A 72,089-nucleotide genomic window follows, 5' to 3' on the forward strand; every position below is an offset into this window, starting at 1 on the left:
TCCGGCGCCTTATCCATTTTTTTTTCGCCTTAACCACTTTTTTTTTGCCTTATCCATTTTTTTTGTTTTTTGTTTTTTTTAGTTTTTTTTTGTTCGTTGTAATTTGTATATTCGTTTGTTTTCTATCCATCTTCTTTGCTCGTTTCTACTGTCTGTTGTGCGCTTTTGTTTCATGCAAAATACACCTAATTTAATATGTCGTAGAAATAACTGCTCCTGGGAAGGACATATTCTTGATCTCATACGTTGCTTTATTCAGAATCACAATGAGACAAATTTAAGTCTTTGCAGTGAGTATAACCTTGACTATAGTACAGGAAAAACGAATTGTTATAACAGATATTCATGTTATCCACGTCCTACTTCATCTCAAGGACGATGTGAAGAAAATTTTGAAATGTTGACTGATACCGGTGCCCATATTGGTTGGTTGTGCGCCAGTGTTGGTGTGAGAGATATACTTGAAAATCTAAGACATTAGGCGCACTGCCGGACAGAATATAGTGGATAAAATGTCCCATAAGCCATAGGTAGCTGTTATGTTTGGCTGCAGGGAAGAGTCGGTAGTCCGGGCGCAGAATGTCGTGGATCTGAATCGCATGAGGCGCAGTCCGGTTGAGCACAGCGAGTTTTTTGCGCGTCCAATTCCAGATGTGCACTTGATCCTTGCAGACAAACAGATGTGCAATAGTCTCAACCATGTGGCACAAGTCGCAGTAGGGACTGGGTGCAAGATTAATCCTGTGCCGCTTTTCTTTCGTCGGAATAGTGTCAGCGACCACGTCATACCATTTGGAGCGGACATCTGTCGGAAGCGTTGGATTATGGATGTTAGCCCAAACGAGGGACCAATTGCAAGCCGGATACTTCTTTTCCAAGGGCCCAGGCAGTGACGGCCGAAGTAAGTGGCGGTACAGTTTTACCGTCGGCTTCTTGAAAAGCTCGTCGTCGAGATAGCTACTTTCAAGGTAATACAGTGCTATATGCTGAAAGTGCGGGCCGACGTGGCCAATGTCCACAGGCGGAGATATATTGCGGGGGCGGGACAGTTGATAGAGCCGCTTCGTGACGGTGTCCTCGCTGGCGGTGAGTATCTGCCATGAGCGTTTCAGATACAGGGCTAGGGCATGAATGCCGGGGTTTTTCAAGCCAAGGCCTCCCATATCGCATGGCAGTGCTGTCGTGGTGAAGGAAACCTTAAAAATATTGAGCTTCCAGACGTACCAGGCGGCCGCCGCTAGGAGTGATCTTGCTACTGTGGGTGGCATAGGTAGGACGGCGGCAACAAATTGTAATTTGGAGAGGGCATAAGAGTTGACGAAAAAGGCTCGCTGCAGACGATCGAGGTGTCGCATGTTCTGGTCGCGCAGGAGTGCTTTTATCGCCTGAATTTTGGGTATCCAATTTTTGTGAGACATGTCCAGAGGCCGGGCCGTAACGTAGAGACCAAGGTGTTTTCTAGTCTGTACACAGGGCAGCCAAGCTTCGCCTGTGATAGGTCGTTCTTGACCAAGCGTTAAGGCGGCGGATTTATTGACGTTTAACATGGCACCACTATCTCTTTGGAATTCCTCAAGAATGCGTTTCGCTGCGGTGACATCGCGAACGTCGTTAAGAAGCACGCTGACATCGTCTGCGTAAGCTTGGACCACAGACTTGATACCATAAAACTGGAATCCAGGGAGGCTATGATGTAGATGGCGCAACAAGGGTTCCATGAGGATCGCATAGAGCGTCGTTGAAAGTGGACAGCCTTGCTTGATACCCCGTGAGAGCTGGACGTACTCCGTCAATGTATTATTGATCAGGAAGCGTGTACGGGTACCACTGATACAGTTGTTGATGAGGTGGATAAAATTAAGACTGAAGCCCATTGATTCCATCACGCCGCTGAGATAGTGATAGTCAGCTCGATCGTAAGCCTTATCGAAGTCAAGAAATGCTATGGCCATAGGAGTACGGGTGGCCCAGGTGAGGGAGACGAGATCCCGATATAGCGCCAAAATGGTGGACAGCGACCGACCACGGATCGCACTCATTTGGTATGGTCCCAGAAGATAGGGTAACAGCTGCCGTAATCGGGCATTGAGGGCGCGCGTCAGAAGCTTAAAGTCGGCATTGAGCAGAGTAATGGGCCGCAGATCTTTGGTGGTGGTCGGCGTCGGCGTCTTAGGTATTAAAACAGTTAACCCTTCTGTGAAGGCTGGGGGTAGAGCAATCCCACGTAGTACTTCATTGTACATCTCTGTGAGTTCGTCCCCTAATATAGGCCAATATTTGACGTAAAACTCGACAGAGAGCCCGTCCGTGCCCGGAGATTTATTTCGTGGCGCAGCAAGCAGGGCATCCTTCAGTTCTTCTTTGGTAAAGGGAGCAAGCAGGTCCCGATTGAGGTCGTCGGTAATGCAGTACGGCGGGGGTCCAGAATGATACCATTCTCGCACTTTCTCATGTGGTACACCAGCACAGGTGTAAAGTGCAGCAAAGTGGTTGGTAACATGGTTTTTGATGTCTCGCTGTAGGGTATAACAAGCACCGTCTGCATCCTGCAACTTATGAATAAGTTTCCTACGCGCTGCACGTAACTGTTGGACGATATGATGGACTGACGTCTGCTGTTGCGGCAAGTTTGTGGAGTCACGTGCTCGAATCTGGTGGCCGACGGCGGTGCAGCCCGTCAAGGATGTAATCTTGGCTTGGAGTCTGCGTACGTGCGTGATGTTATTAGGCACCTGATGATAATCCCGGTACAATTCTCGCAGGGCACAGAAATAGAATTCAGTGATTTCCTTCTCACCGCGAGCGCGAATCCGGGCGTGGTGCTTGATGCAAGTAATGAGTTTCCCCTTTGCATGAAGCGTCCACCAATCAATCCACGTGGAATACGTGGGCCTGCTTGATGTTACGGAGTGCCAAACTGACCGGATCTCACGCTCTAAAGTGGCGTCTTGTAAGAGGTGACAGTTGAGTTGCCATCGTCCGAAGCCTCTATAAACTTTCTGCGGTGAGTGATTAAAGACGATGTGGTAAGCGATATGGTCACTGAAATTAACGGGCCAATATTCGCAAGTTCCCACGTCGGCTAAAAGACCGCGTTGCACATATATGCGATCTAACCTGCTGGAAGATGTCTGCGTAAAGTGAGTAAAGGCAACTTCATCTGGGTGTAAGGTCGCCCACGTGTCGACTGACTGCAATTCTGTAACCAGTGTTAGCAGTTCCTGGCTGAAGTTAAAGTTCGGCGTTTGATCGGTGCGGCGCAATACGCAGTTAAAGTCACCACCCATAATAATACGCAGACGCAAGTCGGTGATTAGATTCGCTATCTCTCCCGTGTAAAACTCCCTCCTCGCCGCTCGCGCGTTGGAACCGGAAGGGGCGTACACATTAAGAAGGAGTACATCATGGAACTGTGCGGCAATGCCTCGTCCGGTAGGTAACATGGACAAACAAGAACATTCAATGCCTTCCCGATACAGAATGATCGTACCTGCCTCCGTCCCTATATTGACAATGGCGTCATAACCGGGTACGTCGGCTAGGAGTGGAGTCAGTGCTTCCTGTACGAACAGAATGTCTATATCAGCGGCCCGTAAATAATGTCGAAGGCTGTGGATTTTTGCTTGAGAGACAATGCGGTTAACATTTATGGTAGAAATCTTATAGGATTGTCGTGAACGGAGCAATGTGGGATGAGTGGTCATCTGCAGATGAAAACAGGTACGATTTTTATCCCTTCATCAGTCGTCCGCTTCGGAGGTCGTATAAGTCTAGACGTCGCCGTCCGTGGACGCTGCATTGCGCCGAGACGTAAGCAGCGTATCACCAGTTGCCATCGGTTCTTCACGCTCGGGATTGCCAGTCATATCTTCAATATCATCCGCCCAATTATCGACAGACACAGCCGTCGTCGCGCCTGCTGCAGCAGTTCCGGAACCGCATTGCGGGCCGTCACCCTGCACATCTGCAACTTGGGCCGTCCGCGGTGGTGCACTAATATGTGCCCTCCCCGTGTCAAGGTTGGATACATCATCGTCAATATTCATGGGTGAGGCCAACGACGGAAGATAATCTTCGGTCCCCGAAGTGTCATCGCAGATCATGCGGCCCGCGTGTTTGGCCTTTTCACGCAAGGGAGGTGCCGATTGAGCTGCCGCCGGACGAGCGATCCGACGTTTCTTGTGCTTTTTCGGGGAGGACCCACTGACAGAGGCTTCCGCATTCTTTAAAGGAAGAGGAAGAGCCTCTGTCTCTTGCTGGCTGTCAGTGGCGGTAGTGGCCGCCTCCACAACGTCAACCCTGGCTTCCTCACGTGAGTCGTCACAGGGCACCGCGGCTAGTAAGCCAGCGACCGGCAAGGCTTCCTGAGCGGTAGAGATTTCCATAGGTACATCTCCGCCATTCGTAACATCTGCCACACTAAGTCCGACTTCCGCAGCCGACGCAGTGGGTGTATTTGCACGGACCGCCGCTACATAAGTAGTCGGTAATATTGTCGGTTGCGGGGGAGGGCCCAGTTCACCCGCAGGCAGCTGCGTTACACGTCGTTGGATGCACTGTGCCCGGACGTGTCCCGTGGAATTACAGCCTGAACATGTACGAGGCTGTCCCTCATATATGATTATCGCCCTATATCCACAAATCGTTAGGTAGGACGGAATATGCCGTTGCAATTCGATCTTAATTTGCCGCACACCGTTCAAAACAGGGTACTTATGGAACGAGGCCCACTTTTCGGCAATGTTACTGATAATTTTGCCGTAGGACTTAATAGAAGCATTAATTTGTTCGGCCGAGATTTCAAAAGGCAACTCGAAAATCCTGACGGTACGAATACCAAGACCAGCGTGGACAACAGTCACCTCACCAACATTCCCGTCACTGTGTCGAAATTTATAGGTACCGCCACATGAATCGATGATTTTGTCGCACAATTCTGGGTCACGCAATTTGATATAAACTGTGCTACTGACAATAGACAAATGGATACCAATGATATCGGTGGGAGGCAATTTTACGTCTTCATCGAGAAATCGTTCGACTTCGTAATATTTCGGTCGAGAAAAACTTCCATCAAACATAAACTTCAAAGTATCTTTCCGCTCTGGGTGATCCATGTTAGGTTCTATTCGTTACAAACAAGATGTTTGCGCGCCGCAACGGCCCTCGACTCACCACGTGCCGCACCGCAGGCCGCAGCTGAGCATGTAAACAACGCTCCAGGCACGTCCGACCTGCACGACGGCCGCGCCTCGACTACCGACTGAGCTAGCCGGCTGCCTCGGTGAAAACCTGCGGGTCAGCACGTCACACAGTACTCGTTTGGGTTGGGTGGTCCCATACAGAATCTCTCCATGCTGCCTAATGTTTTCCCAACGTCACACTCGTCACGTACTTCACTTTTATTTAATAATCATTTCTGAGAGGTAAAGGAATTGCATGACAACCTGCAGAGCTAGTGGCGTCAAAATTAACTCAAAAGCCGAACGAGTTACTTTCCGACGTTGTTTTAGATGTGCAAGTGCCACTCATAACTCGCGGTGACGGCACTCTGCCGACCATTTCGCTAGTTAACACCGGTCTTGTTGTGTGTGTTTCAAGCTCAAGAGCATCTCCAAGCAGAAAATGGTCAACAGAAACATTCAGACGGTTTCGCACTGCTCAATTGCTACATTAAAGCGGTATGTTTCTTTTTCAGAACTGGAAAAAAACCGAGCGTGACAGCATTCGAACCTGTCATTTTCAGATCCGAAGTCTGACGCCTTATCCATTCGGCTACACGGTCACTAGTGACCAAGTATAACTTGTATACGACTCATCTCGTAACGCTCACACCCCTGAGGAATAGTGTTTTCGTTCCACACAGCCGCTGCCCCTTGCTCTTTCCCACCCAAACGTTACATTCAACCTCTTACGAGACCGACCAAATATAGACTGGGTAACAAGACCACACACTTTGTGCATTCGAAATCGAAGGCAGGGCGTCCCTCGCTGCATTTGCTACCATGGCCATTTGCTACTTCTGCAGAAGCGGTGGCTGCGACGACGACGACGACGACGACGACGACGACGACGACCGCGAGAGGCTCTGAGATATGTGAGAAATTCATCTATAAAATGTAATTCAGACTGCCTCGTCCCACCTTATGCTGTACCGCTTTGGCAAATGCTTTATCTGCGACATTCGCCTTAATCACATCTGAGCGTAATTCTTAATAAAACGCTTGACGCTAATTGTTTACTAGACCAGTGCTCTACCACTGAGCTAAAGAGGCGCGGCCTAGAGGTACTCTTGCGTACTTCGTCCTTACGGTCGTCTGGGTCATCAGACTTGAGCTGACAACACTTCATATTACCGACTACTATTTGCAGCTATGGCGATCCATTACTGCTTGGCTACATATCTGACACGTAACCGATGTGCTCTCCAAACAACACTTGCATTTCAGAACATGTCTTTCACACATGTCTACAAAATCACCTTTACCTTCAAATACAGTTTTCTTGCGACTGACAGAACGTAGGCAAAGTTAAAAGTTGCTATTTCCATTACATCACGTTAATCAGAAAAACGGTAATTTACATCTGCAGCGGAACAAAATTCAGTTCCGCCCAGCGTGGGGCTCGAACCCTCGACCCTGGGATTAAGAATATCATGCTCTACCGACTGAGCTAGCCGGCTGCCTCGGTGAAAACCTGCGGGTTAGCACATCACACAGTACTCGTTTGGGTTGGGTGGTCCCATACAGAATCTCTACATGCTGCCTAATGTTTTCCCAACGTCACACTCGTCACGTACTTCACTTTTATTTAATAATCATTTCTGAGAGGTAAAGGAATTGCATGACAACCTGCAGAGCTAGTGGCGTCAAAATTAACACACATACTTGATGTGACTCAAAAGCCGAACGAGTTACTTTCCGACGTTGTTTTAGATGTGCAAGTGCCAGTCAAAACTCGCGGTGACGGCACTCTGCCGACCATTTCGCTAGTTAACACCGGTCTTGTTGTGTGTGTATCAAGCTCAAGAGCATCTCCAAGCAGAAAATGGTCAACAGAAACATTTAGACGGTTTCGTACTGCTCAATTGCTACATTAAAACTTTATGTTTCTTTTTCAGAACTGGAAAAAAACCGAGCTCGACAGCATTCGAACCTGTCACTTTCAGATCCGAAGTCTGACGCCTTATCCATTCGGCCACACGGTCACTAGCGACCAAGTATAACTTGTATACGACTCATCTCGTAACGCTCACACCCCTGAGAAATAGTGTTTTCGTTCCATACAGCCGCTGCCCCTTGCTCGTTCCCACCCAAACGTTACATTCAACCTCTTACGAGACCGACCAAATATAGACTGGGTAACAAGACCACACACTTTGTGCATTCGAAATCGAAGGCAGGGCGTCCCTCGCCGCATTTGCTACCATGGCCATTTGCTACTTCTGCAGAAGCGGCGGCGGCGACGACGACGACGACGACGACGACGACGACCACGACGACGACGACGACGACCGCGAAAGGCTCTGAGATATGTGAGAAATTCATCTATAAAATGTAATTCAGACTGCCTCGTCCCACCTTATGCTGTACCGCTTTGGCAAATGCTTTATCTGCGCCATTCGCCTTAATCACATCTGAGCGTAATTCTTAATAAAACGCTTGACGCTAATTGTTCGTCATCACAGATACTGTTTGCTATACGGCCACGACGCGCAACTGATTTCCAAAATTCGTCTTCCTCCTCTGAGGATGGGAACTCACGACCCCTGGTTTACTAGACCAGTGTTCTACCACTGAGCTAAAGAGGCGCGGCCTAGTGGTACTCTTGCGTACTTCGTCCTTACGGTCGTCTGGATCATCAGACTTGAGCTGACAACACTTCATATTACCGACTACTATTTGCAGCTATGGCGATCCATTACTGCTTGGCTACACATCTGACACGTAACCGATGTGCTCTCCAAACAACACTTTCATTTGAGAACATGTCTTTCACACATGTCTACAAAATCACCTTTACCTTCAAATACAGTTTTCTTGCGACTGACAGAGACGTAGGCAAAGTTAAAAGTTGCTATTTCCATTACATCACGTTAATCAGAAAAACGGTAATTTACATCTGCAGCGGAACAAAATTCAGTTCCGCCCAGCGTGGGGCTCGAACCCTCTACCCTGGGATTAAGAATATCATGCTCTACCGACTGAGCTAGCCGGCTGCCTCGGTGAAAACCTGCGGGTCAGCACGTCACACAGTACTCGTTTGGGTTGGGTGATCCCATACAGAATCTCTCCATGCTGCCTAATGTTTTCCCAACGTCACACTCGTCACGTACTTCACTTTTATTTAATAATCATTTCTGAGAGGTAAAGGAATTGCATGACAACCTGCAGAGCTAGTGGCGTCAAAATTAACACACATACTTGATGTGACTCAAAAGCCGAACGAGTTACTTTCCCACGTTGTTTTAGATGTGCAAGTGCCAGTCAAAACTCGCGGTGACGGCACTCTGCCGACCATTTCGCTAGTTAACACCGGTCTTGTTGTGTGTGTTTCAAGCTCAAGAGCATCTCCAAGCAGAAAATGGTCAACAGAAACATTCAGACGGTTTCGTACTGCTCAATTGCTACATTAAAACGGTATGTTTCTTTTTCAGAACTGGAAAGAAACCGAGCGTGACAGCATTCGAACCTGTCATCTTCAGATCCGAAGTCTGACTCCTTATCCATTCGGCCACACGGTCACTAGCGACCAAGAATAACTTGTATACGACTCATCTCGTAACGCTCACACCCCTGAGGAATAGTGTTTTCGTTCCACACAGCCGCTGCCCCTTGCTCTTCCCCACCCAAACGTTACATTCAACCTCTTACGAGACCGACCAAATATAGACTGGGAAACAAGACCACACACTTTGTGCATTCGGAATCGAAGGCAGGGCGTCCCTCGTCGCATTTGCTACCATGGCCATTTGCTACTTCTGCAGAAGCGGCGGCGGCGACGACGACGACGACGACGACGACGACGACGACCGCGAGAGGCTCTGATTTATGTGAGAAATTCATGTATAAAATGTAATTCAGACTGCCTCGTCCTACCTTCTGCTGTACCGCTTTGGCAAATGCTTTATCTGCGCCATTCGCCTTAATCACATCTGAGCGTAATTCTTAATAAAACGCTTGTCGCTAATTGTTCGTCATCACAGATACTGTTTGCTATACGGCCACGACGCGCAACTGATTTCCAAAATTCGTCTTCCTCCTCTGACGATGTTAACTCACGACCCCTGGTTTACTAGACCAGTGCTCTACCACTGAGCTAAAGAGGCGCGGCATAGCGGTACTCTTGTGTACTTCGTCCTTACGGTCGCTGGATCATCAGACTTGAGCTGACAACACTTCATATTACCGACTACTATTTGCAGCTATGGCGATCCATTACTGCTTGGCTACACATCTGACACGTAACCGATGTGCTCTCCAAACAACAACACTTGCATTTCAGAACATGTCTTTCACACATGTCTACAAAATCACCTTTACCTTCAAATACAGATTTCTTGCGACTGACAGAACGTAGGCAAAGTTAAAAGTTGCTATTTCCATTACATAACGTTAATCAGAAAAACGGTAATTTACATCTGCAGCGGAACAAAATTCCCTTCCCCCCCGGTGTGGGGCTCGAACCCACGACCATGGGATTAAGAATATCACACTCTACCGACTGAGCTAGCCGGCTGCCTTGGTGAATACCTGCGGGTTAGCACGTCACACAGTACTCGTTTGGGTTGGGTGGTCCCATACAGAATCTCTCCATGCTGCCTAATGTTTTCCTAACGTCACACTCGTCACGTACTTCACTTTTATTTCATAATCATTTCGGTGAGGTAAAGGAATTGCATGACAACCTGCAGAGCTAGTGGCGTCAAAATTAACACACATACTTGATGTGACTCAAAAGCCGAACGAGTTACTTTCCGACGTTGTTTTAGATGTGCAAGTGCCAGTCAAAACTCGCGGTGACGGCACTCTGCCGACCATTTCGCTAGTTAACACCGGTCTTGTTGTGTGTGTTTCAAGCTCAAGAGCATCTCCAAGCAGAAAATGGTCAACAGAAACATTCAGACGGTTTCGTACTGCTCAATTGCTACATTAAAACGGTATGTTTCTTTTTCAGAACTGAAAAAAAACTGAGCGTGACAGCATTCGAACCTGTAATCTTCAGATCCGAAGTCTGACGCCTTATCCATTAGGCCACACGGTCACTAGCGACGAAGTATAACTTGTATACGACTCATCTCGTAACGCTCACACCCCTGAGGAATAGTGTTTTCGTTCCACACAGCCGCTGCCCCTTGCTCTTTCCAACCCAAACGTTACATTCAACCTCTTACGAGACCGACCAAGTATAGACTGGGAAACCAGACCACACACTTCGTGCATTCGGAATCGAAGGCAGGGCGACCGTCGCCGCATTTGCTACCATGGCCATTTGCTACTTCTGCAGATGCGGCGGCGGCGACTACGACGACGACGACGACGACGACGACCGCGAGAGGCTCTGAGATATGTGAGAAATTCATCTATAAAATGTAATTCAGACTGCCTCGTCCCACCTTATGCTGTACCGCTTTGGCAAATGCTTTATCTGCGCCATTCGCCTTAATCACATCTGAGCGTAATTCTTAATAAAACGCTTGTCGCTAATTGTTCGTCATCACAGATACTTTTTGCTATACGGCCACGACGCGCAACTGATTTCGAAAATTCGTCTTCCTCCTCTGAGGACGGGAACTCACGACCCCTGGTTTACTAGACCAGTGCTCTACCACTGAGCTAAAGAGGCGCGGCCTAGCGGTACTCTTGCGTACTTCGTCCTTACGGTCGCTGGATCATCAGACTTGAGCTGACAACACTTCATATTACCGACTACTATTTGCAGCTATGGCGATCCATTACTGCTTGGCTACACATCTGACACGTAACCGATGTGCTCTCCAAACAACAACACTTGCATTTCAGAACATGTCTTTCACACATGTCTACAAAATCACCTTTACCTTCAAATACAGTTTTCTTGCGACTGACAGAGACGTAGGCAAAGTTAAAAGTTGCTATTTCCATTACATCACGTTAATCAGAAAAACGGTAATTTACATCTGCAGCGGAACAAAATTCCCTTCCGCCCCGGTGTGGGGCTCGAACCCACGACCCTGGGATTAAGAATATCACGCTCTACCGACTGAGCTAGCCGGCTGCCTTGGTGAATACCTGCGGGTTAGCACGTCACACAGTACTCGTTTGGGTTGGGTGGTCCCATACAGAATCTCTCCATGCTGCCTAATGTTTTCCTAACGTCACACTCGTCACGTACTTCACTTTTATTTCATAATCATTTCGGAGAGGTAAAGGAATTGCATGACAACCTGCAGAGCTGGTGGCGTCAAAATTAACACACATACTTGATGTGACTCAAAAGCCGAACGAGTTACTTTCCGACGTTGTTTTAGATGTGCAAGTGCCAGTCAAAACTCGCAGTGACGGCACTCTGCCGACCATTTCGCTAGTTAACACCGGTCTTGTTGTGTGTGTTTCAAGCTCAAGAGCATCTCCAAGCAGAAAATGGTCAACAGAAACATTCAGACGGTTTCGTACTGCTCAATTGCTACATTAAAACGGTATGTTTCTTTTTCAGAACTGGAAAAAAACTGAGCGTGACAGCATTCGAACCTGTAATCTTCAGAACCGAAGTCCGACGCATTATCCATCCGGCCACACGGTCACTAGCGACCAAGTATAACTTGTATACGACTCATCTCGTAACGCTCACACCCCTGAGGAATAGTGATTTCGTTCCAAACAGCCGCTGCCCCTTGCTCTTTCCCAACCAAACGTTACATTCAACCTCTTACGAGACCGAACAAATATAGACTGGGAAACAAGACCACACACTTTGTGCATTCGGAATCGAAGGCAGGGCGTCCCTCGCCGCATTTGCTACCATGGCCATTTGCTACTTCTGCAGAAGCGGCGGCGGCGACGACGACGACGACGACCGCGAGAGGCTCTGTGATATGTGAGAAATTCATCTATAAAATGTAATTCAGACTGCCTCGTCCCACCTTCTGCTGTACCGCTTTGGCAAATGCTTTATCTGCGCCATTCGCCTTAATCACATCTGAGCGTAATTCTTAATAAAACGCTTGTCGCTAATTGTTCGTCATCACAGACACTGTTTGCAATACGGCCACGACGCGCAACTGATTTCCAAAATTCGCCTGCCTCCTCTGAGGATGTGAACTCACGACCCCTGGTTTACTAGACCAGTGCTCTACCACTGAGCTAAAGAGGCGCGGCCGAGCGGTACTCTTGCGTACTTCGTCCTTACCGTCGTCTGGATCATCAGACTTGAGCTGACAACACTTCATATTACCGACTACTATTTGCAGCTATGGCGATCCATTACTGCTTGGCTACACATCTGACACGTAACCGATGTGCTCTCCAAACAACAACACTTGCATTTCAGAACATGTCTTTCACACATGTCTACAAAATCACCTTTACCTTCAAATACAGTTTTCTTGCGACTGACAGAGACGTAGGCAAAGTTAAAAGTTGCTATTTCCATTACATCACGTTAATCAGAAAAACGGTAATTTACATCTGCAGCGGAACAAAATTCCGTTCCGCCCAGGGTGGGGCTTGAACCCTCGACCCTACGATTAAGAATATCATGCTCTACCGACTGAGCTAGCCGGCTCCCTCGGTGAATACATGCCGGTCTAGCACGTCACACAGTACTCCTTTGGGTTGGGTGGTTCCATACAGAATCTCTCCATGCTGCCTAATGTTTTCCTAACGTCACACTCGTCACGTACTTCACTTTTATTTCATAATCATTTCGGAGAGGTAAAGGAATTGCATGACAACCTGCAGAGCTGGTGGCGACAAAATTAACACACATACTTGATGTGACTCAAAAGCCGAACGAGTTACTTTCCGACGCTGTTTTAGATGTGCAAGTGCCAGTCAAAACTCGCGGTGACGGCACTCTGCCGACCATTTCGCTAGTTAACACCGGTCTTGTTGTGTGTGTTTCAAGCTCAAGAGCATCTCCAAGCAGAAAATGGTCAACAGAAACATTCAGACGGTTTCGTACTGCTCAATTGCTACATTAAAACGGTATGTTTCTTTTTCAGAACTGGAAAAAAACTGAGCGTGAAAGCATTCGAACCTGTAATCTTCAGATCCGAAGTCCGACGCCTTATCCATTCGGCCACACGGTCACTAGCGACGAAGTATAACTTGTATACGACTCATCTCGTAACGCTCACACCCCTGAGGAATAGTGGTTTCGTTCCACACAGCCGCTGCCCCTTGCTCTTTCCCACCCAAACGTTACATTCAACCTCTTACGAGACCGAACAAATATAGACTGGGAAACAAGACCACACACTTTGTGCATTCGGAATCGAAGGCAGGGCGTCCCTCACCGCATTTGCTACCATGGCCATTTGCTACTTCTGCAGAAGCGGCGGCGGCGACGACGACGACGACGACGACGACGACGACCGCGAGAGGCTCTGAGATATGTGAGAAATTCATCTATAAAATGTAATTCAGACTGCCTCGTCCCACCTTATGCTGTACCGCTTTGGCAAATGCTTTATCTGCGCCATTCGCCTTAATCACATCTGAGCGTAATTCTTAATAAAACGCTTGTCGCTAATTGTTCGTCATCACAGATACTTTTTGCTATACGGCCACGACGCGCAACTGATTTCGAAAATTCGTCTTCCTCCTCTGAGGACGGGAACTCACGACCCCTGGTTTACTAGACCAGTGCTCTACCACTGAGCTAAAGAGGCGCGGCCTAGCGGTACTCTTGCGTACTTCGTCCTTACGGTCGCTGGATCATCAGACTTGAGCTGACAACACTTCATATTACCGACTACTATTTGCAGCTATGGCGATCCATTACTGCTTGGCTACACATCTGACACGTAACCGATGTGCTCTCCAAACAACAACACTTGCATTTCAGAACATGTCTTTCACACATGTCTACAAAATCACCTTTACCTTCAAATACAGTTTTCTTGCGACTGACAGAGACGTAGGCAAAGTTAAAAGTTGCTATTTCCATTACATCACGTTAATCAGAAAAACGGTAATTTACATCTGCAGCGGAACAAAATTCCCTTCCGCCCCGGTGTGGGGCTCGAACCCACGACCCTGGGATTAAGAATATCACGCTCTACCGACTGAGCTAGCCGGCTGCCTTGGTGAATACCTGCGGGTTAGCACGTCACACAGTACTCGTTTGGGTTGGGTGGTCCCATACAGAATCTCTCCATGCTGCCTAATGTTTTCCTAACGTCACACTCGTCACGTACTTCACTTTTATTTCATAATCATTTCGGAGAGGTAAAGGAATTGCATGACAACCTGCAGAGCTGGTGGCGTCAAAATTAACACACATACTTGATGTGACTCAAAAGCCGAACGAGTTACTTTCCGACGTTGTTTTAGATGTGCAAGTGCCAGTCAAAACTCGCAGTGACGGCACTCTGCCGACCATTTCGCTAGTTAACACCGGTCTTGTTGTGTGTGTTTCAAGCTCAAGAGCATCTCCAAGCAGAAAATGGTCAACAGAAACATTCAGACGGTTTCGTACTGCTCAATTGCTACATTAAAACGGTATGTTTCTTTTTCAGAACTGGAAAAAAACTGAGCGTGACAGCATTCGAACCTGTAATCTTCAGAACCGAAGTCCGACGCATTATCCATCCGGCCACACGGTCACTAGCGACCAAGTATAACTTGTATACGACTCATCTCGTAACGCTCACACCCCTGAGGAATAGTGATTTCGTTCCAAACAGCCGCTGCCCCTTGCTCTTTCCCAACCAAACGTTACATTCAACCTCTTACGAGACCGAACAAATATAGACTGGGAAACAAGACCACACACTTTGTGCATTCGGAATCGAAGGCAGGGCGTCCCTCGCCGCATTTGCTACCATGGCCATTTGCTACTTCTGCAGAAGCGGCGGCGGCGACGACGACGACGACGACGACGACGACCGCGAGAGGCTCTGTGATATGTGAGAAATTCATCTATAAAATGTAATTCAGACTGCCTCGTCCCACCTTCTGCTGTACCGCTTTGGCAAATGCTTTATCTGCGCCATTCGCCTTAATCACATCTGAGCGTAATTCTTAATAAAACGCTTGTCGCTAATTGTTCGTCATCACAGCCACTGTTTGCAATACGGCCACGACGCGCAACTGATTTCCAAAATTCGCCTGCCTCCTCTGAGGATGTGAACTCACGACCCCTGGTTTACTAGACCAGTGCTCTACCACTGAGCTAAAGAGGCGCGGCTGAGCGGTACTCTTGCGTACTTCGTCCTTACCGTCGTCTGGATCATCAGACTTGAGCTGACAACACTTCATATTACCGACTACTATTTGCAGCTATGGCGATCCATTACTGCTTGGCTACACATCTGACACGTAACCGATGTGCTCTCCAAACAACAACACTTGCATTTCAGAACATGTCTTTCACACATGTCTACAAAATCACCTTTACCTTCAAATACAGTTTTCTTGCGACTGACAGAGACGTAGGCAAAGTTAAAAGTTGCTATTTCCATTACATCACGTTAATCAGAAAAACGGTAATTTACATCTGCAGCGGAACAAAATTCCGTTCCGCCCAGGGTGGGGCTTGAACCCTCGACCCTGCGATTAAGAATATCATGCTCTACCGACTGAGCTAGCCGGCTCCCTCGGTGAATACATGCCGGTCTAGCACGTCACACAGTACTCGTTTGGGTTGGGTGGTCCCATACAGAATCTCTCCATGCTGCCTAATGTTTTCCTAACGTCACACTCGTCACGTACTTCACTTTTATTTCATAATCATTTCTGAGAGGTAAAGGAATTGCATGACAACCTGCAGAGCTGGTGGCGTCAAAATTAACACACATACTTGATGTGACTTAAAAGCCGAACGAGTTACTTTCCGACGTTGTTTTAGATGTGCAAGTGCCAGTCAAAACTCGCGGTGACGGCACTCTGCCGACCATTTCGCTAGTTAACACCAGTCTTGTTGTGTGTGTTTCAAGCTCAAGAGCATCTCCAAGCAGAAAATGGTCAACAGAAACATTCAGACGGTTTCGTACTGCTCAATTGCTACATTAAAACGGTATGTTTCTTTGTCAGAACTGGAAAAAAACTGAGCGTGACAGCATTCGAACCTGTAATCTTCAGATCCGAAGTCCGACGCCTTATCCATTCGGCCACACGGTCACTAGCGACGAAGTATAACTTCTATACGACTCATCTCATAACGCTCACACCCCTGAGGAATAGTGGTTTCGTTCCACACAGCCGCTGCCCCTTGCTCTTTCCCACCCAAACGTTACATTCAACCTCTTACGAGACCGACCAAATATAGACTGGGAAACAAGACCACACACTTTGTGCATTCGGAATCGAAGGCAGGGCGTCCCTCGTCGCATTTGCTACCATGGCCATTTGCTACTTCTGCAGAAGCGGCGGCGGCGACGACGACGACGACGACGACGACGACGACGACCGCGAGAGGCTCTGATTTATAAGAGAAATTCATGTATAAAATGTAATTCAGACTGCCTCGTCCTACCTTCTGCTGTACCGCTTTGGCAAATGCTTTATCTGCGCCATTCGCCTTAATCACATCTGAGCGTAATTCTTAATAAAACGCTTGTCGCTAATTGTTCGTCATCACAGATACTGTTTGCTATACGGCCACGACGCGCAACTGATTTCCAAAATTCGTCTTCCTCCTCTGACGATGGGAACTCACGACCCCTGGTTTACTAGACCAGTGCTCTACCACTGAGCTAAAGAGGCGCGGCATAGCGGTACTCTTGTGTACTTCGTCCTTACGGTCGCTGGATCATCAGACTTGAGCTGACAACACTTCATATTACCGACTACTATTTGCAGCTATGGCGATCCATTACTGCTTGGCTACACATCTGACACGTAACCGATGTGCTCTCCAAACAACAACACTTGCATTTCAGAACATGTCTTTCACACATGTCTACAAAATCACCTTTACCTTCAAATACAGATTTCTTGCGACTGACAGAACGTAGGCAAAGTTAAAAGTTGCTATTTCCATTACATAACGTTAATCAGAAAAACGGTAATTTACATCTGCAGCGGAACAAAATTCCCTTCCCCCCCGGTGTGGGGCTCGAACCCACGACCATGGGATTAAGAATATCACACTCTACCGACTGAGCTAGCCGGCTGCCTTGGTGAATACCTGCGGGTTAGCACGTCACACAGTACTCGTTTGGGTTGGGTGGTCCCATACAGAATCTCTCCATGCTGCCTAATGTTTTCCTAACGTCACACTCGTCACGTACTTCACTTTTATTTCATAATCATTTCGGTGAGGTAAAGGAATTGCATGACAACCTGCAGAGCTAGTGGCGTCAAAATTAACACACATACTTGATGTGACTCAAAAGCCGAACGAGTTACTTTCCGACGTTGTTTTAGATGTGCAAGTGCCAGTCAAAACTCGCGGTGACGGCACTCTGCCGACCATTTCGCTAGTTAACACCGGTCTTGTTGTGTGTGTTTCAAGCTCAAGAGCATCTCCAAGCAGAAAATGGTCAACAGAAACATTCAGACGGTTTCGTACTGCTCAATTGCTACATTAAAACGGTATGTTTCTTTTTCAGAACTGAAAAAAAACTGAGCGTGACAGCATTCGAACCTGTAATCTTCAGATCCGAAGTCTGACGCCTTATCCATTAGGCCACACGGTCACTAGCGACGAAGTATAACTTGTATACGACTCATCTCGTAACGCTCACACCCCTGAGGAATAGTGTTTTCGTTCCACACAGCCGCTGCCCCTTGCTCTTTCCCACCCAAACGTTACATTCAACCTCTTACGAGACCGACCAAGTATAGACTGGGAAACCAGACCACACACTTCGTGCATTCGGAATCGAAGGCAGGGCGACCGTCGCCGCATTTGCTACCATGGCCATTTGCTACTTCTGCAGATGCGGCGGCGGCGACTACGACGACGACGACGACGACGACGACCGCGAGAGGCTCTGAGATATGTGAGAAATTCATCTATAAAATGTAATTCAGACTGCCTCGTCCCACCTTATGCTGTACCGCTTTGGCAAATGCTTTATCTGCGCCATTCGCCTTAATCACATCTGAGCGTAATTCTTAATAAAACGCTTGTCGCTAATTGTTCGTCATCACAGATACTTTTTGCTATACGGCCACGACGCGCAACTGATTTCGAAAATTCGTCTTCCTCCTCTGAGGACGGGAACTCACGACCCCTGGTTTACTAGACCAGTGCTCTACCACTGAGCTAAAGAGGCGCGGCCTAGCGGTACTCTTGCGTACTTCGTCCTTACGGTCGCTGGATCATCAGACTTGAGCTGACAACACTTCATATTACCGACTACTATTTGCAGCTATGGCGATCCATTACTGCTTGGCTACACATCTGACACGTAACCGATGTGCTCTCCAAACAACAACACTTGCATTTCAGAACATGTCTTTCACACATGTCTACAAAATCACCTTTACCTTCAAATACAGTTTTCTTGCGACTGACAGAGACGTAGGCAAAGTTAAAAGTTGCTATTTCCATTACATCACGTTAATCAGAAAAACGGTAATTTACATCTGCAGCGGAACAAAATTCCCTTCCGCCCCGGTGTGGGGCTCGAACCCACGACCCTGGGATTAAGAATATCACGCTCTACCGACTGAGCTAGCCGGCTGCCTTGGTGAATACCTGCGGGTTAGCACGTCACACAGTACTCGTTTCGGTTGGGTGGTCCCATACAGAATCTCTCCATGCTGCCTAATGTTTTCCTAACGTCACACTCGTCACGTACTTCACTTTTATTTCATAATCATTTCGGAGAGGTAAAGGAATTGCATGACAACCTGCAGAGCTGGTGGCGTCAAAATTAACACACATACTTGATGTGACTCAAAAGCCGAACGAGTTACTTTCCGACGTTGTTTTAGATGTGCAAGTGCCAGTCAAAACTCGCAGTGACGGCACTCTGCCGACCATTTCGCTAGTTAACACCGGTCTTGTTGTGTGTGTTTCAAGCTCAAGAGCATCTCCAAGCAGAAAATGGTCAACAGAAACATTCAGACGGTTTCGTACTGCTCAATTGCTACATTAAAACGGTATGTTTCTTTTTCAGAACTGGAAAAAAACTGAGCGTGACAGCATTCGAACCTGTAATCTTCAGAACCGAAGTCCGACGCATTATCCATCCGGCCACACGGTCACTAGCGACCAAGTATAACTTGTATACGACTCATCTCGTAACGCTCACACCCCTGAGGAATAGTGATTTCGTTCCAAACAGCCGCTGCCCCTTGCTCTTTCCCAACCAAACGTTACATTCAACCTCTTACGAGACCGAACAAATATAGACTGGGAAACAAGACCACACACTTTGTGCATTCGGAATCGAAGGCAGGGCGTCCCTCGCCGCATTTGCTACCATGGCCATTTGCTACTTCTGCAGAAGCGGCGGCGGCGACGACGACGACGACGACGACGACGACCGCGAGAGGCTCTGTGATATGTGAGAAATTCATCTATAAAATGTAATTCAGACTGCCTCGTCCCACCTTCTGCTGTACCGCTTTGGCAAATGCTTTATCTGCGCCATTCGCCTTAATCACATCTGAGCGTAATTCTTAATAAAACGCTTGTCGCTAATTGTTCGTCATCACAGACACTGTTTGCAATACGGCCACGACGCGCAACTGATTTCCAAAATTCGCCTGCCTCCTCTGAGGATGTGAACTCACGACCCCTGGTTTACTAGACCAGTGCTCTACCACTGAGCTAAAGAGGCGCGGCCGAGCGGTAGTCTTGCGTACTTCGTCCTTACCGTCGTCTGGATCATCAGACTTGAGCTGACAACACTTCATATTACCGACTACTATTTGCAGCTATGGCGATCCATTACTGCTTGGCTACACATCTGACACGTAACCGATGTGCTCTCCAAACAACAACACTTGCATTTCAGAACATGTCTTTCACACATGTCTACAAAATCACCTTTACCTTCAAATACAGTTTTCTTGCGACTGACAGAGACGTAGGCAAAGTTAAAAGTTGCTATTTCCATTACATCACGTTAATCAGAAAAACGGTAATTTACATCTGCAGCGGAACAAAATTCCGTTCCGCCCAGGGTGGGGCTTGAACCCTCGACCCTACGATTAAGAATATCATGCTCTACCGACTGAGCTAGCCGGCTCCCTCGGTGAATACATCCCGGTCTAGCACGTCACACAGTACTCCTTTGGGTTGGGTGGTTCCATACAGAATCTCTCCATGCTGCCTAATGTTTTCCTAACGTCACACTCGTCACGTACTTCACTTTTATTTCATAATCATTTCGGAGAGGTAAAGGAATTGCATGACAACCTGCAGAGCTGGTGGCGACAAAATTAACACACATACTTGATGTGACTCAAAAGCCGAACGAGTTACTTTCCGACGCTGTTTTAGATGTGCAAGTGCCAGTCAAAACTCGCGGTGACGGCACTCTGCCGACCATTTCGCTAGTTAACACCGGTCTTGTTGTGTGTGTTTCAAGCTCAAGAGCATCTCCAAGCAGAAAATGGTCAACAGAAACATTCAGACGGTTTCGTACTGCTCAATTGCTACATTAAAACGGTATGTTTCTTTTTCAGAACTGGAAAAAAACTGAGCGTGAAAGCATTCGAACCTGTAATCTTCAGATCCGAAGTCCGACGCCTTATCCATTCGGCCACACGGTCACTAGCGACGAAGTATAACTTGTATACGACTCATCTCGTAACGCTCACACCCCTGAGGAATAGTGTTTTCGTTCCACACAGCCGCTGCCCCTTGCTCTTTCCCACCCAAACGTTACATTCAACCTCTTACGAGACCGACCAAGTATAGACTGGGAAACCAGACCACACACTTCGTGCATTCGGAATCGAAGGCAGGGCGACCGTCGCCGCATTTGCTACCATGGCCATTTGCTACTTCTGCAGATGCGGCGGCGGCGACTACGACGACGACGACGACGACGACGACGACGACCGCGAGAGGCTCTGAGATATGTGAGAAATTCATCTATAAAATGTAATTCAGACTGCCTCGTCCCACCTTATGCTGTACCGCTTTGGCAAATGCTTTATCTGCGCCATTCGCCTTAATCACATCTGAGCGTAATTCTTAATAAAACGCTTGTCGCTAATTGTTCGTCATCACAGATACTTTTTGCTATACGGCCACGACGCGCAACTGATTTCGAAAATTCGTCTTCCTCCTCTGAGGACGGGAACTCACGACCCCTGGTTTACTAGACCAGTGCTCTACCACTGAGCTAAAGAGGCGCGGCCTAGCGGTACTCTTGCGTACTTCGTCCTTACGGTCGCTGGATCATCAGACTTGAGCTGACAACACTTCATATTACCGACTACTATTTGCAGCTATGGCGATCCATTACTGCTTGGCTACACATCTGACACGTAACCGATGTGCTCTCCAAACAACAACACTTGCATTTCAGAACATGTCTTTCACACATGTCTACAAAATCACCTTTACCTTCAAATACAGTTTTCTTGCGACTGACAGAGACGTAGGCAAAGTTAAAAGTTGCTATTTCCATTACATCACGTTAATCAGAAAAACGGTAATTTACATCTGCAGCGGAACAAAATTCCCTTCCGCCCCGGTGTGGGGCTCGAACCCACGACCCTGGGATTAAGAATATCACGCTCTACCGACTGAGCTAGCCGGCTGCCTTGGTGAATACCTGCGGGTTAGCACGTCACACAGTACTCGTTTCGGTTGGGTGGTCCCATACAGAATCTCTCCATGCTGCCTAATGTTTTCCTAACGTCACACTCGTCACGTACTTCACTTTTATTTCATAATCATTTCGGAGAGGTAAAGGAATTGCATGACAACCTGCAGAGCTGGTGGCGTCAAAATTAACACACATACTTGATGTGACTCAAAAGCCGAACGAGTTACTTTCCGACGTTGTTTTAGATGTGCAAGTGCCAGTCAAAACTCGCAGTGACGGCACTCTGCCGACCATTTCGCTAGTTAACACCGGTCTTGTTGTGTGTGTTTCAAGCTCAAGAGCATCTCCAAGCAGAAAATGGTCAACAGAAACATTCAGACGGTTTCGTACTGCTCAATTGCTACATTAAAACGGTATGTTTCTTTTTCAGAACTGGAAAAAAACTGAGCGTGACAGCATTCGAACCTGTAATCTTCAGAACCGAAGTCCGACGCATTATCCATCCGGCCACACGGTCACTAGCGACCAAGTATAACTTGTATACGACTCATCTCGTAACGCTCACACCCCTGAGGAATAGTGATTTCGTTCCAAACAGCCGCTGCCCCTTGCTCTTTCCCAACCAAACGTTACATTCAACCTCTTACGAGACCGAACAAATATAGACTGGGAAACAAGACCACACACTTTGTGCATTCGGAATCGAAGGCAGGGCGTCCCTCGCCGCATTTGCTACCATGGCCATTTGCTACTTCTGCAGAAGCGGCGGCGGCGACGACGACGACGACGACGACGACGACCGCGAGAGGCTCTGTGATATGTGAGAAATTCATCTATAAAATGTAATTCAGACTGCCTCGTCCCACCTTCTGCTGTACCGCTTTGGCAAATGCTTTATCTGCGCCATTCGCCTTAATCACATCTGAGCGTAATTCTTAATAAAACGCTTGTCGCTAATTGTTCGTCATCACAGACACTGTTTGCAATACGGCCACGACGCGCAACTGATTTCCAAAATTCGCCTGCCTCCTCTGAGGATGTGAACTCACGACCCCTGGTTTACTAGACCAGTGCTCTACCACTGAGCTAAAGAGGCGCGGCCGAGCGGTACTCTTGCGTACTTCGTCCTTACCGTCGTCTGGATCATCAGACTTGAGCTGACAACACTTCATATTACCGACTACTATTTGCAGCTATGGCGATCCATTACTGCTTGGCTACACATCTGACACGTAACCGATGTGCTCTCCAAACAACAACACTTGCATTTCAGAACATGTCTTTCACACATGTCTACAAAATCACCTTTACCTTCAAATACAGTTTTCTTGCGACTGACAGAGACGTAGGCAAAGTTAAAAGTTGCTATTTCCATTACATCACGTTAATCAGAAAAACGGTAATTTACATCTGCAGCGGAACAAAATTCCGTTCCGCCCAGGGTGGGGCTTGAACCCTCGACCCTACGATTAAGAATATCATGCTCTACCGACTGAGCTAGCCGGCTCCCTCGGTGAATACATCCCGGTCTAGCACGTCACACAGTACTCCTTTGGGTTGGGTGGTTCCATACAGAATCTCTCCATGCTGCCTAATGTTTTCCTAACGTCACACTCGTCACGTACTTCACTTTTATTTCATAATCATTTCGGAGAGGTAAAGGAATTGCATGACAACCTGCAGAGCTGGTGGCGACAAAATTAACACACATACTTGATGTGACTCAAAAGCCGAACGAGTTACTTTCCGACGCTGTTTTAGATGTGCAAGTGCCAGTCAAAACTCGCGGTGACGGCACTCTGCCGACCATTTCGCTAGTTAACACCGGTCTTGTTGTGTGTGTTTCAAGCTCAAGAGCATCTCCAAGCAGAAAATGGTCAACAGAAACATTCAGACGGTTTCGTACTGCTCAATTGCTACATTAAAACGGTATGTTTCTTTTTCAGAACTGGAAAAAAACTGAGCGTGAAAGCATTCGAACCTGTAATCTTCAGATCCGAAGTCCGACGCCTTATCCATTCGGCCACACGGTCACTAGCGACGAAGTATAACTTGTATACGACTCATCTCGTAACGCTCACACCCCTGAGGAATAGTGGTTTCGTTCCACACAGCCGCTGCCCCTTGCTCTTTCCCACCCAAACGTTACATTCAACCTCTTACGAGACCGAACAAATATAGACTGGGAAACAAGACCACACACTTTGTGCATTCGGAATCGAAGGCAGGGCGTCCCTCACCGCATTTGCTACCATGGCCATTTGCTACTTCTGCAGAAGCGGCGGCGGCGACGACGACGACGACGACGACGACGACGACCGCGAGAGGCTCTGAGATATGTGAGAAATTCATCTATAAAATGTAATTCAGACTGCCTCGTCCCACCTTATGCTGTACCGCTTTGGCAAATGCTTTATCTGCGCCATTCGCCTTAATCACATCTGAGCGTAATTCTTAATAAAACGCTTGTCGCTAATTGTTCGTCATCACAGATACTTTTTGCTATACGGCCACGACGCGCAACTGATTTCGAAAATTCGTCTTCCTCCTCTGAGGACGGGAACTCACGACCCCTGGTTTACTAGACCAGTGCTCTACCACTGAGCTAAAGAGGCGCGGCCTAGCGGTACTCTTGCGTACTTCGTCCTTACGGTCGCTGGATCATCAGACTTGAGCTGACAACACTTCATATTACCGACTACTATTTGCAGCTATGGCGATCCATTACTGCTTGGCTACACATCTGACACGTAACCGATGTGCTCTCCAAACAACAACACTTGCATTTCAGAACATGTCTTTCACACATGTCTACAAAATCACCTTTACCTTCAAATACAGTTTTCTTGCGACTGACAGAGACGTAGGCAAAGTTAAAAGTTGCTATTTCCATTACATCACGTTAATCAGAAAAACGGTAATTTACATCTGCAGCGGAACAAAATTCCCTTCCGCCCCGGTGTGGGGCTCGAACCCACGACCCTGGGATTAAGAATATCACGCTCTACCGACTGAGCTAGCCGGCTGCCTTGGTGAATACCTGCGGGTTAGCACGTCACACAGTACTCGTTTCGGTTGGGTGGTCCCATACAGAATCTCTCCATGCTGCCTAATGTTTTCCTAACGTCACACTCGTCACGTACTTCACTTTTATTTCATAATCATTTCGGAGAGGTAAAGGAATTGCATGACAACCTGCAGAGCTGGTGGCGTCAAAATTAACACACATACTTGATGTGACTCAAAAGCCGAACGAGTTACTTTCCGACGTTGTTTTAGATGTGCAAGTGCCAGTCAAAACTCGCAGTGACGGCACTCTGCCGACCATTTCGCTAGTTAACACCGGTCTTGTTGTGTGTGTTTCAAGCTCAAGAGCATCTCCAAGCAGAAAATGGTCAACAGAAACATTCAGACGGTTTCGTACTGCTCAATTGCTACATTAAAACGGTATGTTTCTTTTTCAGAACTGGAAAAAAACTGAGCGTGACAGCATTCGAACCTGTAATCTTCAGAACCGAAGTCCGACGCATTATCCATCCGGCCACACGGTCACTAGCGACCAAGTATAACTTGTATACGACTCATCTCGTAACGCTCACACCCCTGAGGAATAGTGATTTCGTTCCAAACAGCCGCTGCCCCTTGCTCTTTCCCAACCAAACGTTACATTCAACCTCTTACGAGACCGAACAAATATAGACTGGGAAACAAGACCACACACTTTGTGCATTCGGAATCGAAGGCAGGGCGTCCCTCGCCGCATTTGCTACCATGGCCATTTGCTACTTCTGCAGAAGCGGCGGCGGCGACGACGACGACGACGACGACGACGACCGCGAGAGGCTCTGTGATATGTGAGAAATTCATCTATAAAATGTAATTCAGACTGCCTCGTCCCACCTTCTGCTGTACCGCTTTGGCAAATGCTTTATCTGCGCCATTCGCCTTAATCACATCTGAGCGTAATTCTTAATAAAACGCTTGTCGCTAATTGTTCGTCATCACAGACACTGTTTGCAATACGGCCACGACGCGCAACTGATTTCCAAAATTCGCCTGCCTCCTCTGAGGATGTGAACTCACGACCCCTGGTTTACTAGACCAGTGCTCTACCACTGAGCTAAAGAGGCGCGGCCGAGCGGTACTCTTGCGTACTTCGTCCTTACCGTCGTCTGGATCATCAGACTTGAGCTGACAACACTTCATATTACCGACTACTATTTGCAGCTATGGCGATCCATTACTGCTTGGCTACACATCTGACACGTAACCGATGTGCTCTCCAAACAACAACACTTGCATTTCAGAACATGTCTTTCACACATGTCTACAAAATCACCTTTACCTTCAAATACAGTTTTCTTGCGACTGACAGAGACGTAGGCAAAGTTAAAAGTTGCTATTTCCATTACATCACGTTAATCAGAAAAACGGTAATTTACATCTGCAGCGGAACAAAATTCCGTTCCGCCCAGGGTGGGGCTTGAACCCTCGACCCTGCGATTAAGAATATCATGCTCTACCGACTGAGCTAGCCGGCTCCCTCGGTGAATACATGCCGGTCTAGCACGTCACACAGTACTCCTTTGGGTTGGGTGGTTCCATACAGAATCTCTCCATGCTGCCTAATGTTTTCCTAACGTCACACTCGTCACGTACTTCACTTTTATTTCATAATCATTTCTGAGAGGTAAAGGAATTGCATGACAACCTGCAGAGCTGGTGGCGACAAAATTAACACACATACTTGATGTGACTCAAAAGCCGAACGAGTTACTTTCCGACGCTGTTTTAGATGTGCAAGTGCCAGTCAAAACTCGCGGTGACGGCACTCTGCCGACCATTTCGCTAGTTAACACCGGTCTTGTTGTGTGTGTTTCAAGCTCAAGAGCATCTCCAAGCAGAAAATGGTCAACAGAAACATTCAGACGGTTTCGTACTGCTCAATTGCTACATTAAAACGGTATGTTTCTTTTTCAGAACTGGAAAAAAACTGAGCGTGAAAGCATTCGAACCTGTAATCTTCAGATCCGAAGTCCGACGCCTTATCCATTCGGCCACACGGTCACTAGCGACGAAGTATAACTTGTATACGACTCATCTCGTAACGCTCACACCCCTGAGGAATAGTGGTTTCGTTCCACACAGCCGCTGCCCCTTGCTCTTTCCCACCCAAACGTTACATTCAACCTCTTACGAGACCGAACAAATATAGACTGGGAAACAAGACCACACACTTTGTGCATTCGGAATCGAAGGCAGGGCGTCCCTCGCCGCATTTGCTACCATGGCCATTTGCTACTTCTGCAGAAGCGGCGGCGGCGACGACGACGACGACGACGACGACGACGACCGCGAGAGGCTCTGAGATATGTGAGAAATTCATCTATAAAATGTAATTCAGACTGCCTCGTCCCACCTTATGCTGTACCGCTTTGGCAAATGCTTTATCTCGCTGGGAAAGCGGTCTGCGTGGCGTCACCTGGGGGAGGTGTGTTGCCTTCCGAAACTGGGTTAAAACCGCCAGGAGACCCTCTGATTCCTGGAAATCCTCAGACACGTCTGAAGTGCTCTTGGCTCAGAGGAACCTGAGTGGGGTGGGGACCGCAATGTCCTATCCCGTGGCCTTGACGTGGCCCTGGCGCTCAGTAGCTCCGTCGAAAGGAGTGAAGCTAACACGGGAAGGGCCGTCCATGCATGACGTTAAAAGGCTAGCCCTTAACTGGGTGCAATCCTCACGGTCTGCACTGGCCCACCGTGAACTAGCAAAAGCGGTGGGTGAGACGTGGTCGGTCATGATCCCCCGGTACGTGTGGAGACCCCCATGGGGAACGTAACTCGGGCTTGAGTGCCGCACCGTCTCGATGATGTCGAACTCCACAATATAAGACCCAGTCATGTCTATCTCTGGGCTGTGGATTCGTGAGGGTTGTCGTGTGTCAAGGAAGGACGTTAAACTCCCGTCATGGTAGGACGTAAAACGCCCCCAACCCAGGCGAAAGCAAAGGGTGCATGGCGCAGGGGTAGCTGCGTTACGGGAGACACTCCACCTGTCTCCCTTGAGTTGAGCCCGGTGGTCAGGCGAGGGTATGAGGGTGAGCCTCACGGCTTTCCTGGGGCCCTGCAGTCCGGCTGCCGACGTTCCTCACGTCCTGGACGACGTTAAATGTCTCCCAACCCAAGGCGAAAGCAAAGGGTGCATGGCGCAGGGGAAGCTGCGCAAGAGGGACACAACATCTGTCCCTGGGGAGGGGAGGGTCGAGTGGGGCTGCTCGGGGGTGGGTGATGGCGCCTTGGCGACTCCCCACCACTGGGTAGCTTCTGCTCCCCTCCCCTCCCCTATTTTTACGCAGGGCACAGACCATCAGGTGCCCCGCATGCTGGCGACCTCTTTTGTCGGCGTGGGACCTCGGCGCGATTCGGCAAGGGTGCTTCGCCGCGCCTCTGGGTAACCGAGGCGTGGTCCGCCAAACCCAGATGGTGGTGACATCGTCTGGGCCAGGTTAGCTGGGTCCAGACCGCCGAAAGACTGGGTGACCGGCCCGCCACCTGAGTAGGAGCGGGTCCTTGGCCGAAAGGTGGAAGCTCGGGCGAGTAGGCGGCGAAGGGCGAGAAGTGCATCCGCTTCTCCGGAGTGCGGGGTGCACTTGCCGGTGATCGCTGGGTGAAATCGTCGATGAGGAGGCCGCTGAAGAGGACCAGTGCGTTGGAAACGGTGCGCTGAACCTGACAGCTCAGGAATGCTCTTGACCTAGGGGCGAGGTTGGTGAGCGAGCTGCAGTCTTAGTCCCTCCCCCATGCCAGAGGAACCGGTCCGGGGAAAGAGACGGGTTCCCAACCCCTTTTTTTTCGCTTGTCAAATAATGATGATGGCTACAAACGAGACAAGCGATTTGAGTGCGCCTGCGAGGCTTTCGACGCTAGCTGATCCCTCGCCACAGGAAGGCCTGGGTCAGGCAATGGTAGAATGCAGCATGGAAAGGCATCTCAGATTAAGCCAGTTCCTGGACCATAACGTAAAGAACGGTAAAATTAGTCAAACCGCGGTACAGGCATTGAAAAACGAGTTGGCGGCATGGGCAATAGCCAACGCCAAACTCGAAGGACGACTAGAGGAGCTCGAAAGAGAGAATGAAAGGCTCCGGAAACAGCCTGCTAGGACATGGGCCGGGGTCGCGGCGCAAGCTGCACCCAAGGCTCCCACAACCAGAGAAACTATCGTCAAGGTGTCCAAGCGGCCGGAAACAGCGGTCTTTTTGAGACCAATGCCTGGCCAGAACATAAAGAAGGTCCAAGAAGTCTTCGCGACTTCAGTCAACCCAGTTAAGGACAAAATTAAAATTAACAGGATTAAGGCTACAAAGAATGTAGTGATTGTCGATGTTGCCACTGAGGAGGACAAGAACAAGCTTTTGGCGAATCAACAGCTATGTAAGGCAGTCAGATGTGAACCCCCCCGTAAGAAGAACCCCTTGGTCATTCTTTATGATGTGCCAAAGTCCATAACGGACGAGGACCTGTGTAAGACGATCTATGAGCAAAACTTTGACTCAGAAGGCAACATGGAAACTTTCCTAAAAGACTTTAAACTTAGGTTTAAAACTGGGCCTAAGGATAAAGATACAGTCCACCACGTAGCAGAAGTCACAGGATCCCTATGGAGGAAATTGACAGCTATGGGCAGGGTATACATAGGTTTTCACTCTGTTAATGTCAAGGACTACCTTGTTGTCCCCCGGTGTCAGAACTGTGGGGATATTGATCACATACACAAATACTGTAGTAGGAAACCTGCTTGCTCCAGATGCGGAGAGGAGGAACATATGAGGAAGGAATGTAAGAAGTCCGTGGTGTGCATTCCCTGCACACGGAGAGGAAAGAAAACCTGTGGTATGGCAGGAAGAAACTGCCCGACCTACAAACTGCTAGAGCAGAGACTCATATCCCGAATTGACTATGGCTGATGCTGGTAACATAAGAAGGACGAACATCAAAAGGAAGTCTCCCAGCAAAAGAAAAAGGGACGCTGGAAGGGCAGAAAGGTTTAATAAATTTTTGAAGTCTCTAAAACAAATGCAAGAACGAAAAGCAACGATGATTGACTTCAGTACACAAACTGACTCTGATCCGAGATTCGAAGAGATAAGAGAAATAATGCACGAAATAAAAGAAATTGAGGTAATTGTAGACGACTTCTGGGCTGCTAGTGAGTCTCCACCCTCAACATCTCCAGCTCCTCACTCAAAATTAAACCCTGAAGCTGAAACTTTCGTCTCAAAGCTTGAATTAAAAGGGACACAGGAAGTAAAAATGGTTGATCTTTGTATTCAAACAGAACCTGAAGAAGAAAATGAGGAGCATGACGGAAAAGCAGTTAACCCAGGCTCACAGCCTCAATCTTTACCTGGAAGGAACAGCTCTGCTCCTGTCCCAGGGAGTCTTCCAACTTTTACCCTGCAAGACAGCACAGTCACAAGCACCACTACGAGCACAAGTATGGCACAGCTGCAAGACGATAAACCGGTTGTAGGAGCGGACCCAAGACGGATCTATCCCAACTTGGAGTTCGCGATGCAGCTATCGCGTCTGGAGCAACCAGCGATCCTCGCTACAGCTTTGAGGCACGTCGTACGCGTAGGTCATGAACATGGCAGAATGGTCACCTTCACGGCGATGGAGGCTGTAGATAGAATACAGCTGAAGTCAGTGAATCTTCCCACTGATTTCGGAGCCCTGCGTGACCTGGTGAAGAAAGTATTTGAGAGAAGAGGTGAAGAATTCAAGCTGGACGAAATTTATGCACAGGCTGTCCTAGCTAATGGTAGAGTAGCATTCGACTTTAACAAATCATGGCCTGAATGTTACTTTCACACTTATTTTCCTTAATGACAACCCTAAATTCAATCACGGTAGGGCAGCTAAACACTCATAATAGTCGGTTGGTCATGCAGGAACTCCGAAAAGTAGTGGAGGAGAGGAGACTAGATGTAGTCTGTCTACAGGAGCCATACTACTGGGCCGGGCAAATATCATTCATGTCGAAAACATGGCAAACCATCTTTACAGGAGAGGAGCCAAGGGCGTTAATAGTAATAACAAATAAGGCCCTCAGAGCCACAAAAATAGCGCAACTCTCTGATTGCCACTGTAACGTCATCGAGTTGCAGTCACCCGCCGGGATATTATATATTGTTAATATGTACTTTCAGTACGGGGGAAATTTCGAACATTTCATAGAACATCTCTCTAGGGTAATGATGGCGTTACGTGGGCGTAAGGTAATAGTCACAGCAGACATGAACGCGAAATCCCCCCTATGGCACAGCGGCACCAGGGACGAAAATGGTGAAAGGGCAGAGGAAGCAATAATGGCGTCACAGCTGGTGGTAGTAAATAAAGCAGGGAACCCCCCCACCTATGCGGGAGGAGGGGGACAAGGCACCAACATCGATGTGACGTTAGCATCACCGAATGCTATAAACCTCATCCACAGCTGGAATGTGATAGAGCACGCTACCACAAGCGATCACAACTTGATTACTTTTTGCATAGGAGATGAAGAGTGCCGCTGGGACCTGGGGTGGGAGATTCAATACAACTTTCACAAGACAAATTGGGAATGCCTGGCTCAGGAGTGTGACGTTCCTCCGTTGCCTGAGGGTGGCCTGGATGTCGACAGGTACGCCGAAGAACTGGTAGGCTCCATCGTTAGGGCGGTAAAGGTCGCCGTGCCAACCAGGAGGAGGGCCGTGGCGGCCTCACCATCACCATGGACTGCCGAACTGGAAGGTATGCGTCGGTCTGTTAGACGGGCGAGGAGGTACTACCAGCGAAGTGCCGTCTGGCAAGAGAAGCAATACTGGCTGCAGCGTTACAGAGATGAGAAAGAAAATTTTCAAAGGGAATTAAAGGAAGTAAGAACAAGGAGTTGGGAGAAGTATGTGCTAAATCAGCTCGATACCGATCCCTGGGGAATACCCTACAAACTCGTAAGGGAAAAGGTTAAATCCCCCGCGGTTCTCTCGACCATCCGAGATGGAGACCGAGTGACAGAGTCGTGGAAGGAAACTGCTGAAGTTCTCCTGCGCACTCTGCTACCGGACGATGATGAACATGATGATGATGACTCTCAAAGGCAAATCCGCAGGGAGGATTCTCTAGAATATACCAATAATACTAGAGTGTACCCTTTCTCTGAAGCAGAAGTCGCAGCACATATCAAATCATTAAAGAAGGGGAAGGCGCCAGGACCGGACGGCATTGTAGCAGAGGTGGTACAGTTCCTCGCCCCACAGCTGGTGGCTCCTCTAACGCGGCTCTTCAATGAGTGTCTCACAGCTGGGAAATTTCCGAGAGTATGGAAGACTGCAAATGTAGTAATCATACAAAAAGGAAAGGACAAGGACCCTATGGATCCCAAATCCTATAGACCTATATGCCTGTTAGACACCATGGGGAAGCTGCTGGAGAGGCTGCTGGCGGACAGACTGACCGCACATAGGATGCTGCGTGGAATGAGTGACAGGCAGTTCGGCTTTAGGCCGGGGCGATCAGCGTCTGACGCAATCGCCCTGGCGGCTGAGGTCTGTGGCTCATCCACGCACAAGTATGTCGTAGGCATCATGGTGGACATCAGTGGCGCCTTTGACAACCTCTGGTGGCCCTCGCTCTTCTCACGTTTGCGTGAGATGGAGTGTCCAGGGCCCCTGTATGGCTGTCTGAGGAGCTATTGCATGGACAGGGAGGTCTGGCTATCATCGCCTAGCGAGAGAGTAAGTAAGACCTGTACGAAGGGGTGCCCCCAGGGATTGGTCCTGGGGCCACTCTTTTGGGACGTAAACATAGAGCCCCTGTTAGTCAGGTTACAACAATGTAGAGATGTGTTAGACGTGATAGCCTACGCTGACGACCTCCTCCTGCTGGTAGGTGGCCGTAGCCGAGAAGACTTAGAGCCAAAAGTGGAAAGGTCAATGCAAATTCTCCAGGAATGGTGCCGAGAGGCAAAAATGAGAATTGCACCACACAAATCAACATATCTTCTACTAAAAGGCAGTCTGATAAGAAATCCAACTGTCAGGATTGCGGGAGCCCCAGTTCTCCGGCGACGCGAAGCTAGGTATCTTGGAGTAATAATAGACGAAAAATGGAATTACGCGACGCACATAGAAATGATTGCACAGCGCGCGATAGAAATCCTTAATAACTTAATAAACATAGGACACAAAAGATTTCACTTACCCCCCCACCTAATAAAATTATATCATAATAGTATTCTGACTTCCTTAGTAGGGTATGCCAGCGGGGTCTGGGCACACAGGCTCACGAGGGTGGCGCCTGCCATGGCCGTGAGGAGGGTGCAGCGAAGTATGCTACTAAGATCTGCTGGGGCATACAGAACTACTCCTGGGGGGGCGTTGCTAGTTATTATGGGATTATGTCCCCTTGATATAAAAATTAGGGAGCAGGCAGCGTGGTATTGGGTAACAAAGGGGAAAATTGAAAAGACTAGGGAAATCATGGGTGTGCAAGTAGGGGACAAATACGCAATCAAGAGAAGGGGGGAGGAACTATGGCAGAGTCAGTGGGAAGGGGAAGGAACTGGGAGACGAGTTTTTGAGCTACTTCCAGATGTTGCAGAAAGATTAAAAATGGGATACTTTCAGCCAAGTAGGGGTCTGCTGCACTTCCTGACAGGACATGGGCCATATCCGGCATACCTTTGCCGATTTGGTAAACAGGCGACACCAGCGTGTGACTGTGGTGCTCCGGAAGGAACTCCCAAACACGTCATCTACAACTGCACGTTGTATGATGGAGTGGCAAGTGAACTTAGAGCGCAACTTCCTAGCCAAGATACATATACCTTGCTGCGGCGTGCCGACACTTTCAGAGTCCTCAACAGTCTGGCAAATGAGATCTCGATGAAAGTCATGAGGGACTTTATTAGGGCAAGGAACTAATCAAGTACCAAACCGAACTTGACCGAGTTGCACCTGCACTACCGCCAGGCGCGGATCTGGCCAGCCATTTCATGGCTGGAATCCGCCGCGTCTTCGGACAAGGATGGCAGGTGCACTACCCGGAATTGGAATTATCGCACAACTATTTTTTTTTTGAGTAGAAAGTAGCTTAAGTAAGAACTAGAAATACTAACATACTAACAAGGTAGGGACTGCAGTGAAGTAAAAGTCGTAGCCAGCCCACTGCCAGGGGCACGCCCACTGGGGTTAGCTCGGTGGGCAGGCTAAATAACAGTAGGTTTGAGTGCATAACTTCTGGCACATACTGTAACACTGCAGATCACACTAGAATAGTCATGTAAGGTAGTCTAACAAGTAACTTATTAATCATGCCCGTAGTTAGTGCCATACAAGTAATACACTGCCAATTAGTAGTTTGTAATAAGGACCCACTAATTATTTGAGGTGGAAGGTTAATAGTATGGGAATAGTTTCTTGTATTTGACTTTTGTATCATACTTAGTTATATATTAAGATGTTGTATAATTAAATTAACGTTGTATTATTAATAAAGTTTTTGTTTTTTTTTTTTTTAAAAAAAAAAAAAATGCTTTATCTGCGCCATTCGCCTTAATCACATCTGAGCGTAATTCTTAATAAAACGCTTGTCGCTAATTGTTCGTCATCACAGATACTTTTTGCTATACGGCCACGACGCGCAACTGATTTCCAAAATTCGTCTTCCTCCTCTGAGGATGGGAACTCACGACCCCTGGTTTACTAGACCAGTGCTCTACCACTGAGCTAAAGAGGCGCAGCCTAGCGGCACTCTTGCGTACTTCGTCCTTACGGTCGCTGGATCATCAGACTTGAGCTGACAACACTTCATATTACCGACTACTATTTGCAGCTATGGCGATCCATTACTGCTTGGCTACACATCTGACACGTAACCGATGTGCTCTCCAAACAACAACACTTGCATTTCAGAACATGTCTTTCACACATGTCTACAAAATCACCTTTACCTTCAAATACAGTTTTCTTGCGACTGACAGAGACGTAGGCAAAGTTAAAAGTTGCTATTTCCATTACATTACGTTAATCAGAAAAACGGTAATTTACATCTGCAGCGGAACAAAAAGCCGTTCCGCCCAGCGTGGAGCTCGAACCCACGACCCTGGGATTAAGAATATCACGGTCTACCGACTGAGCTAGCCGGCTGCCTTGGTGAATACCTGCGGTTAGCACGTCACACAGTACTCGTTTGGGTTGGGTGGTCCCATACAGAATCTCTCCATGCTGCCTTATGTTTTCCTAACGTCACACTCGTCACGTACTTCACTTTTATTTCATAATCATTTCTGAGAGGTAAAGGAATTGCATGACAACCTGCAGAGCTGGTGGCGACAAAATTAACACACATACTTGATGTGACTCAAAAGCCGAACGAGTTACTCTCCGACGCTGTTTTAGATGTGCAAGTGCCAGTCAAAACTCGCGGTGACGGCACTCTGCCGACCATTTCGCTAGTTAACACCGGTCTTGTTGTGTGTGTTTCAAGCTCAAGAGCATCTCCAAGCAGAAAATGGTCAACAGAAACATTCAGACGGTTTCGTACTGCTCAATTGCTACATTAAAACGGTATGTTTCTTTTTCAGAACTGGAAAAAAACTGAGCGTGACAGCATTCGAACCCATAATCTTCAGAACCGAAGTCCGACGCATTATCCATCCGGCCACACGGTCACTAGCGACCAAGTATAACTTGTATACGACTCATCTCGTAACGCTCACACCCCTGAGGAATAGTGATTTCGTTCCACACAGCCGCTGCCCCTTGCTCTTTCCCACCCAAACGTTACATTCAACCTCTTACGAGACCGACCCAATATAGACTGGGAAACAAGACCACACACTTTGTGCATTCGGAATCGAAGGCAGGGCGTCCCTCGCCGCCTTTGCTACCATGGCCATTTGCTACTTCTGCAGAAGCGGCGACGGCGACGACGACTACGACGACGACGACGACGACGACCACGACGACGACGACGACGACCGCGAAAGGCTCTGAGATATGTGAGAAATTCATCTATAAAATGTAATTCAGACTGCCTCGTCCCACCTTCTGCTGTACCGCTTTGGCAAATGCTTTATCTGCGCCATTCGCCTTAATCACATCTGAGCGTAATTCTTAATAAAACGCTTGTCGCTAATTGTTCGTCATCACAGATACTGTTTGCTATACGGCCACGACGCGCAACTGATTTCCAAAATTCGTCTTCCTCCTCTGAGGATGGGAACTCACGACCCCTGGTTTACTAGACCAGTGCTCTACCACTGAGCTAAAGAGGCGTGGCCTAGCGGTACTCTTGCGTACTTCGTCCTTACTGTCGTCTGGATCATCAGACTTGAGCTGACAACACTTCATATTACCGACTACTATTTGCAGCTATGGCGATCCATTACTGCTTGGCTACACATCTGACACGTCACCGATGTGCTCTCCAAACAACAACACTTGCATTTCAGAACATGTCTTTCACACATGTCTACAAAATCACCTTTACCTTCAAATACAGTTTTCTTGCGACTGACAGAGACGTAGGCAAAGTTAAAAGTTGCTATTTACATTACATCACGTTAATCAGAAAAACGGTAATTTACATCTGCATCGGAACAAAATTCCGTTCCGCCCAGCGTGGGGCTCGAACCCTCGACCTTGGGATTAAGAATATCATGCTCTACCGACTGAGCTAGCCGGCTGCCACGGCGAATACATGAAGGTGTAGCACGTCACACAGTACTCGTTTGGGTTGGGTGGTTCCATATAGAATCTCTCCATGCTGCCTAATGTTTTCCTAACGTCACACTCGTCACGTACTTCACTTTTATTTCATAATCATTTCTGAGAGGTAAAGGAATTACATGACAACCTGCAGAGCTAGTGGCGTCAAAATTAACACACATACTTGATGTGACTCAAAAGCCGAACGAATTACTTTCCGACGTTGTTTTAGATGTGCAAGTGCCAGTCAAAACTCGCGGTGACATCACTCTGCCGACCATTTCGCTAGTTAACACCGGTCTTGTTGTGTGTGTTTCAAGCTCAAGAGCCTCTCCAAGCAGAAAATGGTCAACAGAAACATTCAGACGGTTTCGTACTGCTCAATTACTACATTAAAACGGTATGTTCCTTTTTCAGAACTGGAAAAAATCCGAGCATGACAGCATTCGAACCTGTAATCTTCAGATCCGAAGTCCGACGCCTTATTTATTCGGCCACACGGTCACTAACAACCAAGTATAACTTGTATACGACTCATCTCATAACGCTCACACCCCTGAGGAATAGTGATTTCGTTCCTCACAGCTGCTCCCCCTTGCTCTTTCCCACCCAAACGTTACATTGAACCTCTTACGAGACCGAACAAATATAGACTGGGAAACAAGACCACACACTTTGTGCATTCGGAATCGCAGGCAGGGTGTCCTTTGCCGCATTTGCTACCATGGCCATTTGCTACTTCTGCAGAAGCGGCTGCGACGACGACGACGACGACGACGACGACGACGACGACGACCGCGAGAGGCTCTGAGATATGTGAGAAATTCATCTATAAAATGTTATTCAGACTGCCTCGTCCCACCTTATGCTGTACCGCTTTGGCAAATGCTTTATCTGCGCCATTCGCCTTAATCACATCTGAGCGTAATTCTTAATAAAACGCTTGTCGCTAATTGTTCGTCATCACAGATACTGTTTGCTATACGGCCACGACGCGCAACTGATTTCCAAAATTCGTCTTCCTCCTCTGAGGATGGGAACTCACGACCCCTGGTTTACTAGACCAGTGCTCTACCACTGAGCTAAAGAGGCGCGGCCTAGCGGCACTCTTGCGTACTTCGTCCTTACGTTCGTCTGGATCATCAGACTTGAGCTGACAACACTTCATATTACCGACTACTATTTGCAGCTATGGCGATCCATTACTGCTTGGCTACACATCTGACACGTAACCGATGTGCTCTCCAAACAACAACACTTGCATTTCCGAACATGTCTTTCACACATGTCTACAAAATCACCTTTACCTTCAAATACAGTTTTCTTGCGACTGACAGAGACGAAGGCAAAGTTAAAAGTTGCTATTTCCATTACATTACGTTAATAAGAAAAACGGTAATTTACATCTGCAGCGGAACAAAATTCCGTTCCGCCCAGCGTGAGGCTCGAACCCACGTCCCTGGGATTAAGAATATCATGCTCTACCGACTGAGCTAGCCGGCTGCCTCGGTAAATAGCTGCGGTTTATTACGTCACACAGTACTCGTTTGGGTTGGGTGGTCCCATACAGAATCTCTCCATGCTGCCTAATGTTTTCCTAACGTCACACTCGTCACGTACTTCACTTTTATTTCATAATCATTTCTGAGAGGTAAAGGAATTGCATGACAACCTGCAGAGCTAGTGGCGTCAAAATTAACACACATACTTGATGTGACTCAAAAGCCGAACGAGTTACTTTCCGACGTTGTTTTAGATGTGCAAGTGCCAGTCAAAACTCGCGGTGACGGCACTCTGCCGACCATTTCGCTAGTTAACACCGGTCTTGTTGTGTGTGTTTCAACCTCATAAGAATCTCCAAGCAGAAAATCGTCAACAGAAACATTCAGACGGTTTCGTACTGCTCAATTGCTACATTAAAACGGTATGTTGCTTTTTCAGAACTGGAAAAAACTGAGCGTGACAGCATTCGAACCTGTAATCTTCAGATCCGAAGTACGACGCCTTATCCATTCGGCCACACGGTCACTAGCGATCACGGATAACTTGTATACGACTCATCTCGTAACGCTCACACCCCTGATTAATAGTGATTTCGTTTTACACAGCCGCTGCCCCTTGCTCTTTCCCACCCAAACGTTACATTCAACCTCTTACGAGACCGACCAAATATAGACTGGGAAACAAGACCACACACTTTGTGCATTCGGAATCGAAGGCAGGGTGTCCCTCGCCGCATTTGCTACCATGGCCATTTGCTGCTTCTGCAGAAGCGGCGGCGGCGGCGGCGGCGGCGGCGATGCCGACGACGACGACGACGACCACGACGACGACCGCGAAAGGCTCTGAGATATGTGAGAAATTCATCTATAAAATGTAATTCATACTGCCTCGTCGCACCTTATGCTGTATCGCTTTGGCAAATGCTTTATCTGCGCCATTCGCCTTAATCACATCTGAGCGTAATTCTTAATAAAACGCTTGTCGCTAATTGTTCGTCATCACAGATACTGTTTGCTATACGGCCACGACGCGCAACTGATTTCCAAAATTCGTCTTCCTCCTCTGAGGATGGGAACTCACGACCCCTGGTTTACTAGACCAGTGCTCTACCACTGAGCTAAAGAGGCGCGGCCTAGCGGTACTCTTGCGTACTTCGTCCTTACGGTCGTCTGGATCATCAGACTTGAGCTGACAACACTTCATGTTACCGACTACTATTTGCAGCTATGGCATCCATTACTGCTTGGCTACACATCTGACACGTAACCGATGTGCTCTCCAAACAACAACACTTGCATTTCAGAACATGTCTTTCACACATGTCTACAAAATAACCTTTACCTTTAAATACAGTTTTCTTGCCACTGACAGAGACGTAGTCAAAGTTAAAAGTTGCTATTTCCATTACATCACGTTAATCAGAAAAACGGTAATTTACATCTGCAACGGAACAAAATTCGTTCCGCCCAGCGTGGGGCTCGAACCCTCGACCCTGGAATTAAGAATATCATGCTCTACCGACTGAGCTAGCCGGCTGCCTCAGTGAATACCTGTGGTTTAGCACGTCACACAGTACTCGTTTGGGTTGGGTGGTCCCATACAGAATCTCTCCATGCTGCCTAATGTTTTCCTAACGTCACACTCGTCACGTACTTCACTTTTATTTCATAATCATTTCTGAGAGGTAAAGGAATTGCATGACAACCTGCAGAGCTAGGGGCGTCAAAATTAACACACATACTTGATGTGACTCAAAAGCCGAACGAGTTACTTGCCGACGTTGTTTAAGATGTGCATGTGCCAGTCAAAACTCGCGGTGACGGCACTCTGCCGACCATTTTGCTAGTTAACACCGGTCTTGTTGTGTGTGTTTCAAGCTCAAGAGCATCTCCAAGCAGAAAATGGTCAACAGAAACATTCAGACGGTTTCGTACTGCTCAATTGCTACATTAAAACGGTATGTTTCTTTTTCAGAACTGGAAAAAAACTGAGCGTGACAGCATTCGAACCTGTAATCTTCAGATCCAAAGTCCGACGCCTTATCCATTCGGCCACACGGTCACTAGCGACGAAGTATAACTTGTATACGACTCATCTCGTAACGCTCACACCCCTGAGGAATAGTGGTTTCGTTCCACACAGCCGCTGCCCCTTGCTCTTTCCCACCCAAACGTTACATTCAACCTCTTACGAGACCGAACAAATATAGACTGGGAAACAAGACCACACACTTTGTGCATTCGGAATCGAAGGCAGGGCGTCCCTCGCCGCATTTGCTACCATGGCCATTTGCTACTTCTGCAGAAGCGGCGGCGGCGACGACGACGACGACGACGACGACGACGACCGCGAGAGGCTCTGAGATATGTGAGAAATTCATCTATAAAATGTAATTCAGACTGCCTCGTCCCACCTTATGCTGTACCGCTTTGGCAAATGCTTTATCTGCGCCATTCGCCTTAATCACATCTGAGCGTAATTCTTAATAAAACGCTTGTCGCTAATTGTTCGTCATCACAGATACTGTTTGCTATACGGCCACGACGCGCAACTGATTTCCAAAATTCGTCTTCCTCCTCTGAGGATGGGAACTCACGACCCCTGGTTTACTAGACCAGTGCTCTACCACTGAGCTAAAGAGGCGCGGCCTAGCGGTACTCTTGCGTACTTCGTCCTTACGGTCGCTGGATCATCAGACTTGAGCTGACAACACTTCATATTACCGACTACTATTTGCAGCTATGGCGACCCATTACTGCTTGGCTACACATCTGACACGTAACCGATGTGGTCTCCAAACAACAACACTTGCATTTCAGAACATGTCTTTCACACATGTCTACAAAATCACCTTTACCTTCAAATACAGTTTTCTTGCGACTGACAGAGACGTAGGCAAAGTTAAAAGTTGCTATTTCCATTACATCACGTTAATCAGAAAAACGGTAATTTACATCTGCAGCGGAACAAAATTCCGTTCCCCCCAGCGTGGGGCTCGAACCCTCGACCCTGCGATTAAGATTATCATGCTCTACCGACTGAGCTAGCCGGCTGCCTCGGCGAATACATGCCGGTCTAGCACGTCACACAGTACTCGTTTGGGTTGGGTGGTCCCATACAGAATCTCTCCATGCTGCCTAATGTTTTCCTAACGTCACACTCGTCACGTACTTCACTTTTATTTCATAATCATTTCTGAGAGGTAAAGGAATTGCACGATAACCTGCAGAGCTGGTGGCGTCAAAATTAACACACAAACTTGATGTGACTCAAAAGCCGAACGAGTTACTTTCCGACGTTGTTTTAGATGTGCAAGTGCCAGTCAAAACTCGCGGTGACGGCACTCTGCCGACCATTTCGCTAGTTAACACCGGTCTTGTTGTGTGTGTTTCAAGCTCAAGAGCATCTCCAAGCAGAAAATGGTCAACAGAAACATTCAGACGGTTTCGTACTGCTCAATTGCTACATTAAAACGGTATGTTTCTTTTTCAGAACTGGAAAAAAACTGAGCGTGACAGCATTCGAACCCGTAATCTTCAGAACCGAAGTCCGACGCATTATCCATCCGGCCACACGGTCACTAGCGACCAAGTATAACTTGTATACGACTCATCTCGTAACGCTCACACCCCTGAGGAATAGTGATTTCGTTCCACACAGCCGCTGCCCCTTGCTCTTTCCCACCCAAACGTTACATTCAACCTCTTACGAGACCGACCCAATATAGACTGGGAAACAAGACCACACACTTTGTGCATTCGGAATCGAAGGCAGGGCGTCCCTCGCCGCATTTGCTACCATGGCCATTTGCTACTTCTGCAGAAGCGGCGACGGCGACGACGACTACGACGACGACGACGACGACGACCAAGACGACGACGACGACGACCGCGAAAGGCTCTGAGATATGTGAGAAATTCATCTATAAAATGTAATTCAGACTGCCTCGTCCCACCTTCTGCTGTACCGCTTTGGCAAATGCTTTATCTGCGCCATTCGCCTTAATCACATCTGAGCGTAATTCTTAATAAAACGCTTGTCGCTAATTGTTCGTCATCACAGATACTGTTTGCTATACGGCCACGACGCGCAACTGATTTCCAAAATTCGTCTGCCTCCTCTGAGGATGGGAACTCACGACCCCTGGTTTACTAGACCAGTGCTCTACCACTGAGCTAAAGAGGCGTGGCCTAGCGGTACTCTTGCGTACTTCGTCCTTACTGTCGTCTGGATCATCAGACTTGAGCTGACAACACTTCATATTACCGACTACTATTTGCAGCTATGGCGATCCATTACTGCTTGGCTACACATCTGACACGTCACCGATGTGCTCTCCAAACAACAACACTTGCATTTCAGAACATGTCTTTCACACATGTCTACAAAATCACCTTTACCTTCAAATACAGTTTTCTTGCGACTGACAGAGACGTAGGCAAAGTTAAAAGTTGCTATTTACATTACATCACGTTAATCAGAAAAACGGTAATTTACATCTGCATCGGAACAAAATTCCGTTCCGCCCAGCGTGGGGCTCGAACCCTCGACCTTGGGATTAAGAATATCATGCTCTACCGACTGAGCTAGCCGGCTGCCACGGCGAATACATGAAGGTGTAGCACGTCACACAGTACTCGTTTGGGTTGGGTGGTTCCATATAGAATCTCTCCATGCTGCCTAATGTTTTCCTAACGTCACACTCGTCACGTACTTCACTTTTATTTCATAATCATTTCTGAGAGGTAAAGGAATTACATGACAACCTGCAGAGCTAGTGGCGTCAAAATTAACACACATACTTGATGTGACTCAAAAGCCGAACGAGTTACTTTCCGACGTTGTTTTAGATGTGCAAGTGCCAGTCAAAACTCGCGGTGACATCACTCTGCCGACCATTTCGCTAGTTAACACCGGTCTTGTTGTGTGTGTTTCAAGCTCAAGAGCCTCTCCAAGCAGAAAATGGTCAACAGAAACATTCAGACGGTTTCGTACTGCTCAATTACTACATTAAAACGGTATGTTCCTTTTTCAGAACTGGAAAAAATCCGAGCATGACAGCATTCGAACCTGTAATCTTCAGATCCGAAGTCCGACGCCTTATTTATTCGGCCACACGGTCACTAACGACCAAGTATAACTTGTATACGACTCATCTCATAACGCTCACACCCCTGAGGAATAGTGATTTCGTTCCTCACAGCTGCTCCCCCTTGCTCTTTCCCACCCAAACGTTACATTGAACCTCTTACGAGACCGAACAAATATAGACTGGGAAACAAGACCACACACTTTGTGCATTCGGAATCGCAGGCAGGGTGTCCTTTGCCGCATTTGCTACCATGGCCATTTGCTACTTCTGCAGAAGCGGCTGCGACGACGACGACGACGACGACGACGACGACGACGACCGCGAGAGGCTCTGAGATATGTGAGAAATTCATCTATAAAATGTTATTCAGACTGCCTCGTCCCACCTTATGCTGTACCGCTTTGGCAAATGCTTTATCTGCGCCATTCGCCTTAATCACATCTGAGCGTAATTCTTAATAAAACGCTTGTCGCTAATTGTTCGTCATCACAGATACTGTTTGCTATACGGCCACGACGCGCAACTGATTTCCAAAATTCGTCTTCCTCCTCTGAGGATGGGAACTCACGACCCCTGGTTTACTAGACCAGTGCTCTACCACTGAGCTAAAGAGGCGCGGCCTAGCGGCACTCTTGCGTACTTCGTCCTTACGTTCGTCTGGATCATCAGACTTGAGCTGACAACACTTCATATTACCGACTACTATTTGCAGCTATGGCGATCCATTACTGCTTGGCTACACATCTGACACGTAACCGATGTGCTCTCCAAACAACAACACTTGCATTTCAGAACATGTCTTTCACACATGTCTACAAAATCACCTTTACCTTCAAATACAGTTTTCTTGCGACTGACAGAGACGAAGGCAAAGTTAAAAGTTGCTATTTCCATTACATTACGTTAATAAGAAAAACGGTAATTTACATCTGCAGCGGAACAAAATTCCGTTCCGCCCAGCGTGAGGCTCGAACCCACGTCCCTGGGATTAAGAATATCATGCTCTACCGACTGAGCTAGCCGGCTGCCTCGGTAAATAGCTGCGGTTTATTACGTCACACAGTACTCGTTTGGGTTGGGTGGTCCCATACAGAATCTCTCCATGCTGCCTAATGTTTTCCTAACGTCACACTCGTCACGTACTTCACTTTTATTTCATAATCATTTCTGAGAGGTAAAGGAATTGCATGACAACCTGCAGAGCTAGTGGCGTCAAAATTAACACACATACTTGATGTGACTCAAAAGCCGAACGAGTTACTTTCCGACGTTGTTTTAGATGTGCAAGTGCCAGTCAAAACTCGCGGTGACGGCACTCTGCCGACCATTTCGCTAGTTAACACCGGTCTTGTTGTGTGTGTTTCAACCTCATAAGAATCTCCAAGCAGAAAATCGTCAACAGAAACATTCAGACGGTTTCGTACTGCTCAATTGCTACATTAAAACGGTATGTTCCTTTTTCAGAACTGGAAAAAACTGAGCGTGACAGCATTCGAACCTGTAATCTTCAGATCCGAAGTACGACGCCTTATCCATTCGGCCACACGGTCACTAGCGATCACGGATAACTTGTATACGACTCATCTCGTAACGCTCACACCCCTGATTAATAGTGATTTCGTTTTACACAGCCGCTGCCCCTTGCTCTTTCCCACCCAAACGTTACATTCAACCTCTTACGAGACCGACCAAATATAGACTGGGAAACAAGACCACACACTTTGTGCATTCGGAATCGAAGGCAGGGTGTCCCTCGCCGCATTTGCTACCATGGCCATTTGCTGCTTCTGCAGAAGCGGCGGCGGCGGCGGCGGCGGCGGCGATGCCGACGACGACGACGACGACCACGACGACGACCGCGAAAGGCTCTGAGATATGTGAGAAATTCATCTATAAAATGTAATTCAGACTGCCTCGTCGCACCTTATGCTGTATCGCTTTGGCAAATGCTTTATCTGCGCCATTCGCCTTAATCACATCTGAGCGTAATTCTTAATAAAACGCTTGTCGCTAATTGTTCGTCATCACAGATACTGTTTGCTATACGGCCACGACGCGCAACTGATTTCCAAAATTCGTCTTCCTCCTCTGAGGATGGGAACTCACGACCCCTGGTTTACTAGACCAGTGCTCTACCACTGAGCTAAAGAGGCGCGGCCTAGCGGTACTCTTGCGTACTTCGTCCTTACGGTCGTCTGGATCATCAGACTTGAGCTGACAACACTTCATGTTACCGACTACTATTTGCAGCTATGGCATCCATTACTGCTTGGCTACACATCTGACACGTAACCGATGTGCTCTCCAAACAACAACACTTGCATTTCAGAACATGTCTTTCACACATGTCTACAAAATAACCTTTACCTTTAAATACAGTTTTCTTGCCACTGACAGAGACGTAGTCAAAGTTAAAAGTTGCTATTTCCATTACATCACGTTAATCAGAAAAACGGTAATTTACATCTGCAACGGAACAAAATTCGTTCCGCCCAGCGTGGGGCTCGAACCCTCGACCCTGGAATTAAGAATATCATGCTCTACCGACTGAGCTAGCCGGCTGCCTCAGTGAATACCTGTGGTTTAGCACGTCACACAGTACTCGTTTGGGTTGGGTGGTCCCATACAGAATCTCTCCATGCTGCCTAATGTTTTCCTAACGTCACACTCGTCACGTACTTCACTTTTATTTCATAATCATTTCTGAGAGGTAAAGGAATTGCATGACAACCTGCAGAGCTAGGGGCGTCAAAATTAACACACATACTTGATGTGACTCAAAAGCCGAACGAGTTACTTGCCGACGTTGTTTAAGATGTGCATGTGCCAGTCAAAACTCGCGGTGACGGCACTCTGCCGACCATTTTGCTAGTTAACACCGGTCTTGTTGTGTGTGTTTCAAGCTCAAGAGCATCTCCAAACAGAAAATCGTCAACAGAAACATACAGACGGTTTCGTACTGCTAAATTGCTAAATTAAAACGGTATGTTTCTTTTTCAGAACTGGGAAAAAACTGAGCGTGACAGCATTCGAACCTGTAATCTTCAGATCCGAAGTCCGACGCCTTATTTATTTTTTTTTTTTTTTATCATCAGATTGACTTGGTATATTTCACGAGAATTCAGACAACCATAGTCAAATCATCATTTGATATTAGCTGCAAAAAGAAAATCAACAAATTAGGTGAAACACAAATAAAACATTTCTTCTGAAGGGGAAGACCATCCCGTTACCCCACCCGTATGAATTTTGGGTGTATATATATACATGCAAAAGAGAGAGAGAAAAAAAATTACGAAAAAATACAACAAGGGAGGGGACTCGAGCTCAGGGAAGAAACAGGAATCACAGGGGAACTTAACCAACCCCTTGACGGTTAAACACAAGAAAAAGCATATTCGCAAAAAGCGTTCGGTATTGTGGTAACCGCTGCCATTTCCAATGCGCAGTTGACAAATAATGGTGAAAAACGCGGGGATCTGGGTTATTACCGCCTTCAATGACGTAGTGGACATAGTAACCCAAGAGCCAGACAATCGTGTTCGTTTTCGTCTGAGGAAAATAAGAGATGTCCGGATGTAAGAAGATGTCGTCTGGGAATGCGGTTTCAGGCCCTCTAGTAAGAAAAGCTAATTGACGGCGGACCCAGAGCCAATGATCCCGTCCGCAAGCAACTAGCCTGTGAAGTAAGGTGTCAGTTTGATGACATTCCTCACACTGATCAGTCGGACGAAGGCCAATACGAAAAAGACGATCACCAGTAGGTATCAGACGGTAAATGACCTTATACCACGTTGAAACAATCTCCATCGGCAAAATGGGAAGACTAAGATGAGACCAGACCGTTTTCCATGACGTTGACGGGGAAGCAAGTTCAACAGAAGAAGGGAAACATGCTGTACCCCAACGGATTTGTAGCGTGTTGGTAGTTATATGCGTCATAGAAAGTATATCAGCACCCAGAATACCGACAAGTACAAAGTATTCACGAATGTGCCGCAATTTAGGATTAATCCGTCCAACATCAACAGGAGGGGTCAGACTGGCCGGCCGGAGGCGGGAAAGTAAACGAGATGTGACTGAATGTGGAGCCCGCGTACAGGTTAAAACATTGCGGCGGGCAAATAAGATGGACGTCTTCACTTTGATATCTGAAAGACCCAATCCTCCAAGCTTCCGAGGCCTGGCCACAACTTCATACCGGACACGGAAGATATGGCGGCGCCACAGAAATCGACTAGACAGCTGTTTCAGCCTGCGGGCCATCATAGCGGGAAGCGGGAAGACCTGCGCAACGTAGTATATTTTACTGAAGACATAGGTCTCTAAAACCCGTGCCTTGTGAAGGAGGCTAAGGGAACGGCGGTCATGTTCAAGGATCGCCCCGTGAACACGACTCGTAACCTCACGCCAATTTAGTGCCGCCATTTTGATCGGATTACGATCCACTATGATCCCCAAGGTCTTATGGCGATCGACAACCGTCGCCCAAGGAATGACGACATGATCAAAGCCTCTCAACGGCAGGAACGTGCATTTGCGATCATTAATGCGAGCACCAGCAAGACCACAAAATGAATCCAAGGTATCCTTAAGCCGCGGTATATCCTCGGCATGTCGTACTAAAACCATGACGTCATCGGCGTATGCACGGACTGCAAAAATTTCCCCCAATATATTCCAGCCACGTAATTGCATGGTGAGATGGCGAAGTAAGGGCTCTAAGGATAGAACAAAAAGTGACATGGATAAGGGGCTTCCCTGGGGTAACCCCCGTCTGATCGATATCCGGGGGGTAGGGTGACCGTTCACAATCACCGAGACACTGATACCGGTAAAAAGATTAGTTAAGACTTGTCGAGCATCATTATTAAAGCCGACAGCGGTGAGCACTCTCGATAAAAAATCATGGCTGACGCGATCGAACGCTTTTTGGAAATCAAGAAAAAGCAAAGCCCCTGGGATATTAGCGGCAGCCGCCACCGAGATTACATCGCGACATTCGAGAACGGAGGTCAGTATCGTGCGTCCAGGCACACAGCTTTGGTGGGCGGCAATAATGGTATCGAGCAGCTTAGAGAGACGGATATTAATTGCTCGAGCGACAAGTTTATAATCAAAGTTAAGGAGAGTAATAGGACGGAGGGAATCAATTGCAGGTCGACCTGTGGATTTCGGGAGGAGGACCATTCTGCCTTCCTGAAAAGGAGCAGGAAGTGAGACTCCCCGCATCACTTCATTTACCATTGACGTTAAGATGTCACCAATGAGCGGCCAAAATTGAACATAGAACTCCTTAGGAATACCATCTAATCCAGGCGACTTGCGGGACTGCGATCCTGCAACAACATCATATATGTCATCCTTCTGAAAGGGACGCAGAAAGGCGTCGTTTAATTGAGGAGTGACGACGCGAGGCAGCAAGGAGGTAAAGTCGTCAAGAGAGGTTTCCGCCGGGACATGAGTATCGTACAGATCAGTAAAATAGGTGTAAACGAAGTCAGAAATGTCACGGTGAGAGGTGAACACGCGGCCGTCAGCGGTTGTGAGGGAGGCAAGGCACCCACGTTTCCGGCGCGACCGTAAACGGACTAGATGGTAGAGTGACGTCAGTTCCTCTTGTAGAAGGGAACGTGGTTGAGACCTCGTCCGCAGGCGCTCCATTTGAATGCGTTTGAGCTGCAGCAATTTGGCTTTGATGCGCTGTATATCAGTAACCCGGAGGGGAGCATGCGTAGCACTATCGTACAGTTGACGTAAGACAGAATAGTAAAATTCTTGCGTTCGTCGATCTTCTGCCACCTTCGCAGCCCCAAAACGCATGAGAGCCCTACGGATGTGAGGTTTTGCATACAGTGTCCACCATGTCACGATAGACGGGTACCGGTCCATAGTACGAGAACAACGAGTCCAAATGTCCTCCAGGACGATACCAAGGGAGGTATCTTGCAAATACGCGATATTGAGCATCCAAGGAGGACGAAACAATTTTACCGGTTGTCGCTCGTAATTAAACGTAACGGCTACAGCGCAATGATCAGTAAAACAGGCTGGTATCACATCAACAGCCAGAAAGTTGCCCACACAAGGAATCGGAAAGGTAAAAGCGATCGAGGCGACTGCTAGACGTGGGAGTAAAGTAGGTATGTCGCACACGTGTAGGATAGCGAGAAACCCACACGTCACGCAGGTGCAAGGAGCGCACAAGGTCGTCGAGTTCTTTACTGAAATTAAAATTAGGAGACTGATCTACCGGCCGTAGAACACAATTGAAGTCCCCACCTAAAATTATCTTCGTCGGGGATTTACGAAGCAGGTAAATGACTTCTTCTTTATAGAAACTCGAGCGTGCGGTAGTACAACCCGAACCAGAAGGGGCATAAAGAAGGAGTAAACTGAGATCATAAAACGTGCACCCGATCCCCCTTCCACTCTCGAGTACTTCGAAATTCATCAACGGAATGCCTTCTCTATAAAACAAGGCAGTGCCCGTAGAAAGTTCGGAAGCGACATTAAAAAACGTCGAGAACCCAGGAATGGAAAACTGGTCGAATAGGACTTCCTGTAAAAAAACATCTGCCCCAGACTGATAGATAAACTGTCGCAAAGCGGCGAGTCGAAGCTCAGAACATATTCTGTTAATATTCAGAGTAAGAAATGTATATGCTTGCATGGAACTTCAACCTAGAAAGAAAAACAAAGATCGGTAGAGAGCCGTCAGCTGACGGAGCAGCATACAAGTAATCATACCAGAAACAAGCGCTGAACCACAGAGAGAAAAACTACGAAACAGAACCCTCATCTTCCCACTGCTTTTTCTTCGGCCGTGACGCGGCTCTCCGTGGCTGTTTACGGATTCGACTGCGGCTCCGCGGTGCCGACGCTGCAGCGTTCGGCTGCGTAGGAGCATCATGTAGACATTCCGTGTCAGATTGCGAGAGAGAGGCCTCTACATCCCACTCGTCCGCAGACATGGGTTCACGGTGGGACAGTTGGTGAATAACAACGGGATCCACTGGCTCTGGAGAATCAATCAGTTGTTTGATGGGAGGAGGCTGTGACCCAGAGGGGGCGACAGAAATTCCAGAAGGGGGATGCGAAACAGAGTCAATAGGAGAAGTGTCAGAGAGCACCGGAGAAGACACGTGGCAACCAGAAGCAGGTTCCGTCACGGGCGTCTCCGAAGAGGCTGCCGCGGTAGCAGGAACAACGTCAGATAAGGTGTCAGGGAGCTTCTGCAAAGGCGTGATAGCACCTGTGGCTTCCTCATCCACGATTTCCGACTGAGAAAGAGAGTCCTTTACCGGAGGCCCATCGGAAGGGCGAGCCAATAAGGAAGATTCATCAGCCGCATCATCCTGTGTTCGCCGACGCTTGTTGTGAGAAATCAGCGCGGGAACATCGGAATTAAGGGCAGCAACATCCCTACTCAAGGACAACGGGGGAAAATCACGGCCGTTGTCGGGCAACGGATCACTGCGTCCCTCAGTAACAGTGAGCGATTCAGTCCGAGATCCTTGCGGGAGAAGATCAGCTAAAGTCAATTTTTTACGCTGTTCGTATGTAGGTTTTAATACCACCACACGTCGCGGACAATTAGTACGGAAATGACCAGTTTCATGACAATAATAACATGTTCCTTCCTGGCCACTGTACGTGATATGGACCCTATAACCACATACCTGTAGGTGAGAAGGAATAGGTTTTTTGACCACCATTTCCACCGACCGAATACCACTATATACCTGTAAGCGGTGCTGAGCAGACCAGCGTTCCTTTCGAATATGGCGTACGTCCCCATAAGGAAGCAAAACGGACTTCAGAAAAGAGTCGTCAACCTCGGGCGGAAGGTTAAATACCCGAACATTCGTATATATCACTTCTGCATTTGCCAAGAGAACCATACTAGTGGAACCATCACGGTGCGTAAAGGGTACCTGAGAACCATGACGAGAAAGTAGCCTATCAACCTGGAGCGGGTCAAGAAACTTAACAAAAAACACATATAATTCGCTGTCGAAATATGCGGTATGCACCTGATCAGTAGTGACCTTAACTGTATCGACTAACCAGTCATGTATCTCCAAAGAACCGGGCTGGACGTGACGCGTGGATTTGTCAAAGGTAAAACTGACTGTACCTGTACGCGGAACTTTCGTGGGAACCATGGTGGACATCACGGCGAGAGACGACGCCGCGACAGGAAGGGCCGCACGAACACCAAACACCAGCCGACAACCAGCGATGCGACGCGCACGGAGACCAACACGGCACTAAACTGACAGCAGGAAAACACGCTGCGCTACGGTAGAGGCGGAACCATTTATTCGGCCACACGGTCACTAGCGACCAAGTATAACTTGCATACGACTCATCTCGTAACGCTCACACTCCTGAGCAATAGTGATTTCGTTCCACACAGCCGCTGCCCCATGCTCTATCCCACCCAAACGTTACATTCAACCTCTTACGAGACCGACCAAATATAGACTGGGAAACAAGACCACACACTTTGTGCATTCGGAATCGAAGGCAGGGTGTCCCTCGCCGCATTTGCTACCATGGCCATTTGCTACTTCTGCAGAAGCGGCGGCGACGACGACGACGACGACGACGACGACGACCGCGAGAGGCTCTGAGATATGTGAGAAATTCATCTATAGAATGTAATTCAGACTGCCTCGTCACACCTTATGCTGTACCGCTTTGGCAAATGCTTTATCTGCGCCATTCGCCTTAATCACATCTGAGTGTAATTCCTAATAAAACGATTGTCGCTAATTGTTCGTCATCACAGATACTGTTTGCTATACGGCCAAGACGTGCAACTGATTTCCAAAATTCGCCTTCCTCCTCTGAGGATGGGAACTCACGACCCCTGGTTTACTAGACAAGTGCTCTACCACTGAGCTAAAGAGGCGCGGCCTAGCGGTACTCTTGCGTACTTCGTTCTTACCGTCGTCTGGATCATCAGAGTTGAGCTGACAGCACTTCATATTACCGACTACTATTTGCAGCTATGGCGATCCATTACTGCTTGGCTACACATCTGACACGTCACCGATGTGCTCTCCAAACAACAACACTTGCATTTCAGAACATGTCTTTCACACATGTCTACAAAATCACCTTTACCTTCAAGTACAGTTTTCTTGCGACTGACAGAGACGTAGGCAAAGTTAAAAGTTGCTATTTCCATTACATTACGTTAATCAGAAAAACGGTAATTTACATCTGCAGCGGAACAGAATTCCGTTCCGCCCAGCGTGGGGCTCGAACCCACGACCCTGGGATTAAGAATATCATGCTCTACCGACTGAGCTAGCCGGCTGCCTCGGTGAATACCTACGGGTTAGCATGTCACACAGTACTCGTTTGGGTTGGGTGGTCCCATACAGAATCTCTCCATGCTGCCTAATGTTTTCCTAACGTCACACTCGTCACGTACTTAACTTTTATTTCATAATCATTTCTGAGAGGTAAAGGAATTGCATGACAACCTGCAGAGCTAGTGGCGTCAAAATTAACGCACATACTTGATGTGACTCAAAAGCCGAACGAGTTACTTTCCGACGTTGTTTTAGATGTGCAAGTGCCAGTCAAAACTCGCAGTGACGGCACTCTGCCGACCATTTCGCTAGTTAACACCGGTCTTGTAATGTGTGTTTCAAGCTCAAGAGCCTCTCCAAGCAGAAAATGGTCAACAGAAACATTCAGACGGTTTCGTACTGCTCAATTGCTACATTAAAACGGTATGTTTCTTTTTCAGGACTGGAAAAAAACCGAGCATGACAGCATTCGAACCTGTAAATCTTCAGATCCTAAGTCCGACGCCTTATCCATTTTTTTTGTTTTTTTTGTTTTTTTTTTTGTTTTAGGGCCTCCTTCCTCCCCTTCAGCCCCGCCTTGCGCTCGCCATAAATCGCCTTCGTCGGCGTCGGCTTCATCTGCCATGATTTCTGAATTACTTATTCTTCTGAACTATTCCAATTTCCAAACCAAAGATACTTCTAAACCTAATGCATAGTCCCGCAATGGTGACAAAGTAGATTTTTTTTTTTTTTTTTTGCGTGTGTTGAATTCCATTTTCATAGATTTGTCCTGGGCCTTCACGGCTACCGTAGCGGCGAGAGGGCCCACGAAGTCCCCACCGTACTTCTCCCCAGGCAGCAATCCCCTACTTCTGGTCTGCAACACTCTTTCTGTTGTTTGTTGTTCTTTTTAATGCCTTCGTTGTGTTGTTGGTTTTCTTATCATCTTTTATAATTGTTTATTTTTTATTATAATTTATTTATTTCTTTTTTTTTTTTTAATAGAAAATGAAACAAGGAACTCTGGTCCTCTAGAACAACATAAGAAAATAAAATAGTCCTTGTCGTAACACTGTTCAGTATACGTCACTGTGACATTTGAAGAAGAAAAGAAAAAAAAAACAAAGCAATGTAGAATGAAGGAAAGAAAAAAAAAACTTCTTTCATCGAAGAACTACTTCTAAAAAATTCGCATATCGTTTCCTGTAATTTCTCGTCTGTGAAAGTATGTGAAACTGTAATGCCAGGTAAAGACAGAACGCCGCCTCACTCTTGGGTTCTTGCGTCTGTAAATAATGAACATAATGACCCTTCAACCAATTGACAGAGTTCCGTTTGGTGTTCGGGTACGGCACTGAATCCGGATACAGGAAATCTTCAGGTTTAATACAAAGCTGGGAAGTCCTCATAATCGTAGCCAGTTTTCGGCGAATGCACGGCCAAACTGCTTGGACAGTGGTGCACAGAAAACGATGTTCATCAGTATCAGGCAAGTTGCACGTAAGGCACAAAGGTGAGTCAGCCAAATGTAGAGCATGAAGTCGTGAATTGGTACTTATTTTACGGTTCACGACCCTGTACCAAGAGGCTTTCACTGACGTTGGTAAATCACGGCTATGTATGTTTTTCCATATCACTGGCCAGCGATGATTGGGGTATTTGTGTTCGATGTTGTTCCTATTCTTGGTTGCCAGTAGTTTATTATAAACTAACTTCACCACGGAAAGCTCATTTTCTGGGAGAGTTGACCGTACATAACTGAACTCAATGAAAAAGCTCTTAAAGTGAGTCAGCGCAGGCGGAATATGTTGAACAGAGACGGGAGGCTGCAGGCAGGCCGGCGCTATTTCGGTTAACAAGTGAGCCGTTAGACTGTTCGGTAACGACCTCCACCGTTTGTAGGTGGTGCATACGTACAAAGCTCGTGACTTGGAACGAACATCTGTTAAATTTAAGCCTCCATCGGTCGTGGAGAGAGTGAGCGTATCGTACTTGACTTTAAAAATGTGTCCACGTGTGACAAAATGGCCTAGAGCGGACATCATACGCTTCGCTGTCTCCTGTGGCATGGGCAGTACTTGTGCAACGTAGTTAATCTTTGAGGTGAGGTAGACATTAGCGAAGGTGACTTTCTGCAGTTCATCAAGGCTCCTTAGGTAGTGGGTCTGCATGCAAGCACGCATACTTGCCAGGAGATTCCTATAGTTCACTGCAATTGTGTGCTGTATGTTTCTCCTGTACTCAATACCAAGGCATTTCATTTTAGAAAGTAGTTGCAACTGACCGTGATGGTGCAGCGAGATGCCGCGTCCTATGTTCATAATGCCAGATTTCCTGGCATTCACCTTCGCACCCGCAACAAGTTCGTAGTTTTTGACGATCTGAAGGGCTTCCTCGACTTCACCTTCGTCCATGACCAAAAATCCGACGTCATCCGCATATGCAGTACAAACAATCTTAATGCCGTGGATGGTTAATCCTTGTAGACGCTGTGTCAAGGTGACAAGCAAAGGCTCAATGGCAATGGCAAACAAGGCCATCGACATAGGGCATCCCTGTCGCACTGAATTAGTAATATTAATCGATGCGCTCAGCTGGCCATTCACCATGAGTCGAGTTACTCCTTTACGAAGGAGCTCATGTATAAGATTGATAAAACGTAGTGGAAATCCCGTGGCATGCATCGTCCGGATGAGAAACTGATGGTTTACTCTGTCGAATGCCTTTGAAAAGTCAAGGGAAACTAGCGCACACCGTATCTTGCACTCATCTGCAATGGCTATGACGTCCCTGTATTGAGACAAATTTTGGAAGATCGTCCTACCGACACCTACACTGGTCTGGTACTGACCAATGACAGTATTCATCAACATTTTCAATCTATTAGAAATAATACGTACTAAAATTTTGTAGTCACTGTTCAGTAAAGTAAGCGGCCGAAAATCGTCAACAGAACTGCACATTGGGCGTTTAGGGATTAAAACCACGATGCCTTCCACGAGAGCCTGAGGAACATTAAAATCAGGCCGTAAAATTTCATTAAACATACTCAACAACTTGGGTTTTAATTTGTCGCGGAAAGTAAGATAAAATTTGGCAGTGAGACCGTCGGGTCCCGGCGATTTATTTTTCGGACTTCGTGATAGCGCAGAATCCAATTCGTCTTCATCAATTTCTCGCATGAGAGTTTCGACTTCAGCAGCACCCAAAGTCCTTTGCAAGTTATTGAGTAATTCATCGTGAGTTCCATCGTCGGTATGTGTCGTTGCCAGCAGATCTGCCAGGTGATTGTGAAGTGCGTTCCGTATGTCTTGTTGCCGCGTGAGCGCAACGCCTTCACTCAACTGAAGACGAGTTATTAATCTCCGCCGCCCCCTCTTATTTTCACGAATGACGTGAAACATGGATGTCATTTCGTCGTCTATCACATTCTGGGGCCTGGACCTTATTTGAAAGCCTTCTGCCTGCTGCCGCTGAAGTTTTAATAATTTTGCCTTAATTTTTTTAATCTGCATAAAATTTTCAGGTACAGCCACATCGGACTGGTAGAGCTCCCTGAGACAAGTAAAATAAAACTCAGACGTTTGCTGTTGCCACCAGGATTTGTCCCGAGCGTAGCGTTTAAACATTTTTGATAAAGTTGGTTTGGCATGTGTTATCCACCATTCAGTAACGGAGGCATACTGTGCATACCGTCGTTCACATGCCTCCCATGTTTCGTTAAAGACACGGTGACAGTCAACATCGTTAAGGAGAGCATTGTTAAGTTTCCAGAAACCTCTGCCGCGAAATGTGCCTTGCTTGACCATGTTAACAGTACAAATATATGCGGCATGATCGGAAAAAATTGTGGGCCAAACTTCGGAATGGAGGACTTGAGTCTTCATACACGCCGATACATAGATTCTGTCTAGCCGGCTTGCAGAGTGGTTCATGACATGAGTGAACCCAGGTGCCGCTCCGTGCGTATGCTCCCATGTGTCAATGAGGTTCATTTCTTGGACGATACGTTCTAGTTCTCCAGATTTGTTAAAATTAGGCGTCTGGTCTTTTGGACTTAAGACACAATTGAAGTCACCCGCAAAAATTATACGATCGTAGGTTCCCCTAAAAAGTGGGACTATGGCGCTTGTGAAGAACTCAGCCCTAGCACGCCTATTGCTACTGCCGGACGGGGCGTAAACATTGATTATGCGTGTCCGATGGAAAGTGACAGCGATCCCTCTATGATCAGGCAGTTTTTCTGCGTCGGTCGCTACAATCCCTTCTTTTAACAGAATCGCTGTCCCTAAATTCGCACCGCTCCCGGAATTGGAGAGAGTAGTATAACCAGTTATTCGGTCAAGTTCAATCGCAGCGACTTCTTGAAGTAACAGAAAATCGATATCCGCTGCGTATACAAAATCTTGTAAATTACGGAGCCACCAGTACGACTGTATCTTATTGATGTTTAACGTGGCAATTTTATAGGCTTGGGGCTCGTTCATGGGAGAAGGCACATACTATTAATTAAACAGTCTTAGAAGGATGGCTAACGAAATTGAGGCCAAGCGCGTCAGTCGGAGTTCCTGTAGTTCCCGGTACGGTTGGTGTATGCTGCTCTGTGGGGGGTGCCGAAGATTCCGTCTCAATGGTCCGCATGACAGCCGCATCATTGCTCGCATCCAATACTTCCATTTCCTGTGCCCAATTCCCAGTGAGAGTGGCCTCTGACAAAAGCGATCCTGCGTTTCCTTGAGCGTGGGTATCCGGCAAAACGACTCTACTCGAGGTATCACTATCTTCCACCCGTCGTGGACTCACAGGGGGAGACACTACAGGATCAATGTCCATTCGACCAGACGCAGGGAGACCAACTTCAGAGGGTTCAGAAGTGTTATGACTCATTTGGCTGCTTATTCGTTTCGCTTTTTCGCGGAGCTGTGGGGCGAGCTGATTGGCTCCTTGATGTGCAAGTCTCCCCTTCTTTTTGGAAGGCTTCCTGTTAGGGTTCGCGGTATCATCAACATCCGAAGTCGACTGTTGACTCTGGGGTTGATCCGCCGGGAACACAGCGTCTGCTTCATCCTCAGTACCAGTGGCATCAACCACTGGGGAGTCATCCGTCGTTACCTCCATCTCTGAGTGTGGTAGCGGCGGTGCCGCGTCAGCACTCGGTTCTTTGACGTTATCGGCCAAAACATCATTCAAACGAGGGGCATCTACAGGCGGGGTCACGGGTGGAAGACCAGAAGCCGCGGCAGCGTATGTCAGTGGCAGTGCCGTCGTCACAGGTGGGCTAGAGGCTTCACCGACAGGTATCTGCGTCACGCGTCTTTGTATACATTCAGAGCGCACGTGGCCGGGCGCACCACAGCCGGCACACGTTTTTGGCTGCCCATCATATATGAGAATTCCGCGATGTCCACCTACGTAAATATATGAAGGTATGTGCTTCTGTAGATCGATCTTAACCTGCCTGACGCCGTTAAGCACCGGAAATTTGTGGGCTTTGGACCAACGCTCCGCAAAATTGTTAATGACCCTCCCGTAAGGTGTTAATGCAGAATTTATTTGCGCGGCTGATATTTCAAACGGGAGTTCGAAAATACGTGCCGTTCGGATGCCCAGTCCAGCATGTGTAATGCTGACGTCACTGACGGTACCATCTCTATGTTTAAACTTCAGTACACCTCCACTGGACTCCACAATTCTATCACACATTTCAGAGGACGTTAATTTCACATAAACAAAACTAGTCACGATAGAGAAATTTATCCCTACAATGTCATCAAAAGTAATCTTAGCTGTTTCCTCTAACCATGCTTCAACTTCAAACGAATTTGGTTTCGAAAAGTTCCTATCAAAGGTAAACTTCAAGGTATCTTTCCTGTTAGTCGGATTAATAATTCCATATCAGATCCTACAGAACGGAACAAATACTAATAAGCAGACGCTGTAAGCACGCAACTCAGCGCCTGACGTAAACACTTCCTGCCACAGCGCGCTGGCCCTGGAGGTCCGCTCACCACCGCTGCCGCAGGCAGACTGTCCATTCGGCCACACGGTCACTAGCGACCAAGTATAACTTGTATACGACTCATCTCGTAACGCTCACACCCCTGAGGAATAGTGTTTTCGTTCCACACAGCCGCTGCCCCTTGCCCTTTCCCACCCAAACGTTACATTCAACCTCTTACGAGACCGACCAAATATAGACTGGGAAACAAGACCAAACACTTTGTGCATTCGGAATCGAAGGCAGGGCGTCCCTCGCCGCATTTGCTACCATGGCCATTTGCTACTTCTGCAGAAGCGGCGGCGACGACGACGACGACGACGACGACGACGACGACGACGACGACGACGACGACGACCGCGAGAGGCTCTGAGATATGTGAGAAATTCATCTATAAAATGTAATTCAGACTGCCTCGTCCCACCTTATGCTGTACCGCTTTGGCAAATGCTTTATCTGCGACATTCGCCTTAATCACATCTGAGCGTAATTCTTAATAAAACGCTGGTCGCTAATTGTTCGTCATCACAGATACTGTTTGCTATACGGCCACGACGCGCAACTGATTTCCAAAATTCGTCTTCCTCCTCTGAGGATGGGAACTCACGACCCCTGGCTTACTAGACCAGCGCTCTACCACTGAGCTAAAGGGGCGCGGCCTAGCGGTACTCTTGCGTACTTCGTCCTTACGGTCGTCTGGATCATCAGACTTGAGCTGACAACACTTCATATTACCGACTACTATTTGCAGCTATGGCGATCCATTGCTGCTTGGCTACACATCTGACACGTAACCGATGTGCCCTCCAAACAACAACACTTGCATTTCAGAACATGTCTTTCACACATGTCTACAAAATCACCTTTACCTTCAAATACAGTTTTCTTGCGACTGACAGACACGTAGGCAAAGTTAAAAGTTGCTATTTCCATTACATCACGTTAATCAGAAAAACGGTAATTTACATCTGCAGCGGAACAAAATTCCGTTCCGCCCAGCGTGGGGCTCGAACCCACGACCCTGGGATTAAGAATATCATGCTCTACCGACTGAGCTAGCCGGCTGCTTCGGTGAATACTGGCCGGTCTGGCACGTCACACAGTACTCTTTTGGGTTGGGTGGTCCCATACAGAATCTCTCCATGCTGCCTAATGTTTTCCTAACGTCACACTCGTCACGTACTTCACTTTTATTTAATAATCATTTCTGAGAGGTAAAGGAATTGCATGACAACCTGCAGAGTTAGTGGCGTCAAAATAAAAACACATACTTGATTTGACTCAAAAGCCGAACGAGTTACTTTCCGACGTTGTTTTAGATGTGCAAGTGCCAGTCAAAACTCGCGGTGACGGCACTCTGCCGACCATTTCGCTAGTTAACACCGGTCTTGTTGTGTGTGTTTCAAGCTCAAGAGCATCTCCAAGCAGAAAATGGTCAACAGAAACATTCAGACGGTTTCGTACTGCTCAATTGCTACATTAAAACGGTATGTTTCTTTTTCAGAACTGGAAAAAAACTGAGCGTGACAGCATTCGAACCTTTAATCTTCAGATCCGAAGTGCGACGCCTTATCCATTAGGCCACACGCTCACTGACGACCAAGTATAACTTGTATACGACTCATCTCATAACGCTCACACCTCTGAGGAATTGTGTTTTCGTTCCACACAGCCGCTGCCTCTTGCTCTTTCCCACCCAAACGTTACATTCAACCTCTTACGAGACCGACCAAATATAGACTGGGAAACAAGACCACACACTTTGTGCATTCGGAATCGAAGGAAGGGCGTCCCTCGCCGCATTTGCTACCATGGCCATTTGCTACTTCTGCATAAGCGGCGGCGGCGACGACAACGACGACGACGACGACGACGACGACGACGACCGCGAGAGGCTCTGAGATATGTGAGAAATTCATCTATAAAATGTAATTCAGACTGCCTAGTCCCACCTTATGCTGTACCGCTTTGGCAAATGCTTTATTTGCGCCATTCGCCTTTATCACATCTGACCGTAATTCTTAATAAAACGCTTGTCGCTAATTGTTCATCATCACAGATACTGTTTGCTACACGGCCACGACGCGCAACAGATTTTGAAAATTCGTCTTCCTCCTCTGAGGATGGGAACTCACGACCCCTGGTTTACTAGACCAGTGCTCTACCACTTTTTTTTTTTTTTTTTGTCTCACGTTTGTTTTTCTTGTTCGTCCTAAATATCCACGAAAACTTCAGTCCAGGTTTAGGAAAGTAGTTTACAGAAAGGTGGCAAATCCAGAAACAGTATATAGGAAATCGGCTAACACAGGCGACCTTAGCCAACACCCTCCCTTTCAAATGTCAGGCGAAGCATATTTGCAAAATCTTCACGGAGTCCTGGCATGCGCAATCGGTTCCAGTAAGCAGTAAGAATGTACTGTCGAAACGTTAGGTGTTCATCCTCTTCATGACAACTAATAACAAAATGTACGAAGTGTCCAAGCAACCACATAACGGTGTTGAGCTTCGTTCGCGGATAAAAGGAAGAATCGGGCCGTACGATGATGTCAATGGTATAAGCGGTTTCGGCAGTCCTAGTGACAAAAGCCAGTTGTTTCCTGAGCCAAATCCAATTAGCAAGGTGCCCACTGCAGGTGAATCGATGCTCAAGTGTGTCCAGGAGACCACACCGAGTGCAGTTGTCCGTGTCAGAAAGAGCAATACGGTGCAGTCGTACGTTGGTGGGGACCAAACCATTAACTACCCTACACCACGTGGACGCCACAGCCATAGTGTGGATCGGCAGACTAATATTCTTCCAGACGTTCTTCCAGGACACTGATGGAGACGCCAGTTCGATTGGATTGGGACCGGCCAGCCCCTCCCAACGGGCAATCAAGCTCTTGGTCGTTGGCACCGGTCGTCGCAAGAAGACGTCACCGAGGTAACTAACCGCAATATAAAATTCCCGGACGTGTTTCAACTTAAAATTGAGGCGACCGACGTCGACAGGTGGAGCAAGGCTCTTCGGACGCACAACAGTAAAAAGTCTGGATGTAATTGAAGTCACTTCTTGCGTAACAATTAGAGTCGTACGGCGGACGTACAAGGCAGATGCCTAGCGAGTAATGTCAGTGAGGCCCAAGCCTCCGGAGATACGCGGTTTCGTCATAACCTCGTAGCGCAACTTGAACAGATGACCCTTCCATATAAACCTGCTAGACAATTGGCGCAACCGTTTCGCCACCATAATGGGAAGGGGGAACAGCTGAGCAACATAATAGGCTTTACATAACACGTATGTGTCTAAAATTCTGATTTTTTGCAAAATGGTAGCAGAGCGCTGCTCATGGACCATCAGAGCCCCCTGTATCTTCTCGGTGACAGATTTCCAATTAAGAGCTGCCATTCTTATAGGACACCGATCAATGGCAATTCCCAATGACGTATGGCGATCGACAAAAGTGGCCCAAGGAACATCAGCATCGCGAAACCCTCGAATATCAAGGAACTTACACTTACCCTGATTAAGACGCGCTCCAGAGACACAACAGTATGCATCGACTGCCCCTTTCAACAATGTGATATCATCACGTTGACGGAGGAGAACAACGACATCGTCCGCCTACGCCTTAACAGTGAGCTTCCCACCAGAGAGGGTCATACCCTGAAGCTTGAAAGCAAGAGTCCGAAGCAGCGGTTCCAGGGACAATATGAATAGCGACATAGAGAGCGGACTACCCTGAGGTACCCCTCGGCGGATAGCAAAGGGCGGCGTCAGCTGCCCATTGACTGACACCCGAGCAGTTATTCCCCTATACAAATTACCAAGAACACCACGTGATGAAGCGTTAAAACCTATTGTATCTAAAACATGATCTAAAAACACATGACTGACGTGATCAAAAGCCTTATAAAAATCGAGGAAAGCAAAGGCACAATGAACGTTTGTAACCGCCGCAACCGAGACAACATCCCGATATTCGGCTACTGGGGTCAGAATAGATCTACCAGGAAAACAACATTGATGTGCATAAATCACACCCCGAAGCAGTGAAGACAATCGACTATTGTGTGCTCTAGCAGCTGTCTTGTAATCAAAGTTCAGCAATGTGAGCGGACGAAGATTGGCAGTAGATAAACGACCAGTGGACTTCGGAATTAAAACAATTTTCCCTACTTTAAAATCGGCAGGCCCATCCATCCCCCTGACAATCTCATTTAAAATCTGCGTAAAAGTGCCACCCAAAAGAGGCCAAAAACGGAGATAAAATTCTTTAGGCAGGCCGTCTGGACCCGGCAATTTACCGGACGGAGAGTGAGCAATAAAATCAAAAACATCATCTACCTGCAACTCCCGGAGAAAGTCGCCGTTCGCGTCAGGCGTGATCGTCGCAGGAAGATCCTCAAGGACATGATCAGAAAGTGACACAGCAGAATCATCGGCAGAATAGAGACTAGCGTAATACTGATGAAGAGCACGAGTCATATCCTCCTGTGCAATAAGCTGCAGTCCATCATCCACCATAAGAGAAGAGATGAAGGAGCGACGACGTCGAGTCTGATGCCGCAGCAGGTGGTACAAAGAAGTCAGTTCACCTTCAACAAGAGAGTGAGGTTTCGACTTTACTCGCAGACCATCCAACTGTCGTCGTTTGAGGGTCAAGAGCTTGGCTTTAATACGACGAACATCATGGATCCGCAAAGGAGAAGGACCCGCCGCGTCATATAGTTCACGCAGGACAGAGTAGTAAAATTCATACGTGTTCTTAAAACCACGCGCCCTTGCGGCACAGTAAAAAATCAAAGTCTGACGAATCTTGGGCTTGGCAAACGCAGTCCACCAAACGAGCAAGGAGGGGTAACGCGGGACAGAGCGAAGACGTCGCTCCCACATGGCACTTACAACTTCATCAATGGCACTGTCGGCAAGGTGGGAAATATTTAACATCCACTGGGAACGATAAAGTTTTGCTGGTTGGTGACTAGGATTTACAGTTGCAGTAAAAGCACAATGGTCAGAAAAACTAGTAGGAATAACATCGACAGAAAGAATGTTATCACATAAAAAATCAGAGAAGTAGAATCTGTCGAGTCTACTGCATGAGGACGCGGTAAAATACGTAAATTTCACCAGGGTTGGATATTTGTGTTCCCAAACATCACGCAGGTGCATCGTACGAACCAAGTCATGTAAATCTCGGCAATATTTAAAATTGGGGGACTGGTCTTCAGGGCGTAAAACACAATTAAAATCGCCTCCGAGCAGGAGACTCCGAGGACTCTTGCGCAAAAGATAAATAAGCTCTTCCTTATAAAAGCGCGATCGAGCCACAGTGCGACCCGAACCAGAGGGGGCATACAAAACAACTAGGTGGAGATCAAAAAGACGACAACCAATCCCACGGCCAGAGTCAAGGAATTCAATGTCAGTAATAGGAATACCTTCTCGAAAGAAAAGAGCAGTTCCTGTTGAATTCTCCGGTGCGACATTAAAAACAGTTTGAAATCCAGGTAGAGAGAGATCAGAAAACAATACTTCCTGCAAAAATACTACGTCCGCACAGGAGTCGTAAAGAAACTGCCGCAAAGAGGCAATGCGAACGTCGGACTCAATACGGTTAACATTTAAGGTAAGAAAGGTGAATGCTTGAACCATGGAGAGAAAAGCGAGGGAAGAAATCACCTACACCGACGCATCAACATCACAGTCCATAGCAGGGGAGACGGAGGCATCCGAGGGAGGGGGACTGCTACCCCCTTCCGTGGATCCCTTACGTTTCGGTTTTTTACGAACAGCATTGACGTTCGGCTGACCGCGCAACTTGCGTCGGCTGACGGGCAAGGAAGCGGCAGCCGCCGATGACGTAGGAGGGTCAAGTTCTGTATCTGACAACACCCGCGCCGGTCCACAGTCAGGGTCCGGGGTCGCGGGGGAATCATCCGACGAAACGGACTGATCTACACCAGTATTAGCTTCCGGCAAACATGGACTACACGGAGGCGAAACGTGAGCAGGAAGCTCAGAAACTGCTAAGTTGGAAGGAGGCGGAGCAGCTCCGCTGGCAGAGGTATGGGGCAGCGAAGCAGGAAGTTGTTGTGGCTCAACTTGTTGTGACAATGAAGTCGGTTCGGAAGGCGGCGCCAACAGGCCCGACCGACGAGCCGACTCGAGAGAAGCCGTGTCGGAAGCCGGAGGGGCGTCAGCAGCCGCTACCGGAACAGCTACTTCTGGGCAACAGGGAGCATCTACACTACTCTGTGGCTCGGAGGATGTCGGTCTCTCGGATTGGGGCATCTCGGGGAGATCCTCATCCGTACTATTTCCATCTTGTGCGCGACGCCGTTTATTATTCAAAAGCGGCACACCCACCTGAGGAACCGACGGAACAACATCAGATTTGGCACGTAAAGGAGGAAATTCTGTGTCAGGGGCGTGCACAACCTGCGGCTGGGCGCTACTACCACTGGACTGTTCGACACCAAGAGCAGAGCCACCTGCAACGAGGTCAGCGACCGTTAACGTGCGACGCTGTTCGAGAGAATTTTTTAACACAAAAACCCTCCGCGGACAGTTGGTACGCACGTGGCCACTCTCATTACACAAAAAACAGGTGCCAACCTGACCACTATATGTTACATGAACACGATATCCACCGATCTGCAGGTGCGAGGGAATATTCTGCTTCACGTGCATTTCGACGGAACGAATGCCACTGTAACACTGCAGACGATGTTGGCTGGACCAGCGTTCAAGGCGAATACTCTTAACATCACCATACTTGAGTAAACCTTCCTTAAGATACACATTATCCACCTCCGGCGGAAGGTTGTAAACACGAACACTGGTGTACGTAATGGAAGCATTTGAAAGCAGTACGGTACTGACAGAATCATCCCGATGCCGAAAGAGAACCTGATGACCAAATTTGGAAATAATTTTATCAACCTGAAGGGGGTCCATAGAGTTCTGAATCAAAATATGCAGTGTGCACCTGATCCGAATTAATGTCAAAGGTATCTACTAACCAATCATGAATCTCAAGGGAACTAGGCTGGACATGGCGTGTGGACTTGTCGAAAGCAAAACTAACTGTAGCCTGACGAGGAATAACCTGAGACGACATTTTCAAAAACTACGCGGTCTAAACCGCTACACAAAAAACACTGAAATACACACAGAAAGTAACACAAGGAACGAAACAACGATGCAGAAAAACATACAGAAGGTACAACACTACACGTAAACAAACGATATCCCACTATACGTAACGCTACGGCGGAGCGGAAGACTAGGCACGTCCACACTGCACGGCGTCTGAAGCGGAACTGACGACACTGAGCTAAAGAGGCGCGGCCTAGCGGTACTCTTGCGTACTTCGTCCTTACGGTCGTCTGCATCATCAGACTTGAGCTGACAACACTTCATATTACCGACTACTATTTGCAGCTATGGCGATCCATTACTGCTTGGCTACACATCTGACACGTAACCGATGTGCTCTCCAAACAACAACACTTGCATTTCAGAACATGTCTTTCACACATGTCTACAAAATCACCTTTACCTTCAAATACAGTTTTCTTGCGACTGACAGAGACGTAGCCAAAGTTAAAAGTTGCTATTTCCATTACATCACGTTAATCAGAAAAACGGTAATTTACATCTGCAGCGGAACAAAATTCCGTTCCGCCATGCGTGGGGCTCGAACCCTGGACCTGGGATTAAGAATATCATGCTCTAGCGACTGAGCTAGCCGGCTGCCTCGGTGAATACCTGCGGGTTAGCACGTCACACAGTACTCGTTTGGGTTGGGTGGTCCCATACAGAATCTCTCCATGCTGCCTAATGTTTTCCTAACATCACACTCGTCACGTACTTCACTTTTATTTCATAATCATTTCTGAGAGGTAAACGAATTGCATGACAACCTGCAGAGCTAGTGGCGTCAAAATAAACACACATACTTGATGTGACTCAAAAGCCGAACGAGTCACTTTCCGACGTTGTTTTAGATGTGCAAGTGCCAGTCAAAACTCGCGGTGACGGCACTCTGCCGACCATTTCGCTAGTTAACACCGGTCTTGTTGTGTATGTTTCAAGCTCAAGAGCATCTCCAAGCAGAAAATGGTCAACAGAAACATTCAGACGGTTTCGTACTGCTCAATTGCTACATTAAAACGGTATGTTTCTTTTTCAGAACTGGAAAAAAAACCGAGCATGACAGCATTCGAACCTGTAATCTTCAGATCGGAAGTCCGACGCCTTATCCATTCGGCCACACGGTCACTAGCGACCGAGTATAACTTGTATACGACTCATCTCGTAACGCTCACACCCATGAGGAATAGTGATTTCGTTCCACACAGCCGCGGCCCCTTGCTCTTTCCCACCCAAATGTTACATTCAACCTCTTACGAGACCGACCAAATATAGACTGGGAAACAAGACCACACACTTTGTGCATTCGGAATCGAAGGCAGGGCGTCCCTCGCCGCATTTGCTACCATGGCCATTTGCTACTTCTGCAGAAGCGGCGGCGGCGACGACGACTACGACAGGCTCTGAGATATGTGAGAAATTCATCTATAAAATGTAATTCAGACTGCCTCGTCCCACCTTATGCTGTACCGCTTTGGCAAATGCTTTATCTGCGCCATTCGTCTTAGTCACATCTGAGCGTAATTCTTAATAAAACGCTTGTCGCTAATTGTTCGTCATCACAGATACTGTTTGCTATACGGCCACGACGCGCAACTGATTTCCAAAATTCGTCTTCCTCCTCTGAGGATGGGAACTCACGACCCCTGGTTTACTAGACCAGTGCTCTACAACTGAGCTAAAGAGGCGCGGCCTAGCGGTACTCTTGCGTACTTCGTCCTTACGGTCGTCTGGATCATCAGACTTGAGCTGACAACACTTCATATTACCGACTACTATTTGCAGCTATGGCGATCCATTACTGCTTGGCTACACATCTGACACGTAACCGATGTGCTCTCCAAACAACAACACTTGCATTCAGAACATGTCTTTCACACATGTCTACAAAATCACCTTTACCTTCAAATACAGTTTTCTTGCGACTGATAGAGACGTAGGCAAAGTTAAAAGTTGCTATTTCCATTACATCACGTTAATCAGAAAAACGGTAATTTACATCTGCAGCGGAACAAAATTCCGTTCCGCCCAGCGTGGGGCTCGACCCCTCGACCCTGGGATTAAGAATATCATGCTCTACCGACTGCGCTAGCCGGCTGCCTAGGTGAACACCTGCGGGTTAGCACGTCACACAGTACTCGTTTGGGTTGGGTGGTCCCATACAGAATCTCTCCATGCTGCCTAATGTTTTCCTAACGTCACACTCGTCACGTACTTCACTTTTATTTCATAATCATTTCTGAGAGGTAAAAGAATTGCATGACAACCTGCAGAGCTAGTGGCGTCAAAATTAACACACATACTTGATGTGACTCAAAAGCCGAACGAGTTACTTGCCGAAGTTGTTTTAGATGTGCAAGTGCCAGTCAAAACTCGCGGTGACGGCACTCTGCCGACAATGTCGCTAGTTAACACCGGTCTTGTTGTGTGTGTTCAAGCTCAAGAGCATCTCCAAGCAGAAAATGGTCAACAGCAACCTTCAGACGGTTTCGTACTGCTCAATTGCTACATTAAAACGGTATGTTCCTTCTTCAGAACTGGAAAAAAACTGAGCGTGACAGCATTCGAAACTTTAATCCTCAGATCCGAAGTACGACGCTTTATTTATTAGGCCACATGGTCACTGACGTCCAAGTATAACTTGTATACGACTCATCTCGTAACGCTCACACCCTGCGGAATTGTGTTTTCGTTCCACACAGCCGCTGCCTCTTGCTCTTTCCCACCCATTCGGTACATTCAACCTCTTACGAGACCGACCAAATATAGACTGGGAAACAAGACCACACACTTTGTGCATTCGGAATCGAAGGCAGGGCGTCCCTCGCCGCATTTGCTACCATGGCCATTTGCTACTTCTGCAGAAGCGGCGGCGGCGACGACGACTACGACGACCGCGAGAGGCTCTGAGATATGTGAGAAATTCATCTATAAAATGTAATTCAGACTGCCTCGTCCCACCTTATGCTGTACCGCTTTGGCAAATGCTTTATCTGCGCCATTCGCCTTAGTCACATCTGAGCGTAATTCTTAATAAAACGCTTGTCGCTAATTGTTCGTCATCACAGATACTGTTTGCTATACGGCCACGACGCGCAACTGATTTCAAAAATTCGTCTTCTTCCTCTGAGGATGGGAACTCACGACCCCTGGTTTACTAGACCAGTGCTCTACCACTGAGCTAAAGAGGCGCGGCCTAGCGGTATTCTTGCGTACTTCGTCCTTACGGTCATCTGGATCATCAGACTTGAGCTGACAACACATCATATTACCGACTACTATTTGCAGCTATGGCGATCCATTACTGCTTGGCTACACATCTGACACGTAACCGATGTGCTCTCCAAACAACAACATTTGCATTTCAGAACATGTCTTTCACACATGTCTACAAAATCACCTTTACCTTCAAATACAGTTTTCTTGCGACTGACAGAGACGTAGGCAAAGTTAAAAGTTGCTATTACCATTACATCACGTTAATCAGAAAAACGGTAATTTACATCTGCAGCGGAACAAAATTCCGTTCCGCCCAGCGTGGGGCTCGACCCCTCGACCCTGGGATTAAGAATATCATGCTCTACCGTCTGAGCTAGCCGGCTGCCTCGGTGAATACATGCCGGTCTAGCACGTCACACAGTACTCGTTTGGGTTGGGTGGTCCCATACAGAATCTCTCCATGCTGCCTAATGTTTTCCTAACGTCACACTCGTCACGTACTTCACTTTTATTTCATAATCATTTCTGAGAGGTAAAGGAATTGCATGACAACCTGCAGAGCTAGTGGCGTCAAAAGTAACACACATACTTGATGTGAGTCAAAAGCCGAACGAGTTACTTGCCGAAGTTGTTTTAGATGTGCAAGTGCCAGTCAAAACTCGCGGTGACGGCACTCTGCCGACAATGTCGCTAGTTAACACCGGTCTTGTTGTGTGTGTTCAAGCTCAAGAGCATCTCCAAGCAGAAAATGGTCAACAGCAACCTTCAGACGGTTTCGTGCTGCTCAATTGCTACATTAAAACGGTATGTTCCTTCTTCAGAACTGGAAAAAAACTGAGCGTGACAGCATTCGAAACTTTAATCCTCAGATCCGAAGTGCGACGCCTTATTTATTAGGCCACACGGTCACTGACGTCCAAGTATAACTTGTATACGACTCATCTCGTAACGCTCACACCCTGAGGAATTGTGTTTTCGTTCCACACAGCCGCTGCCTCTTGCTCTTTCCCACCCAAACGTTACATTCAACCTCTTTCGAGACCGACCAAATATAGACTGGGAAACAAGACCACACACTTTGTGCATTCGGAATCGAAGGCAGGGCGTCCCTCGCCGCATTTGCTACCATGGCCATTTGCTACTTCTGCAGAAGCGGCGGCGGCGACGACGACGACTACGACGACCGCGAGAGGCTCTGAGATATGTGAGAAATTCATCTATAAAATGTAATTCAGACTGCCTCGTCCCACCTTATGCTGTACCGCTTTGGCAAATGCTTTATCTGCGCCATTCACCTTAGTCACATCTGAGCGTAATTCTTAATAAAACGCTTGTCGCTAATTGTTCGTCATCACATATACTGTTTGCTATACGGCCACGACGCGCAACTGATTTCCAAAATTCGTCTTCCTCCTCTGAGGATGGGAACTCACGACCCCTGGTTTACAAGACCAGTGCTCTACCACTGAGCTAAAGAGGCGCGGCCTAGCGGTACTCTTGCGTACTTCGTCCTTACGGTCGCTGGATCATCAGACTTGAGCTGACAACACTTCATATTACCGACTACTATTTGCAGCTATGGCGATCCATTACTGCTTGGCCACACATCTGACACGTAACCGATGTGCTCTCCAAACAACAACACTTGCATTCAGAACATGTCTTTCACACATGTCTACAAAATCACCTTTACCTTCAAATACAGTTTTCTTGCGACTGATAGAGACGTAGGCAAAGTTAAAAGTTGCTATTTCCATTACATCACGTTAATCAGAAGAACGGTAATTTACATCTGCAGCGGAACAAAATTCCGTTCCGCCCAGCGTGGGGCTCGACCCCTCGACCCTGGGATTAAGAATATCATGCTCTAACGACTGCGCTAGCCGGCTGCCTCGCTGAATACATGCCGGTCTAGCACGTCACACAGTACTCGTTTGGGTTGGGTGGTCCCATACAGAATCTCTCCATGCTGCCTAATGTTTTCCTAACGTCACACTCGTCACGTACTTCACTTTTATTTCATAATCATTTCTGAGAGGTAAAGGAATTGCATGACAACCTGCAGAGCTAGTGGCGTCAAAATTAACACACATACTTGATGTGACTCAAAAGCCGAACGAGTTACCTGCCGAAGTTGTTTTAGATGTGCAAGTGCCAGTCAATACTCGCGGTGACGGCACTTTGCCGACAATGTCGCTAGTTAACACCGGTCTTGTTGTGTGTGTTCAAGCTCAAGAGCATCTCCAAGCAGAAAATGGTCAACAGCAACCTTCAGACGGTTTCGTACTGCTCAATTGCTACATTAAAACGGTATGTTCCTTCTTCAGAACTGGAAAAAAACTGAGCGTGACAGCATTCGAAACTTTAATCCTCAGATCCGAAGTACGACGCTTTATTTATTAGGCCACACGGTCACTGACGTCCAAGTATAACTTGTATACGACTCATCTCGTAACGCTCACACCCTGCGGAATTGTGTTTTCGTTCCACACAGCCGCTGCCTCTTGCTCTTTCCCACCCATACGTTACATTCAACCTCTTACGAGACCGACCAAATATAGACTGGGAAACAAGACCACACACTTTGTGCATTCGGAATCGAAGGCAGGGCGTCCCTCGCCGCATTTACTTCCATGGCCATTTGCTACTTCTGCAGAAGCGGCGGCGGTGACGACGACGACGACGACGACGACGACGACGACGACCGCGAGAGGCTCTGAGGTATGTGAGAAATTCATCTATAAAATGTAATTCAGACTGCCTCGTCCCACCTTATGCTGTACCGCTTTGGCAAATGCTTTATCTGCGCCATTCGCCTTAATCACATCTGAGCGTAATTCTTAATAAAACGCTTGTCGCTAATTGTTCGTCATCACAGATACTGTTTGCTATACGGCCACGACGCGCAACTGATTTCCAAAATTCGTCTTCCTCCTCTGAGGATGGGAACTCACGACCCCTGGTTTACTAGACCAGTGCTCTACCACTGAGCTAAAGAGGCGCGGCCTAGCGGTATTCTAGCGTACTTCGTCCTTACGGTCGTCTGGATCATCAGACTTGAGCTGACAACACTTCATATTACCGACTACTATTTGCAGCTATGGCGATCCATTACTGCTTGGCTACACATCTGACACGTAACCGATGTGCTCTCCAAACAACAACACTTGCATTTCAGAACATGTCTTTCACACA

At 47.6% G+C, this 72,089-nt stretch overlaps 8 non-coding genes across 8 annotated transcripts; all 8 read right to left on the reverse strand.

Moving 5' to 3' along the window:
• Nucleotides 1–10,190: 10,190 nt before the first annotated feature.
• Trnar-ucg (transfer RNA arginine (anticodon UCG)) lies at nt 10,191–10,263 on the reverse strand. Its single transcript has one exon. It is a non-coding gene; the product is annotated as a tRNA-Arg (tRNA).
• Nucleotides 10,264–12,278: 2,015 nt separating this feature from the next.
• Nucleotides 12,279–12,351, reverse strand: Trnat-agu (transfer RNA threonine (anticodon AGU)). Its single transcript has one exon. It is a non-coding gene; the product is annotated as a tRNA-Thr (tRNA).
• Nucleotides 12,352–15,312: 2,961 nt separating this feature from the next.
• On the reverse strand, nt 15,313–15,385 carry Trnat-agu (transfer RNA threonine (anticodon AGU)). The gene has a single exon. It is a non-coding gene; the product is annotated as a tRNA-Thr (tRNA).
• Nucleotides 15,386–17,769: 2,384 nt separating this feature from the next.
• Trnar-ucg (transfer RNA arginine (anticodon UCG)) lies at nt 17,770–17,842 on the reverse strand. Its single transcript has one exon. It is a non-coding gene; the product is annotated as a tRNA-Arg (tRNA).
• A 2,024-nt stretch (nt 17,843–19,866) lies between these two features.
• Trnat-agu (transfer RNA threonine (anticodon AGU)) lies at nt 19,867–19,939 on the reverse strand. Its single transcript has one exon. It is a non-coding gene; the product is annotated as a tRNA-Thr (tRNA).
• Nucleotides 19,940–22,906: 2,967 nt separating this feature from the next.
• On the reverse strand, nt 22,907–22,979 carry Trnat-agu (transfer RNA threonine (anticodon AGU)). Its single transcript has one exon. It is a non-coding gene; the product is annotated as a tRNA-Thr (tRNA).
• A 2,961-nt stretch (nt 22,980–25,940) lies between these two features.
• On the reverse strand, nt 25,941–26,013 carry Trnat-agu (transfer RNA threonine (anticodon AGU)). The gene has a single exon. It is a non-coding gene; the product is annotated as a tRNA-Thr (tRNA).
• Nucleotides 26,014–42,245: 16,232 nt separating this feature from the next.
• On the reverse strand, nt 42,246–42,318 carry Trnat-agu (transfer RNA threonine (anticodon AGU)). Its single transcript has one exon. It is a non-coding gene; the product is annotated as a tRNA-Thr (tRNA).
• Between the last annotated feature and the right edge of the window lie 29,771 nt (nt 42,319–72,089).

This window comes from Schistocerca gregaria, chromosome 1, assembly GCF_023897955.1.
Source record: "Schistocerca gregaria isolate iqSchGreg1 chromosome 1, iqSchGreg1.2, whole genome shotgun sequence".
In the NCBI taxonomy this organism is placed as follows: domain Eukaryota; kingdom Metazoa; phylum Arthropoda; class Insecta; order Orthoptera; family Acrididae; genus Schistocerca; species Schistocerca gregaria.